Source organism: Triturus cristatus, chromosome 9 (genome assembly GCF_964204655.1).
Source record: "Triturus cristatus chromosome 9, aTriCri1.1, whole genome shotgun sequence".
NCBI lineage: Eukaryota > Metazoa > Chordata > Amphibia > Caudata > Salamandridae > Triturus > Triturus cristatus.
In genome coordinates this window covers 872017836-872089924 of record NC_140592.1, presented here as the reverse complement: position 1 = coordinate 872089924, position 72089 = coordinate 872017836, and positions in this window count along the sequence as shown.

Genomic DNA, 72089 nt, shown 5'->3' with positions numbered 1-72089 from the left:
CAGGTTAGTTTTTGTCAACCTGGTGAAAGTCATTCTACAAGAAAACTTTGTCAGTAATGGCACAGTTAAATAAATTCATTGCAACCATTATTTTATGTTTTCTTTTTGTAAAGCACACAGAACTGTTATATCCGCTCTATATCACCCCTCAAAACATCAGGTAGCCTGGGTAGCCTAACGAATGCCAACTACTGGTTTGCTTTTGACTGTCTAACAAAATGTTCCAAATTGTACAAGTATTTAACGTATTGAGGAAATTCTTCAAAATTATTGGAGGGGTATGTACTACCATGTGCCAGAAAAGTTGATGAGGAATTTCTTCTTTGCTGAAGTTGCATCTCTAGTGGAGAGTTTACCTTTTTGCAAAACTCATAGTGCCTCCAACATATGCATGTTAGCCTGTGCTTTTTTTAAATCATGAAGAATGTGTCATAGTCAACCCTTTTTTCAGACTAGAAAATTGTAACTTACACCTGTGCTTGGGCGGTTCATATCTACAGGAGTTAATTCTTTAAAGTTTTGGCAGAGGCGCTGTAATATTCAAGGAGATATAGGAGCAATGGGGCATGGTCAGAAATACTCCAAAAGGACATGAGGTAGAAGCCACATATTGAAGTCATGGCACCAAAGCACCAGCAGTTAGCTGGCATCCTTAGAAAGGAATTTAAAACCTCTCTGACAAAGCCCCTTAGCCCAGTATTTCAAATTTATAACACCAAAGTGGTGAGCTCAGTCCTCTACGGGGTTGAGCTGTGGAGTTTAGAAAATCTGAACCAACTAACAAATGCGTTTTTACGTGTGGATACTAGTTTGCCACAGAGTACACCCACCCTCCCCCTAAGGAATGACCTAGGTAGGAAAGCCCTGAAGGATTTAGCCAGGTTACGGCCAATTCTATTCTGGCAAAGATTATGGTGCACGCAGAAACTGGCAGTATGTACAAAGGGCCTAAGGGATATCATTAATCTGGACTGCTTTCACAAAATTAGCTGGTTGCGAGATCTGAGAAGTTTGATCTATAAAATGGGCTTATCACACCTGTGGGATTCCCCTTCTACCTCAACGTTCCAGTAAAACCAGCCTTAAAGAAACCTACTGGGAAATGGTTGCACCTGAAGAATTTAGGCGCTATGACCTCACTTCACTCTCGGGGCTCTTTCTCCACATAAAACCATGTCAGAGTCTTGAGCAATATTGGGATATTATTAAAAAGCCTTTGGATCGAAAAATTCTACTTCTAATTGAGATCAAGAACTTTGCCCCTGAAGTGTTTTTCTTCCAAATGGTTACCCACCGGGGACAACAAATGTCATGTATGCGCCAAATATATAGAATCATATTCGCATGTGCTCTTTGCCTGCCCCGCCTACGCTAGCCCGCGGAAAGCTTGGCTGGGCCAGATTTGTACAAATCTATTCACAAGATCACATAACATAGCCCTGCGAATCCTTTGCTCTGATCCATCACCTAGGTACGCAATCCCGGAGGCAAAGTTTTTGAGATGGATGTGGTACATTTGTTTTAAACAAATCAGGCCTGGTAAATGCTCATGATGAAATCCTATAAGATTGAGTAGGTGCATGTGGGAATATCAGGACCTGTTGGGCTCACCACGTCTGCTAAGGTGCACAAGACTGTACTTGATGTTTTTTAACTTTGTTTTATCATGTAATGTCTGATAATGATAGCTCTGATTGCTTCTTTGCACAAATGTTTTAATCCACTTTCTAATGTTTGCACTGTTGATCTTTTTAAATTTTTAAAGCTTTTTATCTGTATGTGCTTTTGTGACTTGCATAGTCGAATAAAGCTTCTCTGATGATGATGATGATAAATACTACCTTCAAATATCTCACACGAAATAACATCCAGCAGCCACCTATGAGTCATCCAACATATTTAATATGTGTCCTTTCATAACTTTCATACCCTTAGTATGCAGGGTCAAGATGTCCACTGATGGAAGGTCTCCCATAGCATTATCAAAGAAACCCCTATAACAGCCATCGAAGAAGTCAGGTCTGTCCAATCTGTCTAACACAGGGTCCACTGTAATGCTACAATCCCCTCATGTTGCAGCTTTAATCTGGCCAAACTCAGATAGATATCTGGAGTAACTGTTCAGAAACGTCATCTGGTGCCTTTGTGAGTGTAAACCAAGCTCACTATCAAAAGGGTAGTTTGTATCTTAATTTAAGTGAATACAAACCTCCCACCCAGGTCTTTCCACAATTATAAAATGCGGTATGACAGGAGTTTATGAAAGAAGATAGCTACACTTCCTTTCTGAACATTCCTGACATCCACACTGGTCTGTGGGGGACCTCCTGTGTTACTTGCACAAATCATATTTGCCACCCACTCTCTTCACATCTTGTCAGATTCCTTAGGGAACAGGTGTGTTTCTTGTAACAGGGCTATATCTGAGTGCTTAGAAGACATGTATGTTAGCACTTTTTTAAAGTTTGATGTATTGAGTGAACCATTATGTAACAATACCACAAGTTCTTTGAGGGTGGAATAGATGCCATAGTCTCCTGGTCCCTGAAGAAGTTTAGATAACCTTAATGTAGAGGATCTTATAGCAGTGTATGCAGTGAGAGAGCTATATCACACAACTGTCCGAGTGGTACAGGAATTAGGCTGGAGTGAAACCTACGAAGCTGAAAAGTTTCCTGAAAAGGGGAATCATAAGATGAATAGGTCCTGAGAAGAGATAAAACCCTGCTTTTCTTTGCAAATAACTTTTCTAACAGTACTGTAAACATGCAGGCTGCACCCTTCATCCTCTACTTGCCCAGATGGATACCAGAACTCTAGACATCCATGCTCCGTGATCTGGATACTAACCAGAAAGAATGCACAGCAGTTGTACAGTGAGCTTTGTAAACATGGGACAAAGGAGGTCACTCTGCCTGAACTATATAAACATACTTCATAAGTAATGACAGTCAAGAGAGCCATACATCTTCCCATCCAGATGGGCCGATTGTAGATTACAGTCAACATATATGGGTCACCCCAACATATGAAATGGTAGTTTTAACCATTAGCACACTCACCCCTCGCTTCTCCCTGCCACAACAAGCACCTTTAGCAAAGATACTGTGCCTTTAAAGGAGATCTCAACTTATTTCTTATTTACTGATTCCGGTATGTACCTTTCATTAGTTGCAATACCATCACCAGCTGAAGCATCTTACTCATCTAAACTAAGATCTACTTCCTTCCTTTGCTGGTTTTCCACCTATGATTTTTCCATTAACAAATCATCCTAAGTATCAGCAAACATTTCAAGATCTTCATGTCCACCAAGTTCTCTGTTCTTACCACCCATTATTATTATCATTGTGGCTGGCTAAAGTAATCCATATCTGAAATTCCACATTCAAAGCTGTGGTGTACAGCCAGGAACTTCCTGCATTTCGAAGAAGTCTTTTTTGAAAAATCCGATGAGATAAAGAATTTTCCATTCTCATACAGAAACAAGCTGGCATATTGTTTTGCCATCAAGCTGACTTACCTCACCTGCTGGTGGCTTATAAAGCTTGTGAGGGACAGGGTAAGCCTTGTGAGATTTGGAATTCCAAAGATGGAGAACACAGACACTGCAACAGGTTTTGAAAGAATGTCACTAGGAACTTCAGTATACCCGTTTGTTCCAGTCTTCTTGCATACAAAAAGCATACTTGATTGTGCCTGCTCATCCTTCTAGGTTGAATTAGCATCCCACAGATATTCAATAGTTCCCAGCTCCAGTCTGGACCCCACTCAAACTGTCCAACAAGTTTTCTACCACCTCCAACCTTTGATCCATCACATCCAGTCAATACTCACTAGCAGTCACCTCCAATCTCCTTGACCTCCCCTACGCAGCTGTCTCAGAGGTTCTGTTTCAGACTGACATACTTAATGGAGGAGAAATTGAGTTTTGGCATTACAGTGTCCACTGTCGTTTCCACCATTTCAAAGGCTTGTTTGGTTGACGAACCAGGATTTTTTTAGGCCTCTGTGTATAGTTTGAAAAACAAAGACTACCTATGGAACTTTAGGTGTAACTTAGGATGCATTTAATTAAAGACACAGGCATGCCCCCCCCACTGGAGAAAAGACAAAGACTTGGTCATGAAACATGGACTTCTTACAGAAATGTGGTATATCCCTACGTAGTAAGCTCTTGGAGTACTAAGGACTCTGCTGGTACTGCAGGATAAACAGAGACTGCCTGTGCAATTTTGATTCAACATTTCTAGACTACATAGCTTGGACATGTGCCATTTTTCACTCATATTAGCACCAATATTTAGCCCAATCAAATAGCATTTTTGCACTGATCATTTGGAGCAAATGCTGTTTTACCATTTGCCAAACAGTGCAAATATACAATCAAATACATGGCACCATCTCCTATGTAATCCGGAAAAGTTGGTGGAAGATTTTACGGACACAGGTGAAATCTACACAATTCAGCTCCTAGTTTTCTTTTAACTTTCACATTTGTTTGTTTTGCTATTATAGTGAAAAGAAAAAGGAGAAGCCATCTCAACTAATTATGATTAATGTTATTTTAGGTGTGCAGAGGCCTTGCAAATTACTGATTTATTTCTCTACAATCGTCCTTCAAAATAAAATAAAATGATCTGTAGGATGGGGGGCATGGTCTTGCCGGGCCCTGTTCAGAATTGCCCACACGATTGCCATCTTTTATCACCCAATATTGGAAAACACGATACCAAACAGTATAAATTATCCTTTGAAAGTAGGCGTCTTATGCATCAAGACTTACCAGTGGCATGACCAGGATCCCCATGTCGACTCTTTGAGAATGATGATTCCCAAGATGTAGATCTGCGTGCTCTGCTTTTGGAGGTAAAGACAAGCTTAAAAAACATAGACTCTAAATTGGACCTCTACACCAGTAGATTAGATCAAATCAAGCACAGTGTCGACAAGCACGAAATTAGGTTCAATTTGCTAGAAAATCTTGTCTCTGACACAGACAAATCACAGGCAGAATCAAAAGAGCATCTACTGCACATGGAGAAAGTGCTTGCTCTTATCAAAGTGAAGAACGAGGACCTGGAGGCAAGATCCAGGAATAACTTCTACATTACTGGGATCCCTGAATCTACAGCAATCCCCAGGTTGGAGGACTATGTTGAAACATTGCTATGTGAAATTTTTGGAGGGGACCTCTTGGCTGTCTTCATCGTTGAGCGCTCCCATCGCTCCCTTGGACAAAGAGCCCCTCCAGATGTACCTGCTCGCTCCATAGTGGCTTGCTTCCTGAACTACTGAGACCGGTGGTGAGGGAGGGAGGATCGATTCAATATCAAAGGAACACCATTTCATTTTACCCAGAATTTACTATTACTGTGCAAGCAGCTCACTGGGAATTCCTCCCAGCAAAGAAACTCTTTCAACAGGCATGCATTACCTACGCAATTTTGTACCCTGCCAAACTAAGGGTGTCGCATGATGGTAAAACACACTTCTTCACGGATGCCAAATCTGCTCTAAAATTTGCAAGGCATAGTGGTGGGGTGCAGAGGTCCCCGACGGCCTTGTCTCACTCTCCAGCAGCTGTCTGACTATGCAATACCGACTAAACAGCTAATGGGTGATCATTATTGGGAGTATATCAGTCAGTCGGTCAACCCCGAGGCCATTAGACACTGAGGGGCCTATTACCATGCCGGACGGACCGGAGTCCAGCCAGCATCTCTCTGGAACTGGAACCGAACGACCTCCAGTCATCAGTTCCAGCTCAGGAATTAGGATGTGACCGAACCCTGTTCGGTTCCAATCCTATACTTTGTTATGAGAGCATACATTCCGAATGGAATGCATGCTCTCATAGCAAAGAGCAGGGGTGCAGTTCATCCCTGCACCCTGTGGCAGGCACCTTAAGGTGCCTGCCACGGCATGCAGGGATCAACAGAGGGGCACCTCAGGTGCCCCTAGGCCGCCATTCGGCAGCCTAGCACCCTTGGGGGCCCTGCTGGGGGCCCCCAAAGGTGTTTCCCAATGCCTTTTTGTGCTCAAAAGGCCTACGCAAGACGGAAGTGGGAAACTGCCGTCGTAATCCCTCAGCCCGAAAGAGCCAGCCAGGGGATTACTGTGGCCCTTTCGAATGGCGGACGGGCCCGTCGTAAGCCTTTCGGAAGACTCATTCGGATTCCCTTCTGACCAGGCCCATCAAAATGGAAGGGAATCCGAATCGGTGATTACGATGCCGGCAGGAGGGCTCCGACCTTCATGCCTGCATCATAATCAGGCCCTTACTCTTAATTGCTATATTACACCTAATGTTGTCGCTAGATTTTGTCATGTACTCATCTAATTTGCGCTGTCACTCATAGCTCATCGAAGCAAACTTTGGCCCCCACTCCACATAGTCCAGCGGCCCAACCCGTAGTGGCAGGGATGTTCACTCTGTGTTTCCCTGTTGCAGTGGATGTATCCCAACTCAGTTCTCCATGTTGTAAGTAATTTTCGGGGTGGTTGGGACGGTGTATATCTTAACCTTATTTTGGGGTTGGAGTGGGGGGTGTTATAGAGGGAATTGTTGTGGTTTTGCATGTGTTTTTGTCTATCTTACATTACCACCATATCTATTTCTTTCTTTCATTGTCGATTGCTGGCACAATGTCCTTACACATCACTAGCCCTTATATTTGATGTTTGCATGTGATTAAAAGGGCCACTGTTTCCTGTATTACCTGGAATATTCGTGGACGCAATGATTATAGAAAATCAAGTCTGGTCCATACATACTTACACAGGCACACAACGGACATTTGCTTTTTACAAGAGACTCATCTACGTGGTCCATCACCCCCTGACCTGCGTGCCAACTGGTGGGGGAAATTGTACTTTTCCAAATACTTGAATTATGCCCAGGGAGTTTCTGTGCTTTTGTGTAAAGATTTACCGTGGCAGTTGTCTTGTTCCCTCATAGACCCCAAAGCGTGATATATTTTACTTGCGGGAGCACTACACAGGCATCCAGTAATTTTGGCAGCAGTGTACAGACCTAAGAGTGATGATCCTGATTTCTGCACTGTGGTGTGGGTGAAAATTTCTAGTTTTGGTCCGTGTGCAGCTGTTTACTAGATGTTTGGGGACAGGTGCATTCACTCCACCACAAGGGTACCTACATCTTGATCTTTCACAATGCCAGGTCCAGACTAGACTTTTGGCTAGTGACTAGGGACATTCAAACATGGACCTCCTTCATATCTCACTTGCTACGTACCCTTTAAGACCACACTCCAGTTATGTTGAAGCTCCACATTCCACTGGCACCCCTTTTGTGCCTTTTCTTGGTGATTAACGATGGGAGCTTTACTGGATGGGGCATTTTGTGCAGAAATACGTAATGATATATTAGAATATTTCACACACAACTCTGGTTAAGTCCTAATCTCATTCCCAATCTAGCAGGCATTCAAGGTGGTAATACGGGGGGCCTGCATTGCTAATCAATCTGGGGTCCTAAAGGCTATTCACAGCACCCTGACCAGACTCAAGGGAGATATCTTAGATCTGTTACAGAAATAATTACAATCTAGTGACACTGCTATTCTAGCACACATCCGCACCAAACTTTCAAAATTCCGAGAGGAAGCTAGGCATGAAACTCATTTTCAACACCGCCATGCTTGGGCCAAAAGATATGACAAGGGTGACTGCCCGAGCAAGACTTTTGCAAATATTCTACGCACTCCATGCACCTCCACCTATGTCACAGTACTCCTAAATGCTGAGAAAAAATCTGTGTCATCTGCAACCAAACTGCTTGATGTCAAGACCTCATTCTACACCCAATTATACTCTGCGACCCCTACTCTCCATCTGACTTCCTTGTCTGAATATTTTTATACCATTCAGAGCTGCTCGGCTTGATCATGCACAGCGGGCACTTCTAGATTCTCCCATTACAATCGAAGAAACTGAAAAAATCATTAGGAATATCCTTGGTGATAAAGCGCCTGGCCTTGATGGGCTCGCTCCTAACTTTTATAAAAAATATGCCTCAATACTGGCTCCGCACTTGTTAGCCATGTTTGAAGAGTCTTTGACGACAGGAATACCGTCGCCTTCCCTCAGTGAGGCGGTTATCATTACACTCCTTATATCCGGAAAGCCTGCTAACCTCTGTGATTCTTATTATCCCCTATCCCTAATAAACGTTGACAATAAAATGTATGCCAAACTCCTTGTCAATAGGTGATATTCAGACAAAATATCGAAGTAAAAATATCGCCATACCAAAATATTGTGTCCGAAATATCGTGATATGGAAATATCGTCAGCAAGAATATTGTTGTCAAGAATTTAGATTTTAAGGTAAGTAATAATCGATCTTTAAAATATCTAAGTCAATAATATCGTTTGCAAAAGTATAGTTTTTTAAAATATAAATTTTTTATTATTATTATGCATTTTAGTATATATTTTAAAAATATATGATGTACATTTTTTGTAAACTTATTTTTTTAAATATATTTGTTACATTTTTAGTAGTTGTTAAATTTAATGTGATGTTTTTTTTTGATTTTCAGTGTCATGGTGGGCCGTGGGATTATAGGGGTATAGGGTGGGAAGTAATTTAATTATAATACATTAATGATTATTTTTTATTTAATATTATTTATTATTGATATTTAGTCATGTTATTTGTGCTATTAATTTTTTATGTACATTTTGGTGCCGATTCCGATCCGGTAAAAATTTTTTCCGTACGACTCGTATCTGTATATTTTTATGTACGAATCGTACAAGTCCCGTCCCACCGGTGAAGTACGATTCGTACGTGAAAAATGCATACAAATTGCTTCGGGAAAAGGTCTACGAGACGTTCCCCTGACAGTTTTACATACAGATCGTAAAACTGAAGTCCGAGCGCACAAGTACGATCCGTACCGCCCTTCCGAATATACAAGCGTATGTAAAACGTCCCGTATGGAGCGAACTCTGTACCACTCGTATCCCGGGTAAACTTGTGCCAGGGATACGAGTCGTACAGCCCCCCGCGTATGTCCGCACGTCCCCCCGTATGTCAGCACAGTACCCCCTGTATGTCAGCACCGTACCCCCCATGTCCGCACCGTACCCCAGCCCCGTACTTGGACGCACCGTACCCCAGCACTGTACCCCAGCCCTGTACTTGGATGCACCGTACCCCAGCCCCGTACTTGGAAGCACCATACCCCAGCACCGTACCCCAGCCCCGTACTTGGACGCACCGTACCCCAGCCCCGTACTTGGACGCACCGTACCCCAGCACCGTACCCCAGCCCTGTACTTGGACGCACCGTACCCCAGCCCCGTACTTGTACGCACTGTACCCCAGCACCGTACCCCAGCCCCGTACTTGTACGCACCGTACCCCAGCACCGTACCCCAGCCCCGTACTGGTACACACTGTACCCCAGCCCCGTACTTGGACACACCGTACCCCAGCACCGTACCCCAGCCCCAATCTTGGACGCACCGTACCCCAGCCCTATACTTGTACGCACCATATCCCAGCACCGTACCACAGCCCCGTACTTGTACGCACTGTACCCCAGCCCTGTACTTGGACGCACCGTACCCCAGCACCGTACCCTAGCCCCGTACTTGTACGCACCGTACCCCAGCACCGTACCCCAGCCCCGTACTTGGACGCACCGTACCCCAGCCCCGTACTTGTATGCACCGTACCTCAGCACCGTACCCCAGCCCCATACTTGTACGCACCGTACCCCAGCACCGTACCCCAGCCCCATACTTGGACGCACCATACCCCAGCACCGTTCCCCAGCCCCGTACTTGGACGCACCGTACCCCAGCCCCGTACTTGTACGCACCGTACCCCAGCACCGTACCCCAGCCCCGTACTTGTACGCACCATACCCCAGCATCGTACCCCAGCCCCGTACTTGTATGCACCATACCCCAGCCCCGTACTTGGACGCACTGTACCCCAGCACCATCCCCCAGCATCGTGTATGTATGGACCTTACAACAACATTGCGTATGCAAGCACGGTATAACAACATCACGTATGGACGCACCTTACATACGCGAAAATGACTCGTACTGAACCAGGACACTGTAAAACAGCACAAGGAGGGTCAATTCGACTCGCACAACACCACAAAACACGTGTACAGTACAAAAAACATCAAAATGACTGACCTGGCACATCCAAACAGGTAAACAGAGGCCCAAACTCCCAACCACCTATTATAACACACCCACCAAAATTTCAAACTCAGGCCCACCCACAAATGGACCAATAAAAAGGGCCCACACACACAAACCATGAGCCTTTGCAACAGACTCACAGTAGCTACAGATCACACCCCAACAACTGCACCCATACACCTTAACATATACACCTTCACACACACTCCTTCACACATACCCCCTCTTCACATTCCCACACACACCTTCACATTCACACCCACACACCCACAACCATCCACACCCTCACCCCACACCATGCCCACAGACAAAAATCCAAAGTTCACGAGGGAGGAGCTTGACATTCTTGTTAACGAGGTCATCAGAGTCGAGCCACAGCTCTTTGGAACATTGGTCAGACAGACCAGCATAGCCGAAAAATCACACCTGTGGCAGAGGATCGTCGATAGGGTGAATGCTGTTGCGCCCATCAGAAGGACCAGGAATGAATGCCAAGCCAGGTGGTCCGATCTGCGGAGGGCAGTCAAGCGGAAAATGAACAAGGACTACGCCCAGAGCAACATCACTGGAGGTGGGCTGCCCCGCAGACCGGTACATTACCATCCCTGGGAGGAGAAGGTGATGGCCCTGCTTCCGCCGGTGGGAGTACACGGAGTCGAAGAAGTTGCAGAGCCTGGTGAGTACACAAACAACTTACATAACATGGGGGTAATGGCATCCACACCCCAACTACACCAAATGCACACAACTACCCCCAAGCCCTCACCGGTCACCACCACACTCAAAAACAACGCTCTTGCCACTAACATGTGTATGCCCCATCCACAAAGCAAGGCCATGCCATGTCCCAGGCTACACGAAGCACAAACACAAGACTGGATGTCCGGGATGCTGGGAGGGTGGGTCTCACAAAACACATTTTTCAACTCTGAATCAGACACCATTGCCCTCAGCCCATATGGCCCAGGTACATACCCATGCACCATGCTCAATGCACAGGGACTGGCAAAGTACTGACAAGGTAGCTGACACTTGGCCCTGCTGTAGGCAGCACACGGCCCTCCTGTGACCACTGTAAACTCAAACACCAACACCACAAGCTCAGATATCTAGGACAGAAACTCATACTCACTGACATGGCAGCATGCACCATGAGGGGACAGATACATCACCTGGGAGACCCACTGCCAAATCACACTACACCCACCAGCAGGCCCTGTCACACACACCACTTACACAAGCACACACCCCCCGGGGCAGGCTATGGATTTGCCCACTCTCACAATGGACATGTGACACAACAAGATCAATCCATAGCCAAAGAAGCATCCAAGCCAAAAATCTACATGTCAAACACTCAGGAGAACATATCAATCTGTCCCCTGCAACATACCCATCCACAAGTGAACAGTGAGGGGAATGCTAGGCACATACAACTACCTGGAGGAACTGTGCCAACTTGAATATGTATGAAACATGGATGTCGCATGAAACAGCATTAACATTGTCTCTCTCTCACACACAGGGCAACGCCATGGATCTCCCCCCAACATTGTTGGGGGGGAAGAATCACAGTCCCAGGCTCGGGAGGAACCTGATCCCACCGGCAGCGATGCCTCTCAACACTACGCCGATGACCCCAACCCACCTGGACCCTCTGGTGTCCAAGCCCCTGCAGCACCTGCTTCAGTTACATCTGTGCCAACCACCACCCCCATTCCTGCCACATTCCAGGAGACACCCAGGAGCCCTGCCCGCACTGAACAACTGAGCCAGTCTGACCTGGAGGGACAAGGTTCGCCGGGCACCCAGGAGGAGGCAGACAACCCCGCAACTGCCATCCCTCAGGGGTCCCGTAGACCTGATGTGCCCACAACAGCAGGCCAGGCTTGTGTGGGCAGGGGCGGTGGGAGTGGAGGCAGGCGGAGGCGAGAATCTGACCACCCAGCTGAAGGGACCGGTATGTCCCACATACGCAACATCATGGACGCATACCGGCGTGACACCAGGGCCATCAGCCAGGTAGTGGAGACCCTCACAGAGATTAAGAACCAGCAGGCCGAGCAACACGCCAGTCAACAACAAGACCAAGGACGGATGGAGGCAAGACTGGCTGGGCTCCTGGTGGTGCAAACGGACATAAGCCGTTCATTCCGACGGATCGCCGACAACATGGGCAACCCTCCCTGTGCCACCAGGCGAAGACCACCACCAGCCACAGGGAGTGAGGAGGAGGAGGATTCGTCCGACGGAGCATCCCAAACATCGTCAAGGCCTGCATCTGAGGGTCCCGCGAGGAAGGTGGGTCGTCCACGGAAAAGACCGTGAGAGGCAGCGGACCATCCACATCTCCCACGTCACCTGGCCTGGCACCTGGCCTTCATGCGCAACAGCAGCACCTCATTCACTGACATTCTCTGCCACATGGACTTGCTGGTCACAGTCTGAACAATGATGACAAACACTGTGTTCTGGACTCTGATGACTTCAAATTCCAAGGATCCCATCTCCCCCTGTGAACTTTGGATTCTAGGCACACTGTATAGCACCTATTTTTCCCCACAATACACGCTCCCCCACCGAGAATAAAACTAAATTTCTTTAATTAGATGTTGCTGTCATTTTGCATGAGTCCACAACATATGTGTGGGGAAATGTCAAACCATGCCTGAGTGTTGAACTAACTCCAGCCATCCATACCCTGGGATCTGAGTCCGGTACAGGACACACATGGGTCACAATGTATCATCCAATACAGACATGGAGCACAATACTCACCCGTGATGGCCTCAAGCTGCTGAGGGGGGGCTTGCAATACTGTGCGGACAGACCAATTTGGAAGAGTATCATTAAGGTGTAGAGGTCATGGCTCATGTGGAGGTTCCCGGGGAGGGAGTCCCAGGTATGTTTAGCCAGGTGGGAGAACTATGTCCTGCATGCTGGAGTTCGGTGGATGTGAAGAATGTTGGCCAGGGCAAGGTTGGATGCACGAAGTTGGCCCAATGGGGTCTTGGATGACAGACGTCCAAGGTTGGTTTGGGGTCGGGTCATCCAGCAGCAGACAGTGATCCATTGCAGCTATCTCAGGTGGACGGTGATGTGGCTGGGGCGCGGGATGTTGAAGCTGAGGTGTGCAGATGCACCCTGGATGTGGACAAGTTTACCGGGAGTTTGGCTGTACTTGCTCCGTAGAGGGCGGGGCTGTAGTTGACACGGCTGGTGTCGTGGACCTGGGGGACGGTCTGTCTTGCCTTGGAGTGGATCTATCTGTGGGTCATGTGCATCATGCGGAGGGTGTTGCAGCATGAGGTACAGATGCTGGTGGGTTGCATGGCAATTGTGAGCGACGAGTCCATGATGCACACCATCTTGTGTGCGTGGCCACTGGGTGCTGGTGCAGTGCCCTGGCGGGTGGGACACAAGGAGTAGACCCAGCTGCAAGGGGACAATCCTCAGATGATTAGATACCTCAGTCCTGTACAAGTCCAGCCTCAGGTGGCTGATGTTCAGCCATTCATCAACGGACCTCATGCCTTCTTGAAGGTTGGAACTGGCAATGGCTGTGTCTTTGGTGAGGGTGAGGAGCAGCTGGCTGTCAATGGCATACGAGATGATGATGAGGTTGTGTGCACATGTGATGGTGGAGAGGGGGGTCATGGACACATTGAAGATTGCCACTCTGAGAGATGAGCCCTGGGCCATGTGCCAGATGACGCCACTGTACTACATGCTGAAAGCTTGAGTCCCACTCCCATGGCCTTGCTGGTGAGCTACTTGGTGATTTCATCCTGGTCCATCCCCTGGATACCAGTGTTGGAGATGTGTGAGCTGACAGTGTGTGAGCACATCGTGCATAATGCTGTGGAGAGGTCAAGGGGGGTGGGCTCACCATTGTTGAGCAGGGCAAAGTTGTCGGTGTTGGTGGCAATGATGACGATTGCAGTGGGGTGATTACTGTGGAAGACGGTCTTGTGCAGGTTGCCTGGAGCTTTTTGCATGGAGGAAGTTTGTCAGTTGCTCGTTGACTGTCTTCCTGATGACATTTGCTGGCTAGGGAAGCACGTTGAGGTTCCTTGAGAGCCAGCGTTCCTGCAGTCCATTGTCTAAGAAGGGCCTGGGTCACTGCATGCCTCTATCTACCATGGAATGTGGCTAACTCCAATGATACATACATGACGTGCTGGACGGGGGCTACAAGGATGGGGAATGATGTGGTTGAGATGTTGTGTGGGAAGGGTCCTAATGGAGATCCCCAGGGGATGTTGCACATGAGCCGGGTGTTGTATCTGCTGATGATGGAAGTCCAAAACCTGAGGGTGGTTGGTCCCGCGTATAATAGTGCATTCTACCTCTGTGTGCCAAGGCTTGCGTGTATGTTCATGAGCTTGCAGTGGTAGAAAGTTGCAAGGGATTGGCTCAGCCTTGCAAGGGTGGGGTGTCTTTTGGATGGAGTGCTGATGTCAGTGCACTCACAATGCTGATGAGCTCATTGATGTCGTGCAGATTTTTGGCCTCGGCCCCATCTGAAGGATCTCCAATTGTCCTTGCTGATGATATGGTGATGGCTGTGTGTGCCGTTTTCCAGGGTTGTAAGGCCACTGATGGTTATTTGTGTTGCAAGCTGTGCACAAGAGTCCTGCTAGACGTGTAGAAGTCCAGTAGGTCTGCCTTGTCCCAGGTGGCTTAATTGTTGTTGTGCGTCACAGGAAAGTCCGTCAACGTGGCTAGATTGTTGGATCAGTTGCTGATCCAGTGTGTGAGGTTGCAGGGTGTGGCGGTGGTGTTGGTTCCAGTGTCCCACACAGCATGTCTGTGTTGACTTACATCAAGCATCTTTGGGGGATTGGTAGCGGGGTGTGTGGCAGTGTGTTGCCCATCGCAGACGTGGATGCTAATGTGGATGGACCAATGATGGATGCTGGTGTGGTTCTCATCCAGCCAGAAGTTCCTGGCCCACAGCCACATGTATCCTGTGGATGTGAGGGCGTGCGTGACGATGGACGTGTCGATGGCTTTGTGGAATTGTGGATGTAGGCCTGGAGATCTGTAGATGAGTGTTACTCTGAGGGTTTGCAGGGGGTTTGTGCCAAACTGGATTTGTGACCCTGAGTGCGTACTTGGGAATAGATATCAATTCATCCTTCGGGATTGTTAGTGCCGTCCCTGCGGGTGCTCTTGTATCCGTCTGAGATGGCAAAGAAGAAGTAGTGTTCTGAGGATGCTTTCTTCCAGGTCACTGCCATGAAGGTGATGTGTGGGCCTGTTGTGTTGAGGAGGTAACAGAGTCCAATGGCATCCTGGAGGACGGAGCCGGTGTGGAGTAGGAGGGACATGACCTGGTTGGTGTGACAGGGCCTGGAAGGCGGGGCCAGCGCTGTGTAGGCAGTTGGAGTTGCACACTCAGCATGCGAAGGTGTGGTGTGTGCGCTTAGGGTATGCCTGAGAGCAGGGGGTTGATTTTCGCTTGGACATTGCTTGGAGGGTGGCTGCAACATGAGACTGTTGTGTGATGTGGGTCATGCAAGGAAATGAGGGTCGTGCAATGTGCACGTTGCATGCGCTGACGGTCCTGCCTTTGGCACCGCGTGGCCGCAACAGTGGCACAGACAAGCTGATGCCAGCCTAATGAATGGGTGGAGGGAGGAAGGGAGGAGCATCTTGGAGGCGTATGGGTTGCAGAATCTGGGAACTTGGTTGGCCTTTGCCGCAGGGCCCGCAGCAGCAGGCGGCATGTACTGGAAACTAGGCCGAAAGTAGCACACAAAGACAAGGATGTCGGAAAGGACAACTGCAGCAGGCGAATGTAAAGGAAGGAGTGTCAGGTTACTCATGGCTCACCCAGAGAAAATGGATGAACAATCACCAAAGATAACTGACACAGGATCAGGAAACAGAAGGCCGAGCTGCGCACAGGAGACACACCCTCAGCAGGCGTTGACGGCCCGTTGGTGGGAGCAACCTGCCCAAATACATACACAACCATGGACTTCATGCACAATAGAGATTATTAGCCATGAAGAACTGCATGCATGTTGCCGAACTACACATACACTCATATGCACAATCTCTGACAACTATGCCAGAGATGACACATGCAAAGTGGCAAGAGACCTGCATTGACAGAGATGAGGTATTTCGGAGGGCGAGGAACACCTTTATTGTTCAAGCTCACACTAAGGGAAATGCATCAATATGAACAGACTCACAGGTCATTTGACTGAGCATGTGGGACCTACGCTGGACACCCCCTTCACAACACGGATGTTGTAAATCCAAATGAACTGGCACACAAGTTAAGGGGATGAGCCAAACACCTCCTGCTGCACACGGAGAGGCTGCAATTCCCCATTGAGCCTGTCATGGGGATGTCCCACACTATGTCCACCCGTAGCACCCCGTATGTTTCAGAGGGAAGTTTTACACACATTGATGCCTTCTTCAGAATCCAAAAACCATTACAGATGACTGTCATGAAGGGTGACTGTCAATTCATGGGAGTCATGCTACATGTTATGTGCCCCATGGTGAGTCGACATGTATGCATGGTAACACAACATGCACAGAAGCAGTCCCCAGACATTCCAAACACGTACCGCCCCCAAAATGCCTTGCTGCAATCCTTACCCAAAATGACATTTCCCCATGTCCATGCATGGAACGCTGATTCAGCACACGTTGCAATACTCATGAGGAATAGCAGGAGGACAACGAAGACACGAGCAGACAACATGCGCAAGAACCTGGGAATGACAGACACACAAGAAGTCAGCTAAAAGATTTTTCTCCGCATACATGGTAATATACTAAACATGAACAATGTTGTCCCCATGCTAATTTAAAAGAAAGTGTCTCAGCTAAAATGTGTGGAATGACATCATCACTCGAGTGACACATCAGAACACACATCTAACTGGCACATGCATCAACGTAGGCTTTTGCGATTCCTTAATTGCGATTATTAAAGAATCCCAATTAAGGATTTGCAAAAGCCTATGCATGTAGGAATCGCTATAAAAATAGCGATTCCTACACATTCCTTAATTGGGACTCGCAAATTGCGAGTCGCAATTAAGGAATGCCTTCCCATTCATTCCTATGGGCCTCCAAGCCCATAGGAATGAATTGGAGATTGCATGAGCAATTTGCGAGTACCAGTAGGTGCTCGCAAATTGCTCATGCAATTTCAAGGGTGCAAGGGTGTCAAAATGACACCCTTTTGCACCCCTGAAATCGATCTGTGCACATAGGTTGCACATACACATGCCTTAAGGGCATGTGTGTGCGCAACATGAAACTTTGAAAAATGCACAAAAGTGCATTTTTCAAAGTTTTTGCATATTACCATGAAGTTCAATTTCATGGTAATTTGATCCACCTATTAGCGAAATAGCTAATTTTTTTAACTTTAATGCATTGCATTTAAGGAATCTCAATTTGGGATTCCTTAAATGCAATCGCAATTTAAGTAATCGCAATTTAGAGATTCCTTAAATTGCGATTTTTGCATTTGGGATGATGCATCCCAAATGGAAAAATACCGGTCGCAAAATCTGCCCGTTTGCGACCGGTTGTTCCTTTGATGCATGTGCCTGTATGTCACTTATCATACAGTCAGCTGGACACACACATTGCAACACATGCCACCCAAGGCTCAAAGCGTGCACACTCAGACCCAGTGACTCACCATTATGAGAAGAAGTTGCGTTTGAACTGACTCCTGATATCCTCCTCCTCCTCCTCCTCACTTGCCTCGTGACCAAGCCCTTCATCCCCCACGGGTGGATGTTCCTGCTCATCCTGCTCCAGGATGAGTGGCACTGCCTTCTCCACTGCCATGTTGTGCAGCATGCAGCACACGAGGAAGATTTTGCAGACCTTCGCCGGTGCATATGGGAGGGACCCGCCTGTCTTGTGAAGGCACCGGAATCGGCTCTTCAGGAGGCCAAGCGTCCTCTCAATCACTCGCCTGGTCTGCCCGTGTGCATTGTTGTACCGGTGATCTGCAGCTGATCTTGGGTTACAGAGAGGCATCATCAGCCATGGCATGTTGGGATAGCCAGAGTCCCCTAAATGGAAACATCATGTAAATAAGTGGGTCAGGAAATGCCGTAAGAGCCAAAGATACCACAACACACAGGACAAACAGAGTATACCCACCAACAGGACATGCTCGTTCGTTGTGAAGCCGCAGCATCATTTGTGGCACCCTGCTACGCCTCATGATGTAGGCATCGTGTGCTGACCCTGGAAAACCTGCACAGACATGGGAAATCAGCATGTTAGCAAGACACACCACAAGGGCATTTATAGAGTGGTAATGTTTACGGTTGCGATAGGCTACCTCCTGTGCCTGTGGTGGTACCAAAGCCACATGTGTCCCATCAATGGACCCAATGACATGGGGCATCCCTCCCAGGGCACAGAAATCACCCTTCACACCTGTCAACTCCTCAGGAGTCAGAAAATGGATGAATTCATCAAGGTGATCCAACATGGCTGCCAAAACATCACGCAGGACATGGCTGAACATTGTCTGTGACATGCCACCAACATCAGCTATGGTGAATTGAAACGTACCTGTGGCAAAGAAATGTAGGGCTGCCATCACCTTCATCTTGGGGGTCAGCGCAGTAGAATACCTGTGTCGTGGTTGGAGGTGTGGTGCCACCTTGGCGGTCAAGTCCTCAATCAACTGTTGAGTGAATCTGTAACGTCGGATGCAGGCACGTTCCCTCATGGCACCCAAGTTTGGCATTGGTCGGAGGACAGGCGGTGCCCTGCAGAAAATTGTGATGAATGACGAAGGTTGAGAGCATAACAACTTCAATGTCAATGAACAGAGCACATGCTCAACTGCTACTACACATCTGCAAAATACAGAGTCTGGTGTGTGCAATACATCCAGGACACGTATGCTAGCTTGGTGATACTCCTACGAAAAGCCAGATACACCCGTTGATTGGCAAGTCTACATGACATGCCCTGAAACGAGCTGGGGGCCAGTCTGAGTGAACAGCCAGAGACATCACAGGAGTGACATACATCCACATAGCTGCATTTAAAGGATGTCATCTCATACAGACAGCTGACGGCAAGCTAGACGCACAGGTGACATGGAATGTCAAATGTACAGATCCAACACATTGTGATGAGGGGGTACACGTGAAAACAGAAAACACAGAATATTGAGACGACGCAGATATGTCCTCATGTGAAAATATCATGTCCGATGCATACAGACCCTGCTTACGTGGGTATACACATGTGGCATGGTGTGCGTAGATGTGTGCCATGTCCATCTCCACACAGACACATGTTGGATGCAGCAACAGCAGATGCAGTTGACGGAACACTAACAGCAAGCTCATGGGAACACATGACACACACATGACATAGTCACATCGGGGCACCCTGATTGTGAAATGTCAGTTGTTAGTGTCCCTGTCCCTGGCATCAGGGGACAGTTGCGGGTAGTGGTGACTGTGCCATACCAGTGATGCTGTGCTTGACACGTTTGTACTACAGGCACACATGTGCAAAGTGTGAAGGGGAAGTGTGCCACATAGTGCCCCATCACACATGACATGTGTACACAGGTCATCACACATCAATTGTGCAACTACATGAGGAGACATGTGCAATATCACTGCCTGACACACCTTGGCCCTGCATATGAAAGTCTGCAATGACAATGACTTGATGTACAGTCGTGTGCGCCTCATATCACCAGTTTAAGCGTGTGAAACGCACCGTAAACACGCTCTCAGAGCGTGTGTACGTCCGTATCACTATTGTAGTGGTGCTGTAGGAGTACGCGTGTTACGGACCGTACACACGTCGTGTGCACGGTCCGTATCACTATAGTAGTGGTGCCATAGGAGTACGTGTGGAACGGGCCGTACACACGCTCTGAGAGCCTGTGTACGGTCCGTATCACTATAGTAGTTGTGCCATAGGAGTACACGTGGTACGGGCCGTACACAAGCTCTGAGAGCCTGTGTACGGTCCGTATCACTATAGTAGTGGTGCCGTAGGAGTACGCGTGGTACAGACCGTACACACACACGTACTCCTACGGCACCACTCTATAGTGATACGGACCGTACACAGGCTCTGACAGCGTGTGTACGGTCCGTATCACTTTAGTAGTGGTGCCGTACGTGTACGGGTACGTGTGAAACGCACCGTACATGTTTTTTGGAATCAAAAATTACATAGGAGACAAGTATTAGGCCCAAAATGCATGCTGGTTGTCATGGATACAGAGATTTCAGTTGCAATGTGGCCATCATGTGGGCTTGAAAAGTCAGTTGGGCCAAAAATGACAATGTTGCAAAGTGGTGTTTGCCTTGCTATGATGCTCAAACCATGCAAATTTGTGTCATTGGTGTATTTTTAAAGGGATTGGAGGAAACGTAGGATGCAAATGAGTCTGACCAATCACTCTGTACTCCTGTAAATGAAAGCCCCCAGCAAGACAGATATAAGTCAGCCAGAACCTATGAGAAGGCACTTGCCTGCACAACTTTCTTGTCCACCACACTGCTGCTGTCTGTGCTTCCTCTGGCACCATGTCGCGAACTGTGGAGAGGGCCCAGCCATTCACACTTGAGGAGAATGAGGCTTTGCTGAATGTCCTCCTCTCACAGTACCCCAGCCTGTATGGGAGACCAGGGGAGCAGGTGAGTGCTGACCCCACTACCTTTGACTGTGCACCTTTTTTGTGACTGTCACTTCTGGCATTGTGTCCAGGTGTGACAGACATGCAATGTGGTTTAGAGTGGGTCCCAGGGGGGGGAAAGCTTTTGTCTGTCATGCAGGCCATGAAGTCGTTCTTGTGTGCACTCCTCACTTGCATTGTGCTTACTGTGACATTCACTGCATAGTGCATGACACATTCAGCCTGGCAAATCCTTGTTTGCATTTTTTTGTCTATTGTCCGGAGGTGATTCAGTGGTCCCCCCGGTGTGACAGGTGAATGTACCGACAGATGTGTATGAGTTGAGTGGAGCTGTGGTGAGAGTGTCCAAGTGATGTGTACGCCCTCCTGGACATTGATGTGTGTGAAGGTTCCTTGTCATGTGGGTGAGTGTCTATGTGAAGTGTTGCACCACAGCTGCATGGAGGAGGCAACAGCTCTACCCATCTGATGTGAGAAGTAAGCTGTGCTGTGTGTCTGACTTGCTGAGCTAGCCCAACACCTGTGACACCCCAGAGGCAAGTGGCACATGTGCAGAGTGAGGTATGTATCCGCTGTTGCCAATGGCAGGTGATTGATCTGCGCTTGTGTGTGTCTGTGTACTCTGCTGAGGTTGGAGGGCATGTCAGCATCGATGTCTGAACAATGCAGGTTTCTGCGGTCCATGGACTCTTCACTGACGGCAGCAGTGAGTCTCCTGCAGCGCTTCGTCCCCCCCTACCCCAGCCACACTTCCCTCTCCCATACCTGTCCCATGCACACACAGACATTCCCAAGCACGCACTCCACCAGACACAGGCAGCACAACACCAAGTAAGGGCAAGCGCACACCTCCTGTCACGCACACTCAGGGGGATGTAGGCACACCCACTGGGTCTGGGGCAAAAAGACATACACGCAGCCACAGTCTGAGTCCGCAGGCCTCACAACCCAGTCCCTCCAAAAGCACTCCCCTTGGCTCCCCTGCCAAACCGACACCCAAAGAGGCCGACATGGGTGAGCTGCCCAGCCCCCCCACTGTGACACCACCCCGCAAGCGGGTGAGGAAGTCCCCGGGCAGGGTAGTCAAGTCCCACCCTCTGTCCACCCCCTCCCCCAAGAGCGCTGAACGCCATCCCTCGGCCACCCCCCCCTCCGTTGGCCCTGGGGTTTCTTCCGGTGCAGGGCTTACCCTGGACGCCCTGGCAGCAGTGTGCAGCGATGTGCTCACATCCACCTTTGCTGCTGCCCCACCCCCTGTGGTGGAGACGTCCACCCCTGCACCCACCACACCTGCCCTTCCCCCTCCTGTCCCTGCGGTGCCTGGTCCTTCCCCACATGATGCCCCCCCCCAGTCGACGAACCTGAGGGTTCCAATGTGCAGGCAAGATAGGGGAGACGCGTGCCCATGTGTCCCCCCAAGGACTTCTATTATGGACTGGCCATTGGCCTTTCTATATAGTGTCATTTCATTATTTGTTTTTTATGCTGAATAAAGCATTTTATTTTTACTTTGCACACTATTGCATTTCAGATATTGATGTTGGTGCTGAGGCTCCTGGAGTTGGTGTTGTGGTAATGTGATATGGTTCTGAGAAATGTTCTACTCTGATGGTCATGAGGTGGACCATGGTATCTGCGTGCCATCACAAGGTCTCTGCAAAGAATCAATGGTAGTGTGTGTTATTTTGGTTTTGAGACATTGTCCCAAGGAGTGTTCCTTCCTCTGTGGCACCTGACATCTTCCCTGCAAAGAGTTGCACAATTGTTGTGCTGACCTGTGTCTACATTTCCTTTGTTGGTGACGGATCCCTTCAACTATGGCCATGCCTGCTTAGCAATGTCTCCGGCTGCATCGTCTGTGCCATCCTTGCTAGTCACTGTACTTGTGTATTGAGTATGTCGAAATGCCTTCATGGAGAAATACTCCCTTTTCAGCACTATGCATGTGTGTACTCCTGGCCTAGCACACATATGGTACTTTTTCTGCAGGGTAATTGGGTATCTGACTCACAATTGTGGGCATTGTATCTGTGGGAACTCCACCCTAGTCCTTCCATGAGAGACAACATCTTGGTGGCTGGCCCAGCACCTGAACATTCCTATCAGTCCTGGGATGTGCGTGACAGTGTGTGTTCCCTTTGGCTCTCTTAGTTTAGTAGGCAGTGACATGACTATACAGTCTTGTGGCATGATCTCAGTGTGTGTATTTTGCTGCATCCGCCAGGGGTGGGTATGCATGTGTTATTTGTCTTCACACCCACATGTGGTGTGTCATGCAGTGGGGGAGTGACAACCATCCTCCTGGGAGTGGGACACTGCTGTCAGTGATGTGTTGTTGTGGCACTATCATCATTGTCCAAAGTTAGGGATGCGTACATACACCCATGGAGTTGTGTTCATGTGATAATGATGTACACCCCCCCATGTCTCTGTCCACTGCTGGGAGTCCTCTGCACCCACCCCCATGTCTCTGTCCACTGCTGGGAGTCCTGTGCACCCACCCCCATGTCTCTGTCCACTGCTGGGAGTCCTCTGCACCCACCCCTCACATGTCTGTCCACTGCTGGGAGTGATATGCACCCACCCCCATGTCTCTGTCCACTGCTGGGAGTCCTGTGCACCCACCCCCATGTCTCTGCCCACTGCTGGGAGTCCTGTGCACCCACCCCCATGTCTCTGTCCACTGCTGGGAGTCCTCTGCACCCACCCCTCACATGTCTGTCCACTGCTGGGAGTGATATGCACCCGCCCATCATATTGCATGCCACTGCTGGGAGTCCTCTGCACCCACCCCTCACATGTCTGTCCACTGCTGGGAGTGATATGCACCCACCCCTCATATTGCAGGCCACTGCTGGGAGTCCTGTGCACCCAGCCCCATGTCTCTGTCCACTGCTGGGAGTCCTCTGCACCCACCCCCATGTCTCTGTCCACTGCTGGGAGTCCTGTGCACCCACCCCCATGTCTCAGTCCACTGCTAGGAGTCCTGTGCACCCACCCCCATGTCTCTGTCCACTGCTGGGAGTCCTGTGCACCCACCCCCATGTCTCTGCCCACTGCTGGGAGTTCTGTGCACCCACCCCCATGTCTCTGTCCACTGCTGGGAGTCCTCTGCACCCACCCCTCACATGTCTGTCCACTGCTGGTAGTGATATGCACCCACCCCTCATATTGCAGGCCACTGCTGGGAGTCCTCTACACCCACCCCCATGTCTCTGTCCACTGCTGGGAGTCCTCTGCACCCACCCCTCACATGTCTGTTCACTGCTGGGAATCCCATGCAGCTACCCACCCACCCCCTTGATGCAGTACACTGCTGTCCTGGGCCTACACACACACCTATATAGAGGTAATATGCTGCACCAGGCCGTACACCAACATTAGTGGCGTGTGTACGCCTTGTATCCCAAATGTACTGGTGCCGTACGGACCGTACCCCCGCATTCATGGGGTGTGTACGGTCCGTACCAGGCGTACCCCTACGTACCCCTACGGCTCAAATACAATGGTGATGCGGCCCGTACCCACGCTATGTATGTGTGGGTGCGGTCCGTATCACTATAGTAGTGATGCCGTAGGAGTATGCGTGGTACGACCCGTACACACGCCCTGAGAGTGTGTACGGTCCGTTCCACGCTCTGAGGGCGTGTGTACGGTCTGTACCACGCGTACCCCCACGGCACCACTAATATAGTGCTACGGACCGTACCCACGCTATGTATGTGTGTGTACGGTGCGTATCACTATTGTGGTGTTGCCGTAGGGGTACGCATTCACGTCCACTTCCATTGTTGCGTGACGCAGGGATTGGTGGACACGCCCCCCGGAGTGACCAGACCCTTGATGTAATGTAAGTCCTCAATATTGTAGGTTTTAATTTGGGTAGGGGGTATGTTTCCTGCCCCTCACCCCCCCTTGGCCCCTGGGTGTTGTTCTCACCTTCTGCGGCGTGTGCGTCGGGTTCGGTGCACCAGGTCGTAGGCTAAGAGGGCCGGAATGACACGTAGGATGGGGTCCATGGCTGTCCGTCGCGTACCAGGGCTCCGTTTTCGCTTCGGACTCAGTTTTCCAGCTTTTTTTGGCTGCCGTAAAAAAATAGCTGTGCGGAGTGACGTAGGGACGAATCGTACTTGCTGGTCCGTAAAATGCTGCCTGACTCCATACGGACGTCACGTACGCGCTGTCCAGGATCAGACTTGTAGGTATTTTTTAGCCGTACGGTGTTTTGTACGATTCGTACGGAAATGGTATTTCTGTACGAATTGTACTTGCTGGATTGTACGGTGGATTTCCCGGGTACGAATCGTATGGAGAATATGCTCTGTACGACGAATCGTACCCGGGTTTTACAGGATCGGAATCGGCACCTTTATGTGTGGGTTGTGGGGTTTATGTGGGTAAAGAGTGGGAAGTATTATATGTTTTATTAATTAATAATTAGTTCTTTAATTAATATTAATTAATTGATTACTAACCATTTATGTTAATTGTATATTACTTTTAGGTGCATGTTGAGGGGTTTATAGGGATAAAGGGTAAACGGGTGGGAAGTAATTTATTAAGTAGTTAATAATTAATAATAATTGATTAATTGACAATAAATGATGTTAAATGTGTTGGGGGGTTATAGGTGTAGTGGGTTATATAATAATATATATTTAATTAATTCATAAATATTTGTTAATTAATTGACAATTATGTTAATTGTTTGATCATTTTTCTAGGAGCAGGTTGTGGGGTTTATAGGAGTAAAGAGTGGGGATAAAAATAATTTCAATTAACTAATAATTAGTTGTTAAATACTAATAAATATTTAACTGACAATTAATTATTCTAATTGTGTAATTTATTATTATTTTATTTTATGTGTGGGTTATCGGGTTTATAGTGGCAAAGGGTGGGAAGTTAATTAATTTTAAGGAATTAATATTAGGGCCCATTATGATGTTAGCTGGACTGACACTGACAGCACGTCGGTGTCTTTCCCACTGGCATCTGAAGCAGCGGTCAGACCACCTCATTACAATGCGGTCGGTCTGACTGCATGTGTGAGTAACTGACCACTGCAGTTCCGATGGGCTCAGGGAACTCAACGGCCCTGCGGTCAGAATGCAATCCCCATATTGAGGGCGGTGCCTACTCAGGCACCGCCGTAGGGATTACAATGGCCCTTACCGACAGCCTTTCAGTGGCAACAGACTTTGGGAGCCCCTAGCAGGGACCCCGTCCCTCCGCTGCCTCCTTTGGCGCCACCACAAACATAATTTCCCCATGTGGCTCGCATCGTGAGTTTCCTGCCACAGGGTGCAGGGATGTTTAAAAACATGCCTTTTGGCATTAGGGCTTGTTCTGCAGCTCTTTTCCAGGTCGCAGAACAACCCTTAATGCCAAAAGGTATGTTTCCAAACTCCTTCACTGCGGTCAGATCCTAATTAGGTGGTCGGGACTGCCAACTAACTTGTCAGACAGTCCCTTTACCGCAACGATCCCACCGGCATCGTAATTAATGCCTTCGTTTTTAATTATTATTTGTTTAATTGATATTCAATTATGTTAACTGTACAATTAATAATTGTTTTTTAGGTTTTTCGGTGTGGGTTGTGGGTTTTGTAAGGGTATGGGTTGGGAAGTAAATACATTTTAAGTAATTAATAATAATTGTTTTATTTAATAAGAATTATTACATTGATTATTAATTATGTTCATTGCGTGTTGTGTGTTTTGTGGGGTATATTGTGGGAAGTGAATTAATTGTAATTAATTAATAATTAATATTTAATTAATTACAATTAGGTTGCTGATAAAAATTTATATTAATAGTGTAAATAATTTGCATTTTAAAGTTAAGTTTTAGATGCAGGTTGTGAGTTTTGTGGGGTTAAAGGGTGGAAGGTAACTACATTAATTTAATGTAATGAATATTTTTTGTTAAATAATTTCTAAATAAAAGATTTTTTGTATGAAAACTAATTCCTATTTTATTTATAATATTATTTGTAGTTATGTGTGATATGTATTAAACTTTGTCATATAATTTTATTTTACTCAAGATGTTTTGTTTGTTTTTAATGTGGTGCTGACTGGAGTGGAAATAGTAAATCTTACCCCTCTGCAATCCAACCCTTTCCCTACAGTTGCACTTATTGGAGTGGGAATAGTAAAGTTTACCCCTCCCCAATCCAAACTTTCCCTACTGTTGTATTGACTGATGTGGGTATAGTAAATTTTACCTCTCTACAATCCAACACTTTCCGTACTGTTGCCCTCATTGGAGTGGGAATAGTAAATTTTATCCTACTGCAATCCAACACTTTCCCTACTGTTGTACTGACTGGAGTGGGAATAGTAGATTTTACCCTCCGCTATCCAACACTTTCCTTACTGTTGTATTGATTGGAGTGGGAATAGTAAAGTTTATCCCTCTGCAATCCAACACTTTTCCTAATGTTTTACTGACTGGTGTGAAAATAGTACATTTTACCCCTCTGTAATCCAACACTTTTCCTACTGTTGCACTCATTTGCGTGGGAATAGTAAATTTGATCCCTGTGCAATCCAACACTTTCCCTACTGTTTAACTGACTGGTGTGGGACTAGTAAGTTTTACCTATTTGCAATCCAGCACTTTCCCTAGTGTAATATTTACTGGAGGGAGATTTATAAATTTGACCCAGTTTCATTATTTTTGTGTTGTGTGAAGTGGGAGCAGTACATTTTTAGGTCTCGCTAAGCCAACGTGCATGCGCTGCTCGGAAAGCATTTAGTATACGGGTTTTCAAAGTGCTACTCACATGATTTTGCAGGCCTGAAGCTTGAGTGCACGATGGCGTGCACGTGCACAGCTGCTGCTCGCACTCCCTCCTCCCTTCCCCCTCCCTTTTCATGAGCTTTGATCAGGCTCCTCTACTGCTGGCATTCCCCCCTCCCTTCTCGCCCAGCCCTTCTTGTCACCTCGGCTTGCACTCACCCCTCCTTTCTCCCCTTTCGGCCGCTTTCGGACGCTTTGATGTTCCCAGTAAGCCGCGCGGCCAATGCTTGTGTTTTTTTATGTGACGTTGTCCCATTCATTGTCCCTGCACCATTTAGTTTGCTGACATTAACCCTGAAGGTTTTGTAAACATTGTTTCCATCTCGTTATTGCGCTGTGTGCTTGTTAGAGCAACAAAAACTTAAGGGCCGATTCCGATCCTGTATTTTTTTTTTCCGTACGACTCGTATCCGTATTTTTTTCCGTACAAGTCACATCCGACCCGTGAAGTACGATTCGTACGGGAAAAATACATACGGATCGGCCCGATCCGTACGAATCGGGAAAAGTTGTACGAGATGGACCCGGACAATTTTCCGTACAAATCGTAAAAATACAGTCCGAGCGTACAAGTACGATCCGGACCGGCTTTCTGATTTACGATTCGTACGGAAAACGTCCCGTACACGGGGAATGACTTTACCCGCTACGAAGCGAAGTTTGTACGACTCGTATCCCGGGAAAAGTTGTTCCCGGGGTGCGAGTCGTACAGGCCCCCAGCACGTATGTACGGTGCGTACCCCCAGCGCGTATGTACGGTGCGTACCCCCAGCGTGTATGTATGGTGCGTACCCCCAGCGCATATGTACGCACCGTACCCCCAGCGCGTATGTACGCACCGTACTCCCAGCGCTGCAGCTCTTTTCCAGGCCGCAGAACAACCCTTAATGCCAAAAGGTATGTTTCCGAACTCCTTCACTGCGGTCAGATCCTAAATAGGTGGCCGGGACTGCCAACTAACTTGTCAGACAGTCCCTTCACCGCAACGATCCCACCGGCATCGTAATTAATGCCTTAGTTTTTAATTATTATTTGTTTAATTGATATTCAATTATGTTAACTGTACAATTAATAATTGTTTTTTAGGTTTTTCGGTGTGGGTTTTGGGTTTTGTAGGGGTATGGGTTGGGAAGTAAATACATTTTAAGTAAATAATAATAATTGTTGTATTTTATATGAATTATTACATTGATTATTAATTATGTTCATTGCGTGTTGTGTGTTTTGTGGGGTATATTGTGGGAAGTGAATTAATTGTAATTAATTAATAATTAATATTTAATTAATTACAATTAGGTTGTTGATAAATATTTATATTAATAGTGTAAATATTTTGCTTTTTATAGTTAAGTTTTAGATGCAGGTTGTGAGTTTTGTGGGGTTAAAGGGTGGAAAGTAACTACATTAATTTAATGTAATAAATATTTTTTGTTAATAATAATTTCTAAATAAAAAATTGTTTGTATGAAAACTAATTCCTATTTTATTTATAATATTATTTGTAGTTATGTGTGATATGTATTTAACTTTGTAATATGCTGTAATATAATTTTATTTTACTCAAGATGTTTTGTTTGTTTTTAACGTGGAACTGACTGGAGTGGAAATAGTAAATCTTACCCCTCTGCAATCCAACCCTTTCCCTACTGTTGCACTTATTGGAGTGGGAATAGTAAAATTTACCCCTCCCCAATCTAAACTTTCCCTACTGTTGTATTGACTGATGTGTGTATAGTAAATTTTACCTCTCTGCAATCCAACACTTTCCCTACTGTTGCCCTCATTGGAGAGGGAATAGTAAATTGTATCCTTCTGCAATCCAACACTTTCCCTACTGTTGTACTGACTGGAGTGGGAATAGTAGATTTTACCCTCCGCTATCCAACACTTTCCTTACTGTTGTATTGATTGGAGTGGGAATAGTAAAGTGTATCCCTCTGCAATCCAACACTTTTCCTAATGTTTTACTGACTGGTGTGAAAATAGTACATTTTACCCCTCTGTAATCCAACACTTTTCCTACTGTTGCACTCATTAGCGTGGGAATAGTAAATTTGATCCCTGTGCAATCCAACACTTTCCCTACTGTTTAACTGACTGGTGTGGGACTAGTAAGTTTTACCTATTTGCAATCCAGCACTTTCCCTAGTGTTATATTTACTGGAGGGAGATTTATAAATTTGACCCAGTTTCATTATTTTTGTGTTGTGTGAAGTGGGAGCAGTACATTTTTAGGTCTCGCTGAGCCAACGTGCATGCGCTGCTCGGAAAGCATTTAGTATACGGGTTTTCAAAGTGCTACTCACATGATTTTGCAGGCCTGAAGCTTGACTGCACGATGGCGTGCACATGCACAGCTGCTGCTCGCACTCCCTCCTCTCTTCCCCCTCCCTTTTCGTCAGCTTTGATCAGGCTCCTCTATTGCTGGCATTCCCCTCTGCTTTCTCGCCCAGCCCTTCTTGTCACCTCGGCTTGCACTCACCCCTCCTTTCTCCCCTTTCGGCCGCTTTGATGTTCTCAGTAAGCCGCGCGGCCAATGCCTGTGTTTTTTTATGTGACGTTGTCCCATTCTTTGTCCCTGCATCATTTAGTTTACTGACATTAACCCTGAAGGTTTTGTAAACATAGTTTCCATCTTGTTATTGCGCTGTGTGCTTGTTAGAGCAACAAAAACTTAGGGGCCGATTCCATCCTGTATTTTTTTTTTCCGTACGACTCGTATCCGTATTTTTTTCCGTACAAGTCACATCCGACCCGTGAAGTATGATTCGTACGGGAAAAATACATACGGATCCACCCGACCCGTACGAATCGTATCGGGAAAAGTTGTACGAGACGGACCCGCACACTTTTCCGTACGAATTGTAAAAATACAGTCCGAGCGTACAAGTACGATCCGGACCGGCTTTCTGATTTACGATTCGTACGGAAAACGGCCCGTACACGGGGAATGACTTTACTCGCTACGAAGCGAAGTTTGTACGACTCGTATACCAGGAAAAGTTGTTCCCGAGGTGCGAGTCGTACAGGCCCCCCAGCACGTATGTATGGTGCGTACCCCCAGCACGTATGTACGGTGCGTACCCCCAGCGTGTATGTATGGTGCGTACCCCCAGCGCATATGTACGCACCCTTCCCCCAGCGTGTATGTATGCACCGTACCCCCAGCGCATACGCGCTGGGGGTACGCACCATACATATGCGCTGGGGGTATGCACCGTACATACACGCTGGGGGTACGCACCGTACATACGCGCTGTGGGTACGCACCGTACATACGCACTGGGGGTACGCACCGTACATACATGCTGGGGGTACGCACCGTACATACGCGCTGGGGGTACGCACCATACATACGCGCTGGGGGTACGCACCGTACATACACAACGCACGAGGGTGTATGCCTGTACGGCTCGTACCCCTGGGGACTCCGCTTTTATGGCTGTTATTGGCTCCCGTAAAAAAACTAGCCGTACGGAGTGACGTAGGGACGAATCGTAATTGCTGGGCCGTAAAACGCTGCTTAAATACGTACGGACGTCGCGTACAGGCTGTTCCGGAACAGAATCGTAGTTTTTTTTTACCCGTACGGTCTTTTGTACGATTCGTACGGAAATAGGCTTTCTGTACGAATCGTACTTCCTAGGTTTTACGGACAGTTTACCGGGTACGAGTCGTATGGAGAAAGCGCTCCGTACGATGATTCGTACGGCCTTTTTCCAGGATTGGAATCGGCCCCTAAGTTGGTAATACGCATAAAATAAACGATATGCCAGTCAGCATCCATACTGCTAGTTGAAGCCTTCCTAGTCAAGCTGTTGAAAATCTTTGTATTTGTGGCGGAGAGAAGGAAGCGGGTTAATGTTTAATTCCACAACCAAAATTATTTGTGTTACAAGTCGCAGTAGTGAGTGTGAGTTTGTATACTGTATCACTTTTTTATTTTTTACAGTGGCTCCTCCCATATCTATACTTGCCGGCCATTACCTCAGTTGTGAGGAAAAATGTAGTGTCTTCATTTGTATGTTAATTTTTTTAATGAGCAAGACACAATTCAGTAGACTTGTAATTAATAGATTACCTTTATTTCATAAATTGGAAATGCCTTCTGTTTTACTGTCCTTGTCGTATGCACTCTCCTGACACTATGGAAAATGCCTTGCTTGTAGAACACTGACACCTCTCTTTTGAAAGTTCGAAGACATGAAAGGGTGTCTATCATAAACATGCCTGATTAACTTCCAAATAATAAACCAAAGCCTGCTATAACCCAAACCTCACTAATCCCCATGTTACAGTGCAACCATCATCATTCCAGCTGTGACTTAAACATGACATTATTTTGCTCCTATTAATAGCATATTAGTGTCCACTTGTGAAGCCACAACACCTGCTGCCAGGGTAAAAGGCGCAGAAATGACATTTTCAAAATATTGCTTTGTTCACTAATGTTATCTTTGGGCTTCAGACTTACTGTGACATTTTTTTATCAGCAGTCCCTGTTAAAGTGTTTTTGCAACAATATCTAAACTGTATCTTGTCATGGTTATTTTCATAATACTAAGTCTGTCACCATTCTATTGATCTATACCGAAAGGTATTTTCTTAGCAAGGAGAAAGAGTTCAAGAATGTAAGCAAAGAGTGTAAGCAGAATGGGTATTACCATGTATCAAAAGTATTAAAATGTCCCCTTTTGTACAAGAAAATAAATATTGCAAGCCACCTGCTAATTCTGTAACCTTGAAAAAGAGCTTATCTTTGACCCATTCTTCTCTTGGGTCACAGAATTCCTCCTTGGTGACATGCAATATCCTCATAATGTACAGTATGTTCAGGGCCACTGAAATTATGCAGCAAGGCAAGAAAACATTTGTGACTGTTTTGACTGAATTATGCTGCAACAAAAAGCAAATTATCTGGTGTAATGTAACATATTTTGTACTAGTATAACTTCTATATTCTGTAATTTTTAATTCATTTTGGCGTGCCAGACAACCTTTGGTTTTCTGTAGGTAAAAGCCTCTTGTGGACGTTACCAAAAACCTACAGTGGACTTGGAGTCTCACCTTTGCTGACCATTTGTTCACCTTATTGTTACTATCATTTGCTTGCTAATTATTAGATGGCCTTCCTTCCACTAACGTTTGTACCTTCACTGGAGCATAGCTTCCCTTCTTTTGATTGGCTTACTTGTATCCCTCCACTGCTCTCTTTAAGAAAACACTTTTTTTCAGGTTAAGCACCTTTTTTTCACTTCGAGAGAGTGTATTTGTTTTCCACCTCTCTCAGGCTTCTCCATCCGACAAATACTCGCACCCATGGTCTCAGTGTTGATGCCTCTGTATGTGCTTCTACTCCTGCCAAGCATCCATTGTGCTCTCTTTTGCTCTCCCTCTTGTGTTGTTTTTAACCTGCTTTTCCTCCTTCTCCTCCACTCCTTTTTATTTAATATACCCCCACCCCAGTCACTCCCTTTTGCTCCCCCCACCCTCTCTGCCGTTGGTCACCCACCTCTATCAGCCCTTTAAAATATTTTTAAAGCATTTTTTAAAGGGCGAGATAACTCCCACAGGCTATTGGACTTCGTTGCTTGCTAAAAATGCAATTACATTCTATTTTTTTATTTACTGCCCCAAGATGGGTAAATAATACTCTAAATAAAATGGCACCCTTGTCATTCAGTAGGTGCATGCATATGCCATGTATCCTGTCTCATCACGCATGCACAAGCGTACTGAACGCAGACACCAGTAGTGTCATGACCCAATTTAATCTTCTTCATTGGTAAACCCAGAAGGTCCCAAAGTTGAGGCCTACTGGCTTTGACAGTGCTTTTTAATTTTTATTATTATTGCTTATTTATTGCACAGCAATGAGATATGTCATTTTCTGTTATAATACTTCACTAAATCAAAACAAGCATTGGCATAGTCAATAGGTCTCGCCTTTGGGACCTTAGAAGTGTTTAGCCATGCAACAGTTGATGCTGTTGTACCAATGATATTGTGCTGCATAACTAAATACTTATAAGGTCCCAAAGGCGAGACCTATTGGCTATGCCAATGCTTGTTCATATATTTACTATAAAAGTTTACGTAGTTTTGTATAAATTGTAGTGGAAATAGTATATGTATTACATTTTATGTTTTACATTTTATATTGTTATAATTTATATTGTTATGTTTTTGTTTATTTAAAATTATAATGTTTGTAATTATTAATTTTTTAAATTAGTAAAATATTTTTACAAAATTTTAAGTTGTCTACGTTTTTATTTTAATTACAATGGTTTGTTTTTTTAAAGATTTTATGTCATTGGTGTATATATATATATATATATATTATCTACTGGCGATCGCCAGTAGATAGTTATAGTTAGGACCGTGTTTCCATAGGAAATCCGCAACATTCTATTTTGAATAACTTTGGCGCCGATTGACGAATCCTCGCGAAATTTTCAAAATAGGTGGGGCGCTCCGCTCCGCTCCTTCCCTGAAAGTCTCGGGGGGATTCGTCAAGCGGGGGCTGAGAAAAAGGGGGGGTCCCAAAACACGTTTTCCCCATGCATTTTTCCATAGGACCTTTAGTCCAAGCTACAGCCCGAACGGCTGAACAGAATTACTTGAAATTTGGCAGAGAGATAGTCCTCAGTTCAGGGATGTGCCTTTTTCAGGTCTGGTGTAAATCTGTTCATTAGTTCCTGAGAAAATTGCAGTTAAAAGCATATATATATCGATAAGTGTGCACCGTGCGCGTACGATAAGCATACCGTACGCGCACGGTGACGTGCGCGAGCGCAATTCTGATTGGTTGTTAGATGTCAGTAAACATTCAAATCGGTCTAAATCAGGAAGTGTCGGCCGCCATTTTGTCTCTCGCAGTCTGAGGCAATGAAAAACAAAGGGGGAAAACGTGAGAAGGGGGCAGGATGGGCAGGTCCTGACCCCCTAGCCTTTGTCAGGGGGTCACTGACGGACCCCCAAGGGTAAATAAAAATATATTTTTTTTTGCAAAAAATCGCGGGGTGCGCGCACCGTACGCGCACGGCACGAACAACGCATCGTGGGCGCTTGGTGCGCAAAGCGCACCGTGCGCGTACGGTACACGCACGGTGAAAAAACTTTTAAAAAGTACAAATTCACTGAAAAAACCATAGGTTTCACACACGTTATAGTTAGGAATTAGCATTTAAAAAACCTTGCAAATTCACTTAAAAAACCAATTGGTTTCACACATGTTATAGTTAGCTGGACATTTCACTCGTGAAAAACCATTGAAATTCCCCCGTTATAGTTAGTGCAGGCAACTATAACTCACGCGACCGCAATCCTCTGCTGATGACGTTAGATATTACATCACTGATGACATATGTGTCTTTCTGAAAAAAAAATATTTGTAATATATCTATAGCTAAAATTTAATGGAAGAAGACATGGGTAAATAAGTGTCTAAATACAGTGATGTAATATCTGACGTCATCAGCAGAGGATTGCGGTCGCGTGAGTTATAGTTGCCTGCACTAACGATAACGGGGGAATTTCAATGGTTTTTCACGAGTGAAATGTCCAGCTAACTATAACATGTGTGAAACCTATGGTTTTTTAAGTGAATATATATATTATCTACTGGCGGTCGCCAGTAGATAGTTATAGTTAGGATCGAGTTCCCATAGGAAATCTGAAAATTCTATTTTGAATAACTTTGGCGCCGGTTGACTTATCTTCGTGAAATTTTCAAAACTAATGGGGCGCTCCGCTCAGCTCCTACCCTGAAAGTCTCGGGGTGATTCATCAAGCGGGGGCCGGGAAAAAAGGGGGGTCCCAAAACGCGTTTTCCCCATGCATTTTCCTATAGGACCTTTAGTCGAAGGTACAGCCCGAACGGCTGAACAGAATTACTTGAAATTTGGCAAAGAGGTAGTCCTCAGGTCAGGCATGTGCCTTTTGCATATATGGTGTAAATCCGTTCAGTAGTTCCTGAGAAAATCAAAAGTAAAATCACATATATATCTGGGCGGAGCCTAACCACACATCTCATCGTGAGATCTGATTGGCTGTCAGCACTTCCTCCAAGAAGTGTTGGCAGCCATCTTGGGACCAATATACATGATAGCACCTCATTAAAAAGCATTGCAGTTAATAGAAGGTTTTAAGACTTTAGTTACATTATAAATCATTTGTTGATGGTACCATACTCATTTTAGGAATTGTGGTGTGTTCTAAGGTGATTTTACCATGTGAAAAAGCCTTCTGCTGTGATATCATGAATCATGTTTGAGAGAAAACTATTTTCTCATGCTTTTCCCACAGAGGTTTGGAAGGTGATTTATAAGCTAAACTGAGAGCATATTTTCTGTAAATTCACATTATCTTTCTCAGTCTGTCGTACTTTAATATTCGGGACCGCGTAGGGGACAGGGCCCTACCCCTGTCTATCTTGGTATTAGCAAACCGCAAATGGTAAATGCGGCATGTACGAGTGCTTTATATATCGTTCTAGCTATGAATGCACTGTGTACACGTTATTCTGCTTCACTACGCGGGTTCCATTTTGGAAGCAGTGGCCATCTTGTCATTGCCCTCACATAGGCTATAATGGAGTAAATACGGGCCTCACAGTACATGGGCTTCTCCTCTGACTTTTCTGTGACCTGGGCAGCTGGCTCTGCTGCCCCAGGTCAAACCGGTCTCACGAGCTCCCCTTCCTCCGTCCACCTGTGATTAGCATCAGGGCTTGACCCGTCATAAAACCCTTTTATTCTATACAATCCCCCGGCTAATCTCTTCCACACCTGCTTGTTCCTGCTTTATGACCTGTTTCCCAAAACAGGAGATGCTCATGTTTATTGGGGGGTCTGTTTACATCTGATGTGGGATCTGAACCTTACTGTGTAAATCATTGTGGGCTGGCCGAACTGGAATGTGGGATGGTCATCATGACTCTGCCTTTTCTTTGTAATGTACACTCATATATGGCCGTATCATAAAACCTAGGAATGTATGCTTGAGGCCAGAAAAGGCCTATTTAAAGTGAAGTCCGTTTCCATGATTTTCAGCAGTCTCCTGAGAACATACACGCTGTTGTACTTCTAGGATACCTGTCATTGGTCTGCAGCCAATAAACGAATCTTTGACTTCACCCAGAAGACTCTGTGTTTCTGTAGGTCTGGAACAGGGTGAACCCAGAAGTCATAGGGTGTGTGCCCCTGCACCGCTGGGTCTAAAATACCCAGTGCTTCAGTTTGGCGCCCAACGTGGGGCGATTTCAGCGGTACCAGTCCAAGCCAGAGGTTCGTGAGGAGCTTCGTGTGGAAATTCCGGAGGAAGGCCGCCACTTCATCGACCCCTGCATGTCGACGTGGTCCGAAAGTCTTTTCTGCGAGGTTCTCCGCGTCCCGACGGCTACGAAGGACTGCTGCCCTGATTAATCGACCTGTTTTGGACCCTTGACGAATCTGAGAGAGCGAAACAATCGAGAGAGTCTTCTGGTGACGCCATCGATCAGCAATATTCAGTTAAGTATAAGTGGAGCGTCTCCTATTTGTTTTTGGTATCCTTCGGGATCGTTTGATTTGGTAATTTGGTACTTTGGAGTTTGCAAACGCCAAAACCAGAGGACTCGTGTATTCACGAGAATATCGTATTCGATAATCCTTTGACGTTTGGATCTAGACTAGTGAGCAAAGATGCCTGGTTCTGGACTATTTGGTAGATTATTCTGTTTGGGTTGTGGAAAAGATTTCCAGCTAGAGGAATCATGTCCGGTTCCTCCGGTTGGAACTCCAACTTATGAGCTCTATGTAAAACATGGCGTAGGCCCCATTGCATATAACGAAGTGTGGATCCACTACACCAGGAAAGATGGTGTTTTAAAATGGCCCCAAAATGGTAGTTTTGATACCGATATTTTAGATAATTTAGAAATTAAATTGTTTAAGAAGAAAGCCCGGCCGGCGATGTTTGACTCTTTCCGCTTATGGCGAAAGGAAGCCAAACAAAAGGAAATTAAGCTAGCAAAAAAAGAATAAGAGAGAGAAAGGTATGACAGTAATGCAAGCAGCTGTACAATTTAAAGACAATGAGGAGGAGCAGATGAGTGAGCAATTGCATAGGCAGCGCAAGTTAGGGATTGACAAATGTTACCCAGCTTTACCACATTCTAAGCAGAATGAGTCCGAAGAAAAGGAGAAAAATCCCCTGATGTCACATTTGTTGAGTTCGCCACCCCCGTATGCTCAAAATGCCACGGCGCCTCCCCAGCTTGTAAATATGCCACCTCCAGTGAATATACTGCAAGCCTTGCCACTACCGCCAGTTGCTTTGCAACCGGCTCTTATCCATGTAGCGCAGCCCTCTCAAGGACCGCCAGTTGTGCTTCCAACTGCCCCCGCACTTCCTGCGACTTTGTCTAATACAGCAGCTGCCTCCCCTGACACTCTTCCTTCCACCACTCCAGTACCTGTCTCTACATCCTCTTTTCTTCCCTCTGTTTTTCCCCCTGTTCTCGCCTCAGCTTCTCCTTCAGCGCGACAGCGCTTAGCTAATGTGGTTACTACATTAATGTCTCCTCTCTTTGAGTCATCTGGTGCGACTCCTGGTTTACAGCGTAAGCAGTTGCGCAGCCAATTGCCTAACCCCGATGAGAAGAAGGTAATAGATAACATGGCGCGTAGATGGATTGTTTTCCCTTCACTGTATGATGTGGAATCAGTTGTCAACGTTTTCCATCAGTGGGATGCCCCAAAACAGAGATATGTGTTTGAGAAAATGTGCGAAATTCTCTGTGAAGAATTGGAGGATAGTGGTAAAAATCCGAATCCGCAGGAATTGTGTAGAGTGAGGTTCGATTTTGGAACTGGTATAATTGTGGACCGTGGAGTAGATAAAGCAGTTGCGGTTGTATTGTCCTTTAGGAATGATGATTGCCAACAGTCATTGTTTGAACAAGATGTCCTTGTGGGGAAAAAGGTAAAAGCGCGACAATACCCTATGAGAGAAGTTCCCCCTGTATGGAAGGAAGCGGTTGCAGCTGCCGGTGGTAACCCCGCTGTGGCAGCGCATTTCCAGCGTGTTTGGGTGCATGTTCCATGGAAGCGCTCTGAGGTGTTAGCGCTTAAGCAGTCCTTGCCTGATCCCCGTAAAAACCCAGCAGGTTATTATAAAGAGTTGTCACAGACGGCAGGGTCATGCATTATGAATCTGGCCGACATAGACATGTTGTTTGGTAATGTTGTTCCACAGCCTCTATGGGGGTCAATTCGTAATGTAGATCACAATGCAGAACTAGGGGATACATGGGCTAACATCGTTGCTGCTGATGCTAGACAAACTGGTGGTGCGAAACCAGAACCTTTAGTAGCTGAACTGCCTGGTAGAATCATCACGTATATGAAGACAATAATGCCTGCGATGCGTGTAAATTGGGACAAGTTATCTGCATGCAAGCAGAAGAAAGATGAGACAGTGTCAGACTTCTTTACTAGGTTTGAAGAAACGTTTATTGATCACAGTGGGCAGGATATGAGTACTGAGGGTGGCCAACGGCTGTTTGTGGATAAGTTTGTGCAGAATTTACTTCCTGACCTGTGTAAAAAGTTAAAAGATTCAGAAAGTTCTTGGGCTGTTTCTTCTTCAGCGCAAATACTGGCTACTGCACAGTATTATGAAAATAGAGATAAGGACGAGAAAGATAGAACAGAGAAGAAAACGAAGGAACTAAAGACAAAGGTCCTTTTACAGCAGGCCTATCCGCCACGTGGAGGTCAGAATAATTATAGGCAACCCCAAGGTGTCTATCACCAACCCCAACAGTTTCAGAACAACCAGCAAATGAATGGGTATTACCAACCACGTGTCCCTGTAGGTCCCAACCAATGTTCATACTGCAAAGAGGAAGGTCATTTTAAATATAGTTGCCCTAAATTAATGCAGCGGAACGGTAATATGTATGGTGCAAGAGGTAGGGGTGGTCAGCAAGCTCCTAGAGGCAGAGGGCGTGGAAATGCTCCCCAGAATGCGCGTCCTCTGCCGCCTCAATGTACCATCAATAGCTTTGATCAGCAAGCTAACGCGATTAGTAATACGGCTCAGTATTACAATAATGATTATTATGCAGAGGACGGTGATGCAGAAAATAATGATTACTAGGACAGCCATAGACAGAGAGAGGGAGTTGTTTCAGTGCCAGTGGATCAGAGTGGACCGTATGTTGAGGTGACTACAGCAAATGTAACGGAGCCTTTTCTGCTAGACACTGGTGCTGCAAAGAGTTCAATCATGCATTCAAAACTCCCTGGCGCACCTTTGTCTGGCGATATAAATGTTTCGGTAGGTTTTTCTGGCACCCCAGTTAGGAACCCGATTTCTAGTCCCATGTCACTTTCTGTTGGACCTTGCGAGCTGAAAGCACCCCTGATTCTGACAACAGGTTGTGGTGAGAATTTGCTGGGATTAGATTTGTTGAAAAGATTGCACGGTACACTGTATTGTTCTCCTTCAGGAGTACAACTTACGTTAGGCAAGAAAGTGATTTCCCCAATGTACTTGTCTAAAAATACAATGCCGCCTGAATTGTCATCCCTTCCGGATTCCCTTTGGGCTACTGGTCCCAATGATGTGGGCCTCTTGGAGATACCGCCATATGTGGTGACTTTAAAGGCTAATGTCAGACTGCCACGTATTCCCCAGTACAAGATCTCTAATGAAGGGCAGAAAGCATTGTTAGACATTGTCAGCGACTTGATTAAGAAGGGTGTGATTGAAGAGACAAGAGGCAACGTTTGCAATAGTCCGATTTTACCTGTCTTAAAACGAACGGACCCTTCACAGCCACCTGTTTACAGATTTGTGATCGATCTTAGAGAGGTTAATAAGATTGTTGTGCCACAGTTTCCGGTTGTCCCCGATATAACTGCCTTGTTAACGATGATTCCAGCCTCTGCTGCATGGTTTTCAGTGATCGATCTAAAGAATGCTTTCTTTAGCATCCCAATTGCAGAAGAGAGCAGAGACATTTTTGGTTTTAGTCTGGGAGGCCGAAGCTTCCGCTTCAAACGCGCTCCCCAGGGCTACTGTGAGAGTCCATCAATATATAGTCAAGCTTTGAAGGCGCAGCTTGATGCACTTGTTTTACCTAGTGGCGCTATCCTGATTCAGTACGTGGATGATTTACTAATTGCCGCGGATACTGAGAAGATCTGTAAAGAAGCCACATTGTCACTGTTGCGCCATTTATCCGCTTTCCATCACAAAGTGTCTCTCTCTAAGCTGCAATATTGTCGACAAGAAGTGGCCTACTTAGGTCATCTCTTATCGAAGGAGGGAAGGAAACTGACCCCAGAAAGAATTCAAGCCATTGCACAGTTGATTGTGCCGAAAACACAGAGAGAAGTGCGTGCTTTCTTGGGCATCACTTCATACTGTAGGCATTGGATCCCTAGTTTTTCTTTATTGGCAAAACCTTTGTTAGCCTTAACATGCAAAGACACACCGAATCCTATCCCATGGTCTGAAGAGTGCCAGAAAAGTTTTGTGGAATTGCGTAATGCATTATGTTCGGCACCTGTGTTGGGTACCCCCGACTACAGTAAGCCTTTTACATTGTATGTTCACGAGAAAGATGGATGTGCGTTGTCAGTGTTAACACAGCCTTTTGGCGACAGACCGCGCCCATGCGCATATTTTTCATCAACCTTGGACCCTGTAGCGAGGGCATTGCCAAGCTGTCAGAGAGCGACAGCTGCTGCAGCGATGTCTATCCGACAATCTGCTGGTTTGGTAATGGACAATACATTGATTGTTCTGGTTCCACACGCTGTAGACACATTATTAAATAGAACCAAGACACAACACTTGACTAGTGCGCGGTTATCAGGTTATGAACTTACACTGTTAGCTAATCACATACACATAAAAAGATGCAATACGCTGAATCCAGCCACATTGTTGCCAATTCCAGCAGACTCAGATGAGATTGAGCAACATGACTGTCTGTTTAGAACAGAAGAAGAGACGAAAGGGAGAGTAGATCTAAAAGATACTCCCCTGACTGAATGTGATGGCACTTTATGGGTAGATGGTTCATGTTTCAAGCTCCCTAATGGTGACACGACTGCTGCATATGCTATCACGACTTTGCACACGGTTGTGGAAACTGCACGAGTGCCACATAATTCGGCCCAAGCAGCGGAATTAATCGCCTTCACGAGAGCATGTGTGTTGTCTGAAGGAATGAGAGTGAATATATACACAGATAGCCAGTACGCCTTTGGCGTGGCTCATAATTTTGGGCGACTGTGGAAGGAGCGTGGGTTCCTGACGTCGCATGGAGCTAAAATTCAGAATGGCAAGTTGGTGAATGATCTCCTTGAGTCACTGACCCTACCGTTGCAAGTTGCGATCATGAAATGCAGTGCGCACAGGAAAGTCACAGATGATGTTGGACGTGGGAATGCGTTTGCTGATGAGACCGCGAAAGAAACAGCACAGAATGTGAAGACTAGAATGTATGTTGCAGGCCCCGCAAGATGGGTTAATGATGTGGGAATGTGTGAGAACACAATAGAGAGCGTGAAGTCGCTTCAAGCTGAAGCCACAGAGGAAGAGTTAAGCAAGTGGAGAGAAAGTATGGGTAAGTTGGATGAGAATGGTTGTTGGATTGATCTGACAGAACATAGGCGATGGTTGTTGCCTGATGCATATGTGCTTCCAGTGGTTACTATGGCACATGGAATGGCACATATCAGTACGAAAGGTATATGCAAGTTGTTGGCTCCAGTATGGCAGAATGCTGGGATTCCCAAGTGTGCAGAGAATGTGGTCAAGAATTGCATAGTATGCTTGAAGTACAACCCTGGTAGGGGAACCCCAACTCCAGCTGGTCACTTTGCACCCCCATCATGTCCATTCGAAGTTTTGCAGCTGGACTTTATTCACATGGAAAGGTGCAACAACCTGAAATATGTACTGGTGGTTGTTTGTGCTTTCTCAAAATGGATAGAGGCTTATCCTCTGAAAGATAACACTGCCCTATCCACAGCCAAAGCCCTTGTGAAGGATTTTTTCCCTAGGTTTGGGATGCCAAGAATGGTGTGGTGTGATAACGGAAGTGAGTTTGTGGGTAAAGTGATGAAGAATGTATGTGAAGGGCTAGGGATAAAGCAGAAGTTCCACGCTGCAAATCACCCCCAATCAGCTGGATTAGTAGAACGCTACAATGGAGCCTTAAAGCTCAAGCTGGCCAAAATCCAGGCGAGCACCGGTCTTAAATGGCCTGACGCTCTGCCTCTAGCACTCCTGTCCACCAGAATGACCATACACTCACGAGTGGGACTTAGCCCTTATGAGGTCGTCTTTGGCCGCCCGGCTAATGTATGGGGCGTGCCAAGACCGGCGAAATTTAGTGAGATAGAGCATCCAGTACTGCTCGATTACCTGTATGATTTGACTGTTAAACTGCGTGTTTTGCACCAACAGGTACATGATACTCTTCCCCAAGCCTCTGAACCTCCTGGACACCCTATCAACCCTGGTACGTGGGTGCTAGTCCGAAATTTCCAGCGCAAGAGCAAAGACGAGCCTCGCTGGATCGGCCCTCATCTTGTTCTTCTTTCGACAAGATCAGCAGTGCGAGTGAAAGGGAAGAAACACTGGATTCATGGTACCCACTGTAAAGTAGTCCCCTTGCCTCTGCCATATGACCAGTGGGTCAAGGAGGGTATCGCCGACTCTGAGACAGACACTGTACCTCGTTTTGTACCATTCAGTGACGCACGCCTAAGAGACACAGTTTCAGATCAAGAGAGTGACAATATTCTGCAGGAAGCTGTGCCACCATCAGATCGACTGGACACCACTGAGCCTGAACTTTTGTTTCAAGACCAAACAGCACCTGGCCGTCTCCGCTATAATTTGAGACCTAGGCCCATGGACAAATAAAGATTTCCTTACTATTTCCTTTTTGACATTTTTTGCTCTCCCATCTGAAGGACTTTCTTGATTTTTTGTTTTTCGAACCACCATCCGGGTTCTGCCGCAGGGTCGCGGTGCCAAGACTTTGGGGTACAGGCCGAAGACGCTAGGTCAACGGTTCTGGTTGGTCTAGGGCGTTTCCCTGGACTGACAGGCGTACTCCTTAGCAGAAGAAACTCATCCACCGCGAGCGGCCCGAGTAGAGGATGGAGTTTTTTAAGATGGAGAGACCGATTGAGGAAATGAACTCTAACACAAGGATGTGTAGAATTGTAAAAAGTAAATGTTTTGTCTTTTTGTGCCTTTTTACACTGTGTAGTATCATGATGTTTATTGTAGGATTTGTGTTCTTCTCCGCTCAAAAGCCCATTGAACCCACTGAACAGCCTATACCTCTTTCTACTGCCTCCTCTCACTCTTTTCACCCTTTGCCTGAGCACGAACAGACCAGACGATCAGAGTTCGTAAATAACTCGTTTATCCAGCTCTTGCACCAGCACCAACTGGTAATGAATACGACCAATTGCTGGGTGTGTGGGTTAATGCCACATACCATTAACAAGGGTATTCCCTACCTGGTGCTGCCGTATAGTTACAATGGATCGTCATGGGCATTCCAAACCATGTTTCTCTATGCTCTAGATACATACTCCCCTCGCCAACCGCGTTCCATCAGACCTATCACCAATAATAAGGCTTTGATGAAAGGAGTTGCCGATATGAGTAGGGATATCGATGCATACTCATCCATTCCCAAAGAAGAGTTGAGACCTTATGTAGGATGGAACGCGACGGGGTATAGTATTAGTCTGGGTGAAAGACAGCGAAAAATCTCATCTCCAATCTGGGTCGTACCCCACATGGGTCGGTTCTGCTTACAGGGTAATGGTCAGAATCCTAGAGCTCAACTGGGAAGAAGTGACTGTACTGAAACGTACACCTTCCCATCACAGTTTTCCCCTGCGTTTTTGGCTGCCAAGGGCACATATTTCATCTGTCATGACCGAGCATATACATGGCTGCCCCCTGATTTCTCGGGCACATGTTATATTGCGAACTTGCTACCGCCGACATTTACTGCTGCCTCTGACTATCACAAGACCAGAGTTGTGAGAGGTGTGGTTAGTAAGGAGGATACTGCGGGTCAGGAAGCGGGAGACTTCTTCTTGGGTTTCCTGCCGTTTTGGGGACCTATGGTCAATAGTAGGAACCTGAGACAACTGACACGTGTGGTTGAATCCACTGTCAATGTAACGGCTGGTGCCCTTAGTAATCTGACCGCTGAGCTCCAAGCGGATCGCCTTATGACTCTGCAGAACCGCATGGTTCTAGACGTTATTCTTGCAGACCGCGGTGGGGTATGCAAGGTCATCCAATCCAGTTGCTGCATTTTCATACCAGATAATGCTCCAACAGTGTATCAAGCCATCTCCAAACTCCATAAAATATCTGAATCCATACACGTGGATAAGGGGGATTGGTCACTGGTGGGGTGGTTCTGGGAATTGATATCTGCCTGGGGTTGGAAAGTTCTGATGGTCATTGGAATGATCTTAGCCATTCTTTTCCTGTTCTGTCTGTGCATACAGTGTGCTCCTGCGATATGTGGCCTCTGTGCTACCTTATGTGTAAAGAAACCTGTATCGAGGGACGAACTAAGTAATAGGATGATGCTACAGCAACATCTCCATGACTTTGCGGACATTGACCTAGACTCGGATTAAGATGAGTATAGTGATTGCCTATGTAAGGGCAAAAGGAGGGTCTGTCGTACTTTAATATTCGGGACCGCGTAGGGGACAGGGCCCTACCCCTGTCTATCTTGGTATTAGCAAACCGCAAATGGTAAATGCGGCATGTACGAGTGCTTTATATATCGTTCTAGCTATGAATGCACTGTGTACACGTTATTCTGCTTCACTACGCGGGTTCCATTTTGGAAGCAGTGGCCATCTTGTCATTGCCCTCACATAGGCTATAATGGAGTAAATACGGGCCTCACAGTACATGGGCTTCTCCTCTGACTTTTCTGTGACCTGGGCAGCTGGCTCTGCTGCCCCAGGTCAAACCGGTCTCACGAGCTCCCCTTCCTCCGTCCACCTGTGATTAGCATCAGGGCTTGACCCGTCATAAAACCCTTTCATTCTATACAATCCCCCGGCTAATCTCTTCCACACCTGCTTGTTCCTGCTTTATGACCTGTTTCCCAAAACAGGAGATGCTCATGTTTATTGGGGGGTCTGTTTACATCTGATGTGGGATCTGAACCTTACTGTGTAAATCATTGTGGGCTGGCCGAACTGGAATGTGGGATGGTCATCATGACTCTGCCTTTTCTTTGTAATGTACACTCATATATGGCCGTATCATAAAACCTAGGAATGTATGCTTGAGGCCAGAAAAGGCCTATTTAAAGTGAAGTCCGTTTCCATGATTTTCAGCAGTCTCCTGAGAACATACACGCTGTTGTACTTCTAGGATACCTGTCATTGGTCTGCAGCCAATAAACGAATCTTTGACTTCACCCAGAAGACTCTGTGTTTCTGTAGGTCTGGAACAGGGTGAACCCAGAAGTCATAGGGTGTGTGCCCCTGCACCGCTGGGTCTAAAATACCCAGTACTTCAAGTCATGTGAGAATGAAGTCTGACATTCTCAGTAAAACATGTACATCCAACAAGGGCAGAGACTGTCAGTTGATTCCTTTGTGTTCTACTGCAGCTTCCCAGAGTGTTCTAAAGAACAACTAGAGCGCTAACAGTCCTACTTGTGACAAACGTATAGCACACCTGAAGCCATCTTGGTTGGCATAAAGTGGTAACTCTTAAAACATTTAATTTAAAAAGGAACAAAATGAGGGGGTTCATTTTGCCATAGAAAGTATGATTAGTGCTGCAGAAAGAAAAATTAGGGCACATTTTGAGTGACTTCTCAAATCCTCTTCTATTTCATTAAAAAATTCTGACATGCAGACTGAAACATGCACTTTCAATACCAGCAGCAGACTTCCCTGGTGAGCAGTAGCTTTACTACAGTGATCTAATAAGCAACTAGAGTGCTAACATTCTGAATTTATGGCAAATGTGTGACACATCTGAATGCCTTCTTGATGGAATCAAAGTAAAAAACTGAAAGTATTTACTACTGAGGAGACTGTAGTAAATGAGGAAATTAGGAAACATCATAACAAATAGGTCTCCCAAAATGGCCACCAGAGACAAAAGAGCCCAAATGTAGCCCAAATATAACCCAGATGTAGCCCAAGTATAGCCCAATGACAGAATGTCCCAGAGTGTTCTAACGAAAAACTAGAGCGCTAACAGTCTTACTTATGACAAAAGTATGGCACACCTGAAGCCATCTTGATTGGAATAAAGTGGTAACACTTAAAACATTTAATTTACAAAGGAACAAAATGAGGGGGTTCATTTTGCCATAGAAATTATGATTAGTTCTGCAGAAAGAAAAATTAGGGCACATTTAGACTTCTCAAATCCTCTTCTATTTCATAAAAAAATACTGACATGCAGACTGAAACATGCACTTTGAATACCAGCAGCAGACTTCCCTGGTGAGCAGTAGTTTTACTACAGTGATCTAATGAGCAACTAGAGTGCTAACATTCAGAATTTATGGCATATGTGTGACACATCTGAATGCCTTCTTGATTGAACCAAAGTAAAAAACTGAAAGTATTCCCACTGAGGAGACTGCAGTAAATGAGGAAATTAGGAAACTTCATAACAAATAAATCTCCCAAGATGGCCATTAGAGACAAAAGAGCCCAAATGTAGCCCAAATATTACCCAGATGTAGCCCAAGTATAGCCCAATGACAGAATGTCCCAGAGTCTTCTTAAGAACAAATAGAGCGCTTACTGTCTTACTTCTGACAAAAGTATGGCACACCTGAAGCTATCTTGAGTGGAAAAATCTGGTAACACTTAAAACATTTAATTTAAAAAGGAACACAATGAGGGGGTTCATTTTGCCATAGAAATTATGATTAGTGCTGAAGAAAGAAAAATTTAGGGCACATTTTGAGTGACTTCTCAAATCCTGTTCTATTTCATTAAAAACTTCTGATATGCAGACTGAAACATGCACTTTTAATACCAGCAGCAGACTTCCGTGGTGAGCAGTAGCTTTACTACAGTGATTTAATGAGCAACTAGAGTGCTAACATTCAGAATTTATGGCAAATGTGTGACATATCTGATTCTGAATACCTTCTTGATGGAATCAAAGTAAAAAACTGAAAGCATTTCCTACTGAGGAGACTACAGTAAATGAGGAAATTAGGAAACTTCATAACAAATAAATCTCCCAAGATGGCCACCAGAGACAAAAGAGCCCACATGCAGCACAAATATCACCCAGATGTAGCCCACATGTAGCCCAATGACAGAAGTGTGCAAAACACTTATTTTTTGAGTATTTGCAGTTTTATATAGTGCAGACTTGTCAGGTATTGGAGTGCTTTACATGAGCATTGGTTACATCACACAAGACCAAATTAATTTTGGTTGTAGACATGGGGAGATTAAGTGATTTGACCAGAATCACAGAATGTTGAGCTGAAGCAGAAACTCCAACCTGGTTCCCCAGTTGTAAAGTCTGCAGCTCTGGAAGTAACACCACATCCTCTTCCCTAGGTGCAACATTTAATCAAGTGGTCAACTGGATAAAAAAACATAAAGAATACAAATAATGTAAAAGTTCTTTGTCGCTATTTGAAAACTCAGAAAATATGTCCTCATTTTATTTTTTTAGAGCACTAACCATAATTTTGATGCAAATAAGACCCTCTCATATATGTAATTTCTAAAGAAAATACTCTAGGTATTACAGTTTTGATTACATCAAGATGACGTCAGGCGTTCCACACTTTTGTAATGAATATAGAATGTTAGCAATCTAGTTGTTCATTGGGATACTGTTGAGAGGCAGAGGCCAGGGGCACGGACTCTGAAAATTGAAGGCAGGTAGGAGAGTGCAGATGCAACAATTTGACCACACTGGGCAGGCAGGAAGGGCAGTGGCAGCACAACAGACTATGGAGGGCAGTGAAAAGGGGGGTAGGGGCAACAAACCAACAATACAGGACTGGCAAGAGAGGCTGTGGCAATATAATACACCATTCTGGGCAGAAGGAAGAGGCAGTGGTAGTACAACCATACATGCCAACAGACCCGTTTCAGCCAGGAAACGTCCAATGTTTTTAAGCTCAAATGGGCTTTATTTGATCTCCCTCCTGTCTACAATCTCCTCTTTTTCAATGTAACTCAAGGGGGAAATTCAATACCTCATTTTTTTTTCAAAATCTCCCTCTTACCAAGTTCAAAATGTTCGCAAGTATGGTACATTGGATCATGGTAGGCAGGAGGAATTGGGGTAGGGACATGGACTCGGATAACAGAGGACAGAAGGGACATGGAGAGGTGCACCAAACTGACCCTACAGGGCAGGCATCAGGGTTTGCAGCAGCACAATACACCACACAGCGCATGCGGGACAGGAGTGCAGCACAACAATCCATAGAAAGCAATAGGGAGGGGACAGGACCATGCACATGGACAACAGAGAACAGAGGGGAAAGAGGCAATGGTAGCTAGCTGACCATAATGGGAAGACAGGAGAGAAAGCTGCAGCATAACAGACCATAAGGGCAGGAGGGACGGATCAGGGGCATTACAATGGAACAGACAAGCCAGGGGGGAGGGAATAGGGGTCTGCACATGGAAACAGAGGGCTGGGGGCAAGGCAGAAGCAGCAAGATGACCATGGAGGTCAGGCAGGTTGGGCACAAGAAACAAAACACACCATGGAGAGCAACAATGAGACTATGATGGCATACACACAGACCATGGAGGGAAGGTGGGAGGGGCCATGGCAGCACAGAAGACCATGCATGGCAAGCGGGAGGGTTAGTGGCAGCACAATGGCTATGATGGGCAAGCAGGAGGGTGCAAGGGCATGCACAAAGGACCATGGAGGATAGAAGGGAGGGTCAGGACCTGGGCACAGACAAGAGAGTTCAGGGGAAGGGGCCTCACAACAGACCGCGCGGGCAGGCAGGAGGAGCAGTTGCAGCACAACAGACCAGGGAGGGCAGAAGGGTGTGGCAGTAAAATGGACCATGGAGGACAGGAGGAAGGGGATAGGGGCATGGCATGTGGACAGGCAGGGTGGAGGTGGCAGGGACAGGTTACAGTCATCTGACAATGCTAGGCAGGTGGGAGGGGAGTGGCAGCTCAACAGAACACTCAGAGTAGATAGGAGTGGCAGGTCCATGGAACATGGTGGGCAAAAAGGATGGAGCAGGGACATGCACAAAGACATCGGAGGGCAGGGGGAAGGAGAATAGGGGCAGCAAGCTAAGCACAGAGGCTAATCAGGAGGTCAATGATGGGCCATAGAATTGGACAATGGAGGGCAGGAGGAGTGGACTGGTACATCATGCTAAATGGAGGGCAGTGGCAGTGCTCCAGCGTGGAGTGCAAAATCCCTCCCTACCGTTGCGGACCAAAAGATCTCACACATGCACCATATCCATACATTCGCTGGTGGGGCCCATAACACCAACACACACTCACCATCAGTCCGTACGAGAGGCGATTATAGTTCCAATTGCGGGATAATGAGGGAGGAAGATACCACTTTACCCTAATGAGCAACAAACCTACAAACCCTTCTTATACTCATTAGGCCCTAGATTCCTCATTTGGTATTCCCCTCATGACCGGGATGGATCTGTTAGTTGTAGATTTAAGTGAATTTCTAATACTCTAATTAACCTTTTCATTAACACATTTCAATGAATAAACAACCCAACTCATTTCTGTAGATGTTCAAATCCAAATTTATATTAATATTGCAGATTAAATCATTCATTTGATCAAGTTGCCATTCATATTTACCTATTCTGGCTAAAGTCGTCCTCTATGTCAAATCTGGCAATCTCGCAAATCTATGCCCATCAATTTAGCAGGTTAAATTCATCAGGATTTTGGGCATTAATTCAGTCCGTCAAAGATTCAGGCTAACAGCTGTCCTGCAGTGTCACCGTCCTCTTCGTCAGCATATCATCAGGAAATCGAAGGAGCGACCCTCCAACCTCTCTATTCTATGGGTTTTATAATAATTTCAATAGCAAAATGTAACAATATTGAGTTTTAAACTGTTCTGATTGGCTGATCAGGGGTCAACCTCTCCTTTCCCATAAGGTTTAGTCCATGTTGTCAGCATACTTGCTGGTTCCGGTTCTTTAATAAAGCCTTTTGTCTGTAGCGCTGGCACCTTTCCCAGTGGCCTTGATAAGTACAGCTTGCCTGGGGTCAAGACAGGGCCATTGTTGCTCATCTTTTAGCGCAAAGCGTTACAACAAACAAATGATGGACGGAATGCTGACAATGCAGACATTCTCCCCCAGTCAAGAGATCTGGGTTAAATCCATCGTTCTTTTGCCCACTACGCCACCCCAGTTCAGACATGGCCATATGCAAATCAGTCTTGACCCTGTGCCTCATGGGAACAGTCCAGCCCGAACTGCCAAGACATGTCTTCCCTGGACCGGAATCAAGCATCCTAGGACCGGTTTCTGGCTATCAGCCATCATCAGCCAGGATAGCTTGACTCCAGTGGCGTAGTGAGCACGGGACCCACGTCTGGGCATACCCATCCCACTTAGGGCGAAAAGCGTTACAACAAACAAATGATGGACGGAATGCTGACAATGCAGACATTCTCCCCCAGTCAAGAGATCTGGGTTAAATCCATCGTTCTTTTGCCCACTACGCCACCCCAGTTCAGACATGGCCATATGCAAATCAGTCTTGACCCTGTGCCTCATGGTAACAGTCCAGCCCGAACTGTTAAGCCATGTCTTCCCTGGACCGGAATCAAGCATCCTAGGACCGGTTTCTGGCTATCAGCCGTCATCAGCCAGGATAGCTTGACTCCAGTGGTGTAGTGAGCACGGGACCCACGTCTGGGCATACCCATTCCACTTAGGGCGAAAAGCGTTACAACAAACAAATGATGGACGGAATGCTGACAATGCAGACATTCTCCCCCAGTCAAGAGATCTGGGTTAAATCCATCGTTCTTTTGCCCACTACGCCACCCCAGTTCAGACATGGCCATATGCAAATCAGTCTTGACCCTGTGCCTCATGGGAACAGTCCAGCCCGAACTGCCAAGCCATGTCTTCCCTGGACCGGAATCAAGCATCCTAGGACCGGTTTCTGGCTATCAGCCGTCATCAGCCAGGATAGTTTGACTCCAGTGGCGTAGTGGGCACGGGACCCACGTCTGGGCATACCCATCCCACTTAGGGTGAAAAGCGTTACAACAAACGAATGATGGATGGAATGCTGACAATGCAGACATTCTCCCCCAGTCAAGAGATCTGGGTTAAATCCATCATTCTTTTGCCCACTACGCCACCCCAGTTCAGACATGGCCATATGCAAATCAGTCTTGACCCCGTGCCTCATGGGAACAGTCCAGCCCGAACTGCCAAGCCATTTCTTCCCTGGACTGGAATCAAGCATCCTAGGACCGGTTTCTGGCTATCAGCCGTCATCAGCCAGGATAGCTTGACTCCAGTGGCGTAGTGAGCACGGGACCCACGTCTGGGCATACCCATCCCACTTAGGGCAAAAAGCGTTACAACAAACAAATGATGGACGGAATGCTGACAATGCAGACATTCTCCCGCAGTCAAGAGATCTGGGTTAAATCCTTCGTTCTTTTGCCCACTACGCCACCCCAGTTCAGACATGGCCATATGCAAATCAGTCTTGACCCGGTGCCTCATGGGAACAGTCCAGCCCGAACTGCCAAGCCATGTCTTCCCTGGAGCGGAATCAAGCATCCGAGGACCGGTTTCTGGCTATCAGCCGTCATCAGCCAGGATAGCTTGACTCCAGTGGCGTAGTGAGCATGGGACCCACGTCTGGGCATACCCATCCCACTTAGGGTGAAAAGCGTTACAACAAACAAATGATGGACGGAATGCTGACAATGCAGACATTCTCCCCAGTCAAGAGATCTGGGTTAAATCCATCGTTCTTTTGCCCACTACGCCACCCCAGTTCAGACATGGCCATATGCAAATAAGTCTTGACCCTGTGCCTCATGGGAACAGTCCAGCCCGAACTGCCAAGCCATGTCTTCCCTGGACCGGAATCAAGCATCCTAGGACCGGTTTCTGGCTATCAGCCGTCATCAGCCAGGATAGCTTGACTCCAGTGGCGTAGTGAGCACGGGACCCACGTCTGGGCATACCCATCCCACTTAGGGCGAAAAGCGTTACAACAAACAAATGATGGATGGAATGCTGACAATGCAGACATTCTCCCCCAGTCAAGAGATCTGGGTTAAATCCATCGTTCTTTTGCCCACTACGCCACCCCAGTTCAGACATGGCCATATGCAAATCAGTCTTGACCCTGTGCCTCATGGGAACAGTCCAGCCCGAACTGCCAAGCCATGTCTTCCCTGGACCGGAATCAAGCATCCTAGGACCGGTTTCTGGCTATCAGCCGTCATCAGCCAGGATAGCTTGACTCCAGTGGCGTAGTGAGCACGGGACCCACGTCTGGGCATACCCATCCCACTTAGGGCGAAAAGCGTTACAACAAACAAATGATGAACGGAATGCTGACAATGCAGACATTCTCCCCAGTCAATGAAACCTGGGTTAAATCCATTGTTCTTTTGCCTACTACGCCACCCCAGTTCAGACATGGCCATATGCAAATCAGTCTTGACCCTCTGCCTCATGGCAACAGTCCAGCCCGAACTGCCAAGCCATGTGTTCCCTGGACCGGAATCAAGCATCCTAGGACCGGTTTCTGGCTATCAGCCGTCATCAGCCAGGATAGCTTGACTCCAGTGGCGTAGTGAGCACGGGACCCACGTCTGGGCATACCCATCCCACTTAGGGCGAAAAGCATTACAACAAACAAATGATGGACGGAATGCTGACAATGCAGACATTCTCCCCCAGTCAAGAGATCTGGGTTAAATCCATCGTTCTTTTGCCCACTACGCCACCCCAGTTCAGACATGGCCATATGCTCAGACGTGAGTCCCTTGCTCACTTTGCCACTGGATTCAAGCAAGCCTGGCTGAAGACGGCTGAAATGCCAGAAACCGGTCCTAGGAAGCTTGTTTCCGGTCCAGGGAAGACATGGCTTGGCAGTTCGGTCTGGACTGTTCCCATGAGGCACAGGGTCAGACTGATTTGCATATGGCCATGTCTGAACTGGGGTGGCAAAGTGGGCTAAAGAACGGTGATGGATTAAACCCAGATCAGTTGACTGGGGGTGAGTGCTTGCAATGTTCAACACTCCGTCCATCATTTCCTTTGGTTTTTGCTTTGTTCGCCATAAGTTGGCAGGGTATGCTCAGACGTGAGTCCCTTGCTCACTTTGCCACTAGATTCAAGCAAGCCTGGCTGAAGACGGCTGAAATGCCAGAAACCGGTCCTAGGAAGCTTGTTTCTGGTCCAGGGAAGACATGGCTTGGCAGTTCGGTCTGGACTGTTCCCATGAGGCACAGCCTCAGACTGATTTGCATATGGCCATGTCTGAACTGGGGTGGCAAAGTGGGCTAAAGAACGGTGATGGATTAAACCCAGATCAGTTGACTGGGGGTGAGTGCTTGCAATGTTCAACACTCCGTCCATCATTTCCTTTGGTTTTTGCTTTGTTCGCCATAAGTTGGCAGGGTATGCTCAGACGTAAGTCCCTTGCTCACTTTGCCACTGGATTCAAGCAAGCCTGGCTGAAGACGGCTGAAATGCCAGAAACCGGTCCTAGGAAGCTTGTTTCCGGTCTAGGGAAGACATGGCTTGGCAGTTCGGTCTGGACTGTTCCCATGAGGCACAGGGTCAGACTGATTTGCATATGGCCATGTCTGAACTGGGGTGGCAAAGTGGGCTAAAGAACGGTGATGGACTAAACCCAGATCAGTTGACTGGGGGTGAGTGCTTGCAATGTTCAACACTCCGTCCATCATTTCCTTTGGTTTTTGCTTTGTTCGCCATAAGTTGGCAGGGTATGCTGAGACGTGAGTCCCTTGCTCACTTTGCCACTGGATTCAAGCAAGCCTGGCTGAAGACGGCTGAAATGCCAGAAACCGGTCCTAGGAAGCTTGTTTCCGGTCCAGGGAAGACATGGCTTGGCAGTTCGGTCTGGACTGTTCCCATGAAGCACAAGGTCAGACTGATTTGCATGTGGCCATGTCTGAACTGGGGTGGCAAAGTGGGCTAAAGAACGGTGATGGATTAAACCCAGATCAGTTGACTGGGGGTGAGTGCTTGCAATGTTCAACACTCCGTCCATCATTTCCTTTAGTTTTTGCCATCTTTTAGCGCAGGCGCACTTCACCCAAGCCTGGTTCAGCGTCGGCAGTTGGTTTAGGCACCAAAAGCAGCCATCATTTGATAGGCCAGAATAGTCAACTTAAGCAAAGAAACACAAAAACGTAATTAATGCATAGAAATGACTAAGTAAATGTTATTCCCTCGCTAATACCCATATGTGTGTGTATTTATCTAGCCAAAAGCAACACTCAATGCGGTTTATACTTACTAAATAAAGCGCGAATCACAATTTCATCACCAAAGCGACATATATCATGCAATGTTCTAATTATCTATCATTAACATGCGTACGAAATTTAGTTCACGTCATTAATTAGGCCATGCAGATGCAAATCCCACGTGTATTTCGGTCATTAATAAGGTTGATTAGTTATTTCCACATCACTCCAAACCATTAGTACGATTATGATTAATTAATTAATCTAATTAATAAAACGACATGCAAAAGTGGATGGGTATACAAAAATTTTGCATAACCCGCTCCAGCAGCAGCACATCAGACCATGCATGGCAGGAGGGAGGAGGCTAGTCCATGGATTCAGACAACAGAGGATAGGGAGGAGGTGGATGGGGCAGGAAGCTAACTGTTCATAGAAGGTGGGTATTAGGAACTTTATTGTTTTTAAAATGTGTGTCTGGGAAACTACTTAAAATATGAACAAGTATGCAGCATAATCTCACTTTTATTCAGGAAGAAGAGGACGTTTGTGACTGTGACTCCGGGCTCACTTGGCAGAAACACCCGCTGACCCTCCACCCCCCATCGCAAAATGTAATGCCCGTGAAAAGGGTAGGTGGACGCAGTGGTATATAGAACATAGTCCTGAGAGCACGATTGAAAATGAAAACTAGATATAGTATATGGTATAAACTATGCACCAAAAAGTGTGATATAAGATGAACCGGGGCGTGAAATATAATATGCAATACATTGTGTGCAATGACAGATTCATTGGAGAGCGCGAGATAGCACAGCGCGTGCTATGCGATATGCGCCTTGAAGTGTAATATGCACAGGGCAGTGTTTTGTAACCTAACTAGTCTCTAAAGTTGTAATATAAAATAAGTTCACGCAAATCGTCATGGTGATAGGTACATACGGTTTGTCCAGCATGTCCTAGGTGTTTCTATAAATATATATTTTTTTAAAATAATAAAAAACAAAGGCCGGCCCTGTGGGATGGGGTCCCCGGGGCCATAAGTGGCCTGAGGAGGGGGGCAACGCAGCCCCCTCCTAAAGAATTTATTTTCTAAAAAGGTCATGACCCGGGGGTTGGGGTCCCCGGGGCCGATTAGGGCCTTGAGAAGGCCAAATTTATTTTTTTCAACAAAACAAATTAGGGTGCAGGCCCTGGGGGATGGGGTCCCCAGGGCCAGTAAATTAGAAAAAGAAGGGGGGCCACACAGCCCTCCTTCTTAAAAAAATAAAATAAATAAAAGACCGGCATCGCGCCGGAGGCCACGCCCCCTCCTTGCAGCACTCTGCAAACGCGCCCCCTGGCCAGTTGTAAGTTGGGGAATTAATTCCCCTTCAATACTTAGGGTCCCTGAGGGCCAACTAGCCCAACAGGTATCTCGAGTATGCGCCAGGGAGCTGCGTTGCAGACAGGTGTTCTGAGGCCACGCCCCTTTTTACACCTCTATGCAACGCAGCGCTATGGCACTTACTGGAGGTACCTAGTGGGCTAGTTTGACCCTAGGGACCCTTAGGATTCAAGGGGACTTAATCTCTCAACTTAGAACGGCCACAGGGCACATTTACACAGTGGTAAAGGGAGGGGATGGGGCCTGAGGTGACGTGTGCAAACACGCCCTGTGGCGCGTTTTAAGTTGGGGAAATAATTCCCTTTCAATCCTGAGGGACCCTGGGGGCCAACTAGCCCACCAGGTGCTTCCAGTAAGCGCCACTGCTCTGCGTTGCAGAGAGGTGGTGCAGGCCACGCCCCTTTTTACACCTCTCTGCAATGGCGCTTACTGGACGTACCTAGTGGGCTAAGGACCCCTAGGGATCCACAGGATTCAAGGTGACTTAATCTCCCAACTTAAAAAACGGCCACAGGGCGTGTTTACACAGTGGGGAAGGGAGGGGACGGGGCCTGAGGTGACGTGTGCAAACACGCCCTATGGCACGTTTTAAGTTGGGGAAATAATTTCCCTTCAATCCTGAGGGCCCCTGGGGGCTAACTAGCCCACCAGGTGCTTCCAGTAAGCGCCACTGAGCTGCGTTGCAGAGAGGTGGTCCAGGCCGTGCTACTTTTTACACCTCTCTGCAACGCAGCTCTGTGGCGCTTACTGGAGGTACCTAGTGGGCTAGTTGGACCCTAGGGACCCTCAGGATTCAAATGAACTTAATCTCCCAACTAAAAACGGCCACAGGGCGTGTTTACACAGTGGTGAAGGGAGGGGACGGGGAATGAGTTAACATGTGCAAACAAGCCATGTGGCGCGTTTTAAGTTGGGGAAATAATTCCCCTTCAATCCTGAGGGACCCTGGGGGCCAACTAGCCCACCAGGTGCTTCCAGTAAGCGCCACTGCGCTGCGTTGCAGAGAGGTGGTCTAGGCCGTGCCCCTTTTTACATCTCTCTGCAACGCAGCTCTGTGGCGCTTACTGGAGGTACCTAGTGGTCTAGTTGGATCCTAGGGACCCTCAGGATTCAAGGGGACTTAATCTCCCAACTTAAAATGGCCACAGGACGTGTTTACACAGTGGGGAGGTGAGGGGGTGGGGCCTGAGGTGACGTGTGCAAACACGCCCTGTGGCGCGTTTTAAGAGGTAGTTTTAATCCACTGCCCTATTATATACTAGGGGCTTACAGAGGAGGTCATGCTGATCACAGGGGGACCCCAACGCATAGTGTTCCCTAGTGTATGTAGGTGTTTTCACTGTATTATGAGTGTCTTTTAACATAGCACTGGCTCTATGACTGGTTAGTCAGACTCAGTTACCACCAGTATCCGTCTGAAAAAGTTGAGGGTACAGGATGATTTTGCAACAAGGCTTCTTTCTGCTCTTCTGTTTGTTCTTTCTGCACGTTATCCTTCTTCCTGCACTTTTCTTCGTCTTTGAGGACTTCTGTTGCTTCTTTCTGCATTTCTTTTTTTTCTTTCTGTGCGTTTTTTCTTCTTTCTTCACATGTCCTATCTCTGTAGGCATAGTTAGAAATTAGCATTTAAAAAACCTTTGAAATTCACTGAAAAAACCATAGGTTTCAGGCATGTTATAGTTAGGAATCAGCATTTAAAAAACCTTAGAAATTCACTGAAAAATCATAGGTTTCAGGGGCGTTATAGGTAGCTGGACTTTTCACTCGTACAAAACCATGGAAATTCCCCCGTTATAGTTAGTTCAGCTAACTATAACTCGCGCGCCCGCAATGCACTGCTGATGACGTCACATATTACATCACTCATGACATGATCAGTGACATCACTCATGACATCACTGATGACATCTCAAATGACATCACTGATGACATCATCCTTGTGATAGAGTGGCAGACCTACTCTCCCCCTAGTATAACCTTTGATACACACATTCAAAAATAGAAACAAAAATTTTCAAATCAATGGACATACCAATATCAGTTACAACAACCTATTCAGTAATTCTAAGATCCACATACACATCCACTCATTCACCAACAGTCCTATACAGTCACTCATACATGTACTCACTCATCATATGTACTCATACACCTATACATCCTGTTACACAACGCCACTCATCCATAGAGTTACTCACACACATAGTCACTCATGCTAATAAAGAATCAAACATCCATTTACTTGCATATACAGTTATACACACACCACCACACTTACTTCTACAGAAACTTACACATACTTAGTCTTTTAAACAATCACTTATAGAAACACATACTTATTCATACAGGAACTCTTTCAATCTCTCACTCTCACATATACTCACTTATATACACCAATAGTCATCTATACTAGTTTAAAACATATGTAGTTACTCATAAAGACACTATTGAGACAGTCATTCACTCACTAACACACCCATGCACACACTCATCTACCCATACAGTCCTGCACACATGCTATCTTCAACACATACAAACAGTGAGTCACTCATTCATGCACCTATGCACTACGTATTACCCCCCACCGAACCATACAGACACTCAGACACTCATACTGATACTCAAAATACCAACTAATAACCTATATAGACACTCATGTAGCTACTCACCAACCCACGCAGCCACTTATGCACAAAGTGAGAGACTGATACAGATATTTACATATTTACACATTACTCACTAAACCATGTATACACTTAATCAGTCAGTTATACAATCAATTTTTAAAAAACAAATCATCCATTTAGACACTTATATACCCATTTATTCTTCCATTGACCTTGAGATATACATTTATAAAACATATGTAATTTTCAGAAAAACACACATTCACTGGATGATGTCATCAGTGATGTCATCAGTGATGTAATTTGAGATGTCATCAGTGATGTCATGAGTGATGTCACTGACCATGTCATGAGTGATGTAATATGTGACGTCATCAGCAGTGCATTGCGGGCACGCGAGTTATAGTTAGCTGAACTAACTATAACGGGGGAATTTCAATGGTTTTGTACGAGTGAAAAGTCCAGCTAACTATAACGCCCCTGAAACCTATGGTTTTTTCAGTGAATTTCTAAGGTTTTTTAAATGCTAATTCCTAACTAAAACATGCCAGAAACCTATGTTTTTTTCAGTGAATATATATATAAATATATATATATATATATATATATATATATATATATTCAGTGAAAAAACCATAGGTTTCACACACGTTATAGTTAGGAATTAGCATATAAAAAACCTTAGAAATTCAGTGAAAAAACCATAGGTTTCACACATGTTATAGTTAGCTGGACATTTTACTCGTAAAAAACCAATGAAATTCCCCCGTTATAGTTAGTTCAGCTAACTATAACTCGCGCGCCCGCAATGAACTGCTGATGACGTCACATATTACATCACTCATGACATGGTCAGTGACATCACTCATGACATCACTGATGACATCTCAAATGACATCACTGATGACCTCACTGATGACATCATCCAGTGAATGTGTGTTTTTCTGAAAATTAAATATGTTTTATATATGTATATCTCAAGGTTGATGGAAGAATAAATGGGTATATTACTGTCTAAATGGATGATTTCTTTTTGAAAAATTGATTATGTAACTGACTGATTAAGTGTATCATAGTGAATACATGGCTTAGTGAGTAATGTTTAAATATATAAATATCTGTATCATTTTTTCACTTTGTGTATAAGTGGCTGCATGGGTTGGTGAGTAGCTACATGGGTGTCTATATAGGTTATTAGTTGGTTTTTTGAGTATCAGTCTGAGTGTCTGCATGGTTCGGTGGGGGGTATGACGTAGTGCATAGGTGCATGAATGAGTGACTCACTGTTTGTATGTGTTGAACAGAGCATGTGTGCAGGACTGCATGGGTGGATGAGTGTATGTATGGGTGTGTTAGTGAGTGAATGACTGTCTCAATAGTGTCTTTATGAGTAACTACATATGTTTAAAACTAGTATATGTGACTATTGGTTTATATATGTGAGTATATGTGAGAGTGAGAGATTGAAAGAGTTCCTGTATGAATAAGTATGTATTTCCATAAGTGATTGTTTAAAAGACTAAGTATGTGTAAGTTTCCGTAGAAGTAAGTGTGGTGGTGTGTGTATAACTGTATATGCAAGTAAATGTATGTTTGATTCTTTATTAGCATGAGTGACTATGTGTGTGAGTAGCTCTATGGATGAGTGGCATTGTGATACAGGATGTATAGGTGTATGAGTACATATGAAAAGTGAGTACATGTATGAGTGACTGTATTGGACTGTTGGTGAATGAGTGGATGTGTATGTGGATCTTAGAATTACTGAAGAGGTTGTTGTAACTGTTATTGGTATGTCCATTGTTTTGTAAATTTTAGTCTCTATTTTTGAATGTGTGTATCAAAGGTTTTATTAGGGGAAGAGGAGGTCTGCCACTCTATCACAAGGATGATGTCATCAGTGATGTCATTTGAGATGTCATCAGTGATGTCATGAGTGATGTCACTGACCATGTCATGAGTGATGTAATATGTGACGTCATCAGCAGTTCATTGCGGGCGCGCGAGTTATAGTTAGCTGAACTAACTATAACGGGGGAATTTCATTGGTTTTTTACGAGTAAAATGTCCAGCTAACTATAACATGTGTGAAACCTATGGTTTTTTCACTGAATTTCTAAGGTTTTTTATATGCTAATTCCTAACTATAACGTGTGTGAAACCCATGGTTTTTTCAGTGAATTTGCAAGGTTTTTTAAATGCTAATTCCTAACTATAACGTTTGTGAAACCCATGGTTTTTTCAGTGAATTTGCAAGGTTTTTTAAATGCTAATTTTTTTTTTCTTCTTTTTTTTCTAACATATTTTTATTTTAATTTTCTTACCTTTTATAAAGACTATGATTAAATTTTTAAAATTCTTAAATATGTTTTTTTTTATATATTTTTTAAAATAAACATGTAAAATTTATTTGCAGTACTTTTTTTCTAATTTTTTTTTAATTTTTTGAGTACGCGTACCGTAAGCTCACGGTAAGCGTACGGTTTACGCAACGTCCGTAATTTTCCTACGCTGCTTGCGTATAGTTACGCAATTTGCGTAGCCGCGCGTACTCCGCGTGGGACGCGTACGCGTGTACGCTACACGCGCACGTTACGCGGAAGTGCCGGGAGTCACTGTTATGCGCATGCGCGCAAGCGCGTGTCTTTTTTACGCGCATGCGCACTTTTGCCGTAAGCGTACCGTAAGCGTACCGTAAGCGTACGGTAGGTCATGTGATCATGAAACACAACTTTTGATTGGTTGAAACTACTTTCAGTTCTAGAACTCTCCTACACCACACCCATTCCCCTCATTTCTGCTTGTGATCCCTTGGGAGAAGGAGCTGGTTTGTCTTTGGGATACGATGGCAGAACAGCAGAGCTCTTCTGAGAGTGAGGCTAGCACTAGCAGCACTGTCTTGAGGCAGAGATCGAGGAAACAAAAGCCCTCTTATGTATGGGATTATTTTACTTTTCCTGAAGGCCAGCAAAAGGTAAATGCACCCTTAGTGACTTGTAAGCTGTGTAAGCGTGTACTTTCTAGAGGTAATCCTAACAGGAAGTATTCCTTTGGGAATCACACCATGAAGAGACACCTCCAGGATGTACACAGAAGGACACATGGTCATCTTTTTGGAGGTAACTCTTCAGAAAGACAAGCCAGTACATCCACAGCAGCTCAGCCTGAACCATCATCTGCAGGGCTGACTCCTTCTTCTGCAGGTCAGGTGAGCCCTTCATCTGTGGGGGGAGAATCTCCTTTTGCTGGCCCTCTGGAAATCAACCCTCGATTTCGGAAGGTTGATATTCGATGCACATTTTGTCAAGATCTAATTTGCTATAGGGAGACCAGTGTTTCCCTAGTGAACAACAAAATAGATCAACACATTTGTCGCTTTGAATAATTTTCCCATGCTTCCTTTCCTCTGTCCCTGCATGAACACAACGGTTCTTTTAAGAGCCAACCTTATCTTTCATCTTTTTTTTACATATGTTTTTAAAAACTTTTTTTTATTTTTTTTTTACCGTACGCGTACGGTGCGCGTACTTTTTTTTTTTTTTTTTAAAAAAACACTAAAAATCAATAAACACATTACAAGGTCCTTGAGAGACTACAATTATTATTATTGACTTACCATACTCACTGAAAAAATATTTATTCATTTGTTTTTTTTAAAAATAGTTTTAAAAATGTTTGTAGTTTTCGAAAATTTTCTATATCTATCTGGAAAAAAAGAAAAAAGTATTAATATTTTTAAAACATTTTATAATACAGTACACATATTTACATTTTTTTCCATAAAATATTTTTGCCTTATTTTTGCTGTTTTCAGAATATATTGCATTTCACTATAAATTGTGAAAGCAATTGCATTCATCATTTTACAGCGGGCAAAAAAAAATAACAATCACAAAGATTGTATTAAAAAAGCCCTGATTCTTTTTTTACTTAAACTTAACATTATAGAAATGCATAATATTCTAAAAAAATATCATCTAATACCAATACTTATTTCTTTAAAATACCGTCTGATATGTTTGTTTCAGAAGTATAATCACAATATTATATCTCAAATAACTCCAAAATACATCTGATTTCATTTCCTTTAGACCAACTAGTAATTTTAAAATTCTTTTTTGATTAAATTTCCAATGGTAATCCAATAAAATTCTAAAGTTTTATTTGTACAGATCTCACCGATTCTCTGTAACAATTCCTTTATTGTATTTAAATATATTACTACATTTCTTTTCACAATAGTCACAAAACGAAATTTCTATGCCAATTTGAATGCACACTAACTGCTCTTTTTTTTGGGCAAGTGAAAATCACTTTTACAAACTGTCACATTATGAAACCACTTTTCAGATTTTTTAAAAAGCCCATGTCCAGACTGCTACACTACAGCAAGGGCAACCAGCCTTAGTGATGCTGAATGTATTTGCATTACAGACTGAAACCTGAAAACCCCACTCGCTTGTAAATACTGTGCATGACTATACATGGCAAGCACATGGGTGTGTGCTAAGACTCTGCTTCTTCCCCCAAAAATTCGCTCCCCCTTTCCATCTAATGCAACTGTGAAATCACCAGAGCAAGACGCAATAAATCTCTGCCTATAATTCCTCTCTGCACACAGAGTCATGTTTTCACATTAGTCCCAAAACGAAATTTCTTTGCCAATTTGAAAGCACACTTACTGCTCTTTTTTTTTTCGGGGCAAGTGAAAATCACTTTTACAGACTGACACATTATGAAACCACTTTTTTTGATTTATTTAAATGCACATGTCCAAACTGTTTTTTCAGACCACCACCATGTGTATTCTCGGTGACTGCCTACACTCCAGCAAGGGCAACCAGCCTTAGTGATGCTGAATGTATTTGCATTACAGACTGAAACCTGAAAACCCCACTCGCTTGTAAATACTGTGCATGACTATACATGGCAAGCACATGGGTGTGTGCTAAGACTCTGCTTCTTCCCCCAAAAATTCGCTCCCCCTTTCCATCTAATGCAACTGTGAAATCACCAGAGCAAGACGCAATAAATCTCTGCCTATAATTCCTCTCTGCACACAGAGTCATGTTTTCACATTAGTCCCAAAACGAAATTTCTTAGCCAATTTGAAAGCACACTTACTGCTCTTTTTTTTTTCGGGGCAAGTGAAAATCACTTTTACAGACTAACACATTATGAAACCACCATGTGTAACTACAACAAAAACAATTTCCATTTCTATTATTCATTTCTTAAGTTACCACATACATCCCCTCTCAAACTGTAAACTCACCTTTAAAATTAGTTAGTTGTGAAAGAAATGTGACACTCAAACAGCAGATTATCAGAGCCAGGATCTCTGTTGTGTTCACCTCTCTCCTCTCAGCAGAACCAGATAATGGCAAACTTTCCCTCTATTTTTCCACACATATACTTGTAAGTTTCAAATCTCAGTGCTTCCCCCTTTTTTTCAAATGTAATCACACATTTCTATTGGTTGAAAACCAACCCTTTTCCAAAAGTACCCTTCCCCCAACTTGACTTCTGCCTAGTACCCTTCCCCCAACTTGACTTCTGCCTGCTACCATAGCAACAGCTCATGGAACACTGCTGTGTTGAGTTAGGTCAGAAGTTCGCCAAACAATGTTTCAATTCCACAGAGCAAGAGTGCTTGACTTTTCAAACCTAACAGCAAATCCATAGTACTGTTCTTTGGTTACACATTTTTTTTTACCAATACAAAACATGCTTCTATTAATTTACACATACAGCCTAGTTTTTATTCTAGAATGGTATGAAACAGCCAATCAGTTCTTTTTGTTTTGTAAAAAATATGTATGCCTCCATTTCCAAACTGTCTTTCTTTTCATATTGCCATTCTACTGAAAGACACCTCCTGAGTGCATCCAGTTCTCCTTTGAAGATGTTCACAGTGTGGATTGTAGGGCACAGCTATGTCTTCTGGAGTGAAAAGTTTGCAGAGAAAACAGGTATGGTGAGAGACCTTGCTTTGCCAAATGTAGACATTAAATGGATTGGTCAGAGAGGGTTAAAGTGGCACCAATTGATGCCATTGGTGAAATCCTTCATTCAAATCCAACACCCTGACCTCATAATAGTGCACTGTGGTGGCAATGACCTAGGCACTTTGACTGGGGTAGGTCTGGAAATGCTTATGAAGGACACCTTTGCACAACTGTTTACACTTTTCCCTAAAACTGCCTTTGTGTTTTCCAACATATGCCAAAGGCAAAAATGGAACTGGTCCAATCATTTCTGTCCACAGATTGACAAAGCAAGAAAGCACGTCAACAAATCTGTTTCTGCTTTCCTCCGTGACTATGGTATGGGTGCCATTTACCACAACAACTTGCGTTATGACATGCAAGACATTTATAGAGGAGATGGTGTGCACTTCAATGATGAAGGGAACAGAGTCTTCCTCTTGAACCTTAGACTCTGCATCGGTACTTACTTGTAGGTACCACTTAAAAAATGACTTCATAAACACAACAGCTCTTTTTAGAGCTCCCTAATATCTAAACTCTTAAATCTGCTTTTCATTTATTTTTTTTTATTTTTTTTTACCGTACGCTTACCGTAAGCTTACCGTACGCGTACCCCGTGATTTTTTTTAAAATCAATAAATGTTTTTTTTGTACTTTTCTGTCCTTCTTTGACCCCCTTACAAATGTTAGGGGGTCTGTAACTCTCCTCATTGCCCCCTTTCCTTGTTTTCACTCTTTTTTTTCAGAGTGAAATACACAAAATGGCGGCCACCGCTTCCTGGTTTCGACCGATTCGAATGTTTACTAAGATCTAAGAGCCAATCAGAATCGCGCTCGCGCACGCCACCGTACGCTTACCGTAAGCGTACGGTAAGCGTACCGTAAGCGGGCTCAGATATATATATTGATTTAAAGGCTATTTTCTCAGAATCTACTGAACAGATTTACACCAAACCTACAAAAGGCACTTCCTTGACCTAGGGACTACCTCTCTGCCAAATTTTGAGTAATTCTGTTCAGCCGTTCGGGCTGTAGCTCGTTCTAAAGGTCCTATGGAAAAATGCATGGGAAAAACGCGTTTTGGGACCCCCCTTTTATCTCAGCCCCCGCTTGACGGATCCCCCCGAGACTTTCAGGGTAGGAGCGGAGCGTAGCGCCCCACCTATTTTGAGAAATTCGCGAGGATTCGTCGACCGGCGCCAAAGTTATTCAAAATAGAATGTTGAGGTTTTCCTATGGAAACGTGGTCCTAACTATAACTACCTACTGGCGACCGCCAGTAGGTAATATATATATATATATATGTATATATGTATGTTTTTTGTAATATTCTTATAACACTGAAATTACAATATAAATTAAAATGATTAGTTTAATAATTGTTTTTTTAGTAGATATATGTAATTATATATTAATTATTATATGTGTGTTTAACTTTTTTAAAGTGTATTTGTTATATTTGTTCAAATATATATTCAATTAATTTTATTTTCTTAAATTAATGTTACTATTTAATGTATTTAATATTTATTATATTAATGTATATATATATATATTCAGAAAACAATATTTAATACAATGATTTTTATTTTATTATGTACTTACCATTATAAGTATAGAATGACAATATTTTTGTTATTGGTATTTTGGTCACAATATTTTGGTAGAGGGATATTTTGTGGGCTGATAATATGTCAGTGAGTCCAATAGGCTCCAGCTGCTGCTGCCAATGATTGTCCGACCAGACCAATCCGGCTTTATCCCTGTCCACTCAACTTCTCACAACTTTCTCATGATCTTTGCAGTAATGCACCATCTTGATCCTCGGGTCTCTGCAGTGGCCACTCTACTTGACGCAACTAATGCATTTGACTTGTTAGAATGAACATATCTCTTTCCCTTTCTCTCTCTCGCTCTTGCTCAGCCCTGGCTACATTAAACAAGGGCATCTCCTTTACAATCTCTCTTCGGCTTGAGTACGCTTAAATGGACAGATATTCAACCCCATTCTGATTACCCGTGGCACGAGACAAGGTTGTCCACTGTCGCTGCTCCTTTTTGCCATTGCCATGGAGCCTCTGGCGGTGTGGCTAAGACAACATCATGCAAACAGAGGACTGGGATTTACATGCAGGGGTCTTTTGGTCTTCATGTACTCTGAAGATATCACCCTTTATACTTGTGACCCTGGTGAGAACCTGGCTCCACTGACATGGGAGGTGATCCGCTCTGGAGGCTACTTCGGCATACAATCAACTGGGCCAAATCCATACTGTTTCCTCTTACTGATAGCACAATACAATTACACTCAGAATACCCTTAAAAAGGGCCACTGACCCAGTCCGCTACTTGGGTATTTGGCGCAGCCTTGACACAGACGACTTATGGAGATCAAATTACTGCAGTGCCTTGTGCTGGCTGGAAGACAGAATACCTATGTGGTCTAAACTGCCCCTGATAGGTCGTATTGCAAAGATGGTCCTTCTCCCCAAGTTTTGTATCTCTTCACTAATATTCCTCTCCCACTCATGACACAATTCTATTCACGTCGAAAATCCCATATGATCACACTATTATGGGCGGGCAAGCAACCTAGGATATTCTGGGAACTACTCACAATACCGCTTGCACAGGGTGGTCCAGGAGCACTGGATATGGCACTATATGCTCATTGTGACCAAGCACAATATTTACATAGCCGGTTATACTCTACTACTTCCCAACCACATGTGGCTAATTAGACAGATCATGTGGCTGCTTGTCCACTGTTGATGGCCCTATATAGCCCGTACAAAGCTCCCATGAAAAAATTAACACTGTTTAATGTGTCCACTGGGCATGGGAGGGTGTCTGTAAAAGAATGAATTTACCAATTCCTTATGCTCCTTCTCTACCACTGATCAGTAATCCCAATTGTCCTAGCTTATGGAAAAAAGGGCTGCTTTTCATGTGCAAAAACACAAGCTTCAAACCTTTTCTGACCACTACCCTGATGGGTGATTCCTCACACCTTTCCCGCCTAACATATCCCCACTCCCCACGCCCTTGGACGCTCTGCTAGACTATCAACTGAAAACCACATGCTGCACACTGCATGATACCTTTCCTACCCCACCCAATAGCAAAACATGACTACTTGATATCACATATTGCCAAGAGCAATTGCCCATGTATTGGGACCTTATACCTCTTTGATCCCACCCCAAAGACATCTGGGTGCCATTCACTACCTGGCTTATACAAGGTGGCTCATATCCTTCAACACCTGCTTCAATCACGACGGCCCAATCCAGGTAGGGAGCTGTACATCCCCCCATAGTCTGTTTGATGTGGGTATGTTCCTTGGTGCCGCTTTCACGTTTTGCTACCCAGTAAACTCGTACTGTGCTACATGCTGTACTACCACCTGCATCTTTAATGTACCTACTACTAGGCTTAACATTGTGAAATGTAAGTAATTGTCAAAGTAAAATGCTTTATTTTGGATTGCTTATGGTAGCATTACCCCTGGTCCCCGCCCCGCTGATCTTTCTTCCCCTCCCCCCTACCCACCACCTTGTTATTCCTCCTGTCTGATACAGACACTGTTGTTGTGTTGTTAAAAGAAATTGTCTGTAGGAAATGGGTTCCACCCATGTAACCCCCCTGGACTTTTTTCATCAAACTATTCTGTTTTGGACTTTTACTGTGAGTGAGTTTCACCGGCTGAATCTCACTCACAGTCAATGTTATGGCAATGGACTGAATGTGCTAACCACCAATGTCTGCCATTTAATATTAGGCAATGCAGCACAGTTTGGGTAAGAGGCTCAAGACTGGTTACACACAAACAAGTGAGCACAGGCATGTGCATATGTGCAGGCTGAGCTGGTTAGACTATGTCCCAGAAGGGACCCTTCATGAATTGCTGATGACCTGCTGCATACCTTGTAAATTGAGTGGGCATTTATAGAGTAGTTCTGTAGTGCTTACTGAAAAAGCAGTGAGCTTAGATGTACATTGAGTGCAGATTCACAGTCACTTTTTTGATAGCTGTGCTCCTTATGGCACTTTAAGCATTTTCATTTTTCCCTGCCTCTGCCATAATCAAATTCCACCTTTGCCTCCCCTACTTGACCAAGTTAATTACTCTGCTAGCCAGCTGGAGGATCACAGGCCTCATCACATACTGGAGTCACTAACAGTGCTTGGCCCAGCTACTGGAAAAGGAAGGAGTGGGGAAGACATCTGTAAGTGTTAATTAACTCCTCACACTAAACCCGACCTGGGCAAGCACACAAGAACAAAAGAGGAAGGCCAGACCGCTGGAGCCAAACACAAGAGGAGGTTCCATTTGAAGTTTTGGTAGGATGGAATCAGGTAGCCGTGTCAGCTGGGGACAGAGCTGAGGCTCCCACAGAAGGTCTTCTAATAACCGACTTGAACTCGCCATCTTTAATGTTACAGAATGCTATACAGGAGCATTGGGTCAGGGGTAGAGTGAGAATGTGCCACTCTAGGTTTGGGCAGAGGTGCCTACCTTCCAGAGCATTACACCCCAACTTAAAAACCCCTGCACATGGGATGGATACTTGAGAAGACATTGATATTGTGGCTGTGAGGCCATTATAATGGCCAGCTGGAAGGAAGAAGATCTCTGAATCCTTCCAAGGATGGATTTTGGACTATTAACACTTTAGTTGGCCACCTGGACTAAGATGGGACCCACCAGGACAAGTGGTGATGGCCTCATTATTACCCCTGAGGAACAGTAACATAACATAACATGTGTATTTGTAAACCACACGTTCACCCAAGGGTATCTTGGTGCTGAATAACAGATGTTTATTGTACTATTGTGTATTTATAGTAGCAGGAATTTACCTGCTGAGAGACTTTAGAGGGTTCTCCTTGGACTTCTGTGGACTGGCCTTTGACTCTGCTGACAGATGGGTGCCCTGAAAGTAGCCAGGAGGCTGTGGGAGCTGGTAACTATGGCATGGAGTGTGTTCTACGTGTTGGCTGTGGAAACGTCTACTAAGCAGGAGAGAGCATCATGAGCACAGGCAGAGGACAAGTCTGGAGAAGTGAGCCTTATAAATCAAACTCCACAATCAAAAGCAAGTTTAGAGTGAAGGACACATGAGGGGCAAGAGCTAGTCTCCAGATGCCAAACGAGACCTAAATTAGTGAAATCAACCATACGGGGACTGAGAAACGAGCATCTGAATCTCGGTGCCCCAGAATGACCAAGCGAGAAAAGTAGTGAATTGGGATCCACTATTATTTGGACAATGCCATGAGGGAGAACCAGGCACCATGTGCCAATGCAACCTTATGTTTTGATTTAAATAGGGAATGGATCATGTGTGGAGCCCCCTCCCTAGAGCCACTTTCAGTCCAGGCGACCCATCCCCCTGGACTTAAAGCAAGAACGAACTGCTCCAGATAACCCCATCACCCTGGGACAGTAGCAAATCGTAGTTCAGGTGCTGGCTGTGCAGAATACATCTCCACTTGGCTGTGTCTGGGGGACCGGGGAGACACAGCCCAAAAGTCATAGAGAATGCTGGCTCCCGCAATGACCCAAAAAGGTAGCGACTGTGAAGTGAGCCTTATAAATCAAACTCCACAATCAAAAGCAAGTTTAAACTGCAGGACACATGAGGGGCTAGAGCTAGTCTCCAGATGCCAAACGAGACCAAGATTAGTGAAATCGGCTATACGGGGGCTGAAGAAACCTGCAACTGAATCTCGGTGCCCCAGAATGACCAAGCGAGAAAAGTAGTGAATCGGAATCCACTACTATTTGGACAATGTCCTGAGGGAGAGCCAGGCACCATGTGCCAATGCAACGTTATGCTTTGATTTAAATAGGAAATGGATCATGTGTGGAGCCCCCTCCCAAGAGCCACTTTCAGTCCAGGTGACCCATCCCCCAGGACTTAAAGCAAGAACGAACTGCTCCAGAGGACCCCTTCTCCCTGGGACAGGAGCGAATCGTAGTTCAGGTGCTGGCTGTGCAGAATACATCTCCACTTGCCTGTGTCTGGGGGACCGGGGACACACAGCCCAAAAGTCATCCATCTACATAGAGAATGCTGGCTCCCGCAATGACCCAAAAAGGTAGCGACTGTGCATGGAGCCGCCTGGCCCCCAAGCACTGCCCCAAATTTGCACACATAGTGACCCATCAAAGGGGGAGAGGCCCCTAGCCTCTAAAAAATGTGAAGCATGGTGTGTGGGTCCCTAAAGAATACAGGAAAAGCCTTCAGCAACAGTGGCAAAGCGCTGAGGATCAGCGGGGGAACAGACCTGCTGAGGGACCCTGGAGGGTTTCACTAGGACTTCTGAGGACTCGCCCTTGGCTCCAAAACATTTTTTTTTTTGGTGCCCCAGGAATTGCAGTTGCACCACCAATGGACTTAACGTGTGTTTGAGGATCTGCAGAAAATGTAGCTACCTCCAGAAATGGTTTCTCAAATCCATAACCCTGGGAGATGTTTTCCATGATTTCAGGATTTGTTGCAGCCTGTACTTTTGTACCGAGTCTCTGGAGAGTAGGGACCCATGTTGCAGCATCCTATGGCTGCATTGGCAGCAGCGTAAAGGCAGAAATAAGATAGAGAACCCATATTATTTAATACAGTGCTTTATTGACAAAGCAAGGTTTATATTACAATGAAAAGACTTGAATGCCGGTTCTATTCTCATTGATTTAAATGGTTTTGGAATGGTGGATTATAACATGTTTCTGCTTTTAATAACGTGGTGATACTATGACAAAGCCACTAAGCCTGCTCAATTATTAATGACACCCCCTTATCTTGTGACATTTGGATTAGGTGAAGGGGAATTATGATCATGGGTTCAGGGCTTGCTGATGGTGCCAACTGTTCTG